The sequence below is a fragment of the Arachis ipaensis genome, chromosome B3, assembly GCF_059453495.1.
Source record: "Arachis ipaensis isolate K30076 ecotype BB chromosome B3, ASM5945349v1, whole genome shotgun sequence".
NCBI classification, from domain to species: Eukaryota; Viridiplantae; Streptophyta; class Magnoliopsida; order Fabales; family Fabaceae; genus Arachis; species Arachis ipaensis.
In genome coordinates this window covers 142,935,134-142,998,673 of record NC_142438.1, presented here as the reverse complement: position 1 = coordinate 142,998,673, position 63,540 = coordinate 142,935,134, and the positions used below count along the sequence as shown (strand labels likewise).

At 33.3% G+C, this 63,540-nt stretch overlaps 6 protein-coding genes and 1 non-coding gene across 8 annotated transcripts; 4 read left to right on the top strand and 3 right to left on the bottom strand.

Moving 5' to 3' along the window:
* Window positions 1-3,868: 3,868 nt before the first annotated feature.
* On the top strand, window positions 3,869-8,477 carry LOC107631643 (putative protein phosphatase 2C 9). Its single transcript, XM_016335152.3, has 6 exons — window positions 3,869-4,313; window positions 4,513-4,608; window positions 5,802-6,041; window positions 6,325-6,601; window positions 7,286-7,440; window positions 7,974-8,477. The coding sequence occupies exons 2-6, from the start codon at window positions 4,573-4,575 to the stop codon at window positions 8,112-8,114; spliced, it is 849 nt and encodes a 282-aa protein (XP_016190638.1). The 5' UTR covers window positions 3,869-4,313; window positions 4,513-4,572; the 3' UTR covers window positions 8,115-8,477.
* Window positions 8,478-10,686: 2,209 nt separating this feature from the next.
* LOC107633884 (outer envelope protein 64, mitochondrial) lies at window positions 10,687-15,545 on the top strand. 2 transcript variants are annotated; one of them, XM_088509165.1, is made up of 13 exons: window positions 10,687-11,158; window positions 11,467-11,619; window positions 11,714-11,838; window positions 12,024-12,149; window positions 12,533-12,715; window positions 12,814-12,955; window positions 13,294-13,462; window positions 13,776-13,910; window positions 14,020-14,220; window positions 14,318-14,445; window positions 14,523-14,574; window positions 14,985-15,054; window positions 15,164-15,545. In XM_088509165.1, exons 1-13 carry the CDS (start codon window positions 10,914-10,916, stop codon window positions 15,244-15,246), a joined length of 1,812 nt encoding a protein of 603 aa, XP_088365291.1. In that variant the 5' UTR covers window positions 10,687-10,913; the 3' UTR covers window positions 15,247-15,545. The 2 variants fall into 2 exon arrangements, with proteins under 2 accessions (XP_088365291.1, XP_088365292.1); XM_088509166.1 differs by lacking the exon at window positions 12,533-12,715 and having other exon boundaries at window positions 10,703-11,158; window positions 15,164-15,506.
* LOC148572664 (U6 spliceosomal RNA) lies at window positions 15,531-15,628 on the bottom strand. Its single transcript, XR_015908482.1, has one exon. It is a non-coding gene; the product is annotated as a U6 spliceosomal RNA (small nuclear RNA).
* Window positions 15,629-17,396: 1,768 nt separating this feature from the next.
* On the bottom strand, window positions 17,397-20,078 carry LOC107634739 (metacaspase-3-like). Its single transcript, XM_016338161.3, has 5 exons — window positions 19,281-20,078; window positions 18,784-19,114; window positions 18,150-18,267; window positions 17,728-17,910; window positions 17,397-17,642 (listed from the first exon to the last, which is right to left on the bottom strand). Exons 1-5 carry the CDS (start codon window positions 19,828-19,830, stop codon window positions 17,583-17,585), a joined length of 1,242 nt encoding a protein of 413 aa, XP_016193647.1. The 5' UTR covers window positions 19,831-20,078; the 3' UTR covers window positions 17,397-17,582.
* Window positions 20,079-27,022: 6,944 nt separating this feature from the next.
* On the top strand, window positions 27,023-28,815 carry LOC107631645 (7-deoxyloganetin glucosyltransferase-like). Its single transcript, XM_016335154.3, has 2 exons — window positions 27,023-27,608; window positions 27,695-28,815. The coding sequence occupies exons 1-2, from the start codon at window positions 27,101-27,103 to the stop codon at window positions 28,642-28,644; spliced, it is 1,458 nt and encodes a 485-aa protein (XP_016190640.1). The 5' UTR covers window positions 27,023-27,100; the 3' UTR covers window positions 28,645-28,815.
* Window positions 28,816-39,304: 10,489 nt separating this feature from the next.
* On the top strand, window positions 39,305-42,123 carry LOC107633885 (ABC transporter G family member 1-like). The gene is made up of 7 exons (XM_016337479.3): window positions 39,305-39,426; window positions 39,589-40,059; window positions 40,304-40,390; window positions 40,476-40,601; window positions 40,674-40,868; window positions 40,968-41,057; window positions 41,282-42,123. Exons 2-7 carry the CDS (start codon window positions 39,679-39,681, stop codon window positions 41,879-41,881), a joined length of 1,479 nt encoding a protein of 492 aa, XP_016192965.2. The 5' UTR covers window positions 39,305-39,426; window positions 39,589-39,678; the 3' UTR covers window positions 41,882-42,123.
* A 10,226-nt stretch (window positions 42,124-52,349) lies between these two features.
* LOC107633886 (uncharacterized) lies at window positions 52,350-55,978 on the bottom strand. Its single transcript, XM_016337480.1, has 4 exons — window positions 55,970-55,978; window positions 53,283-53,729; window positions 53,112-53,186; window positions 52,350-53,036 (listed from the first exon to the last, which is right to left on the bottom strand). Exons 1-4 carry the CDS (start codon window positions 55,976-55,978, stop codon window positions 52,350-52,352), a joined length of 1,218 nt encoding a protein of 405 aa, XP_016192966.1.
* Window positions 55,979-63,540: the final 7,562 nt, after the last annotated feature.

Here is a 63,540-nt window from a genome sequence, read left to right as displayed (position 1 = left end):
ATTTATTCAAAAAATAATGATTATTAGTCATTATATATTTTTAAATTAATTATCATTTATTTATTTGAGTAATAATTTATTATTAATTAAAAAATATTACTCAAATAAATAGATAAATAAAAAATAAAGTAAGTTATTTTAATTACAAATAATATGATTGATTTTCATAGTAAATCTAATATTTTTTTTTAAAGAAAAAAATATTTTTAATTATATACAAAATTAAGAAGTAAATTAATTTCTTTAATAATAATAAAGAACACTAACCCATTAAAAGAAATTTAAATATACATATAACTAGAAAAACATTAAGTAGTGTTAGGTGAAATGTTACTGTATATAGATACCTTGATCAAATATTGTTTACTCTACAGTTTACACATCATATAGCTTGCGTTTGTTTCTGAGAATAGAATAGGACAAGACACTAAGAATAGGACATTAATGAATAGAGACACAAATTTTTATGTTTTTGTATTTTATTTAGTGATAAACTAGAACAAATTATAAAAATTTAATTTACTTTTATTTTTTTTCATTCAAAAAATTTGAGATAAAAAATATAATAATAAAAAATTAACAAAAATAATAAAAGAAAAAATAAAAAATAAGTTATGTCCTTTGTTAGTGTCTTCGTGTTCTTCATGTGACACAAAATACACTAATTCAGTATCTTTGAACACATTATTTCTGTCTATATCTCTTTTGTCAAATACAATTTTGTATTTTTGTATTCCTGTCCCAATATCTTGTCTCTGTAAACAAATACAGTCATAATGTTTTTTTTTTTTTTTGTGACTACATAATGTCTTTAATTTCTCCTCAAAGTAACAATGACGGTAAAAACGAAAAAAGAAACAACATGGCTGGATCTTGAACAGTAAAATCTCCCAATATAATCCATGAAGACCCATTGAGGTGTCCATAATGTAGCTGACTCAGCTGATGGAAACAAGTGCAGGAAGATGGTATGGACTATGGAGCTTCTAAGAAATTGTATGTTGCATTGAATAATTGCATCCAAAAATCGGCTAATTTTTTTGGTTATAGTAAAATTTAGTATAATGCATCGATATAAGATGAGATAGATTTAGAACAAATTGGGAATGACGATTTAAATAAGCGACGAAAAAATATACGAAACTATCCATTTATAGAAAAGAATAAATTTTTTTTTTTTAAAATGAGAGCCATGATTTGTTAAAAATATTTAATAAATAAAATTGGTAATGCCGATTTTTTCAATAAATTTTAGCCATTAATCAAAGATCGGTTCTTGTTTTTTCTTTTTTATTTTTTCTCTCTTCCTAAAAGTGTCATTTTCGATTTCTTTAAAAATATTAATACCGATTTCAATAAAAAGTTAAAAACCATTACTCTTTTCATATCTATGCATAACACGTTGTAATGTTTATTTTACTGTATTACACTCATTTAATAATCATATTAAAAATAAAAAGCGCAAAAAATTAAACCCCGCAACTCCTCTTCCCTCCAGATATTTTCTCTTAACCCAAAACGGAAAGAGGTTTTAAACATGTATTTATTTGTTGTTAATCACTTATGTTATCTTTAGTTACAATATATTAAGTATAAAATATAAATAATAGAAACACAAAAAAAATAATATTTTTATATTTTTAAAATAAATTATAAAAATTTAATTATTTATATTTTTTATTTAAAAAATATTAAAAATATAATAATAAAAAATTAATAAAAATAATTTATATTTTTATTAATATTTTAATATTTTTATTATAATAAATATAAAATATATTAATTTAATATTTTTTAATAAATATTTTATTTATCAAATATAATTTTATGTATTTATATTTCTATTTCAATGTCATCGCCTCTTCGTATTTTTTTTTTTTATTTTATTAAAGATAGGAGACCTCGAACCCGCAACTTTTTAATTGAGTATGGAGAGACTATGTCATTTGAACTATAACTCTCTTGATACCTTTAACCAAACCGTCCAAACGGGTTTTTATGCCACCACGTACGTGGTACTAGCAGGAGGGTTCAATGACCCATATGAGAAAATATCAACTATATGCAACCTCAGCTTTGACTTGTTAACGCGTTTTTCTTTTTTCCAATCTATCATCATCAATAATTAAAATAATATTTTATATTTAATTACAAAATAATTACTATAATATTTTAAAAAATAGTGTTTAATTTATAAAAAATATTAAAAATTAATATTTAATTTAAAAAATATAAAAATAAATAAAATTTTAAATATTTAAAATTTATCACAAATAAAAATTAAATACTATTATAAACATCATAAAATTTATCTAATTAAAAAATTGTTGAGATTAAGCATTTTTAAGAATAATTTCTAACCTTTATGATAGGTTATTAATTTTCTACTTTCATCCGACAAAAAGCATATTTTATTTTTCATTTTGAGAAGTGTAAAAGTAATAAATAAATAAATAAAGGAAAAAGATTAAAAATATGTTTGACACTATTAAAAAGTGGAATAACAAGTTCTTAAAAATGTTTGTAATATATTTTTAAGAAAAAAGTATTAGATACGTATTTGAGAAATTTTTTCATTGACTTATAGGTGTTTGGAAAAAAAAATGATGTCTCTGAAAAATTATATTAGCGAATTTATAAATTACTAATTGAATATGACAAAAAAAATGGCAAAATGTGTTCAGCGGTATAATTTTTCAAAAATCTATAAATCTTTGCATCACTAAATTTATAAAAGATCGATAAAAATGATGAAACACACTTAATTTTTTTAACTCTTTCATGACCTAAATTCTTGTAGACATATTTAATACTTTATTCTCAAATTTTTATAAATTTATCATTAATTTTTTTTAGAAACTTATTTAATGATTTTTACTGTAAAACCCTAAGTTCATCACAAAATGTTTTAGAATCTAATTATTTTATTTTATATTAGTGTATCAATAGATATTAATATATTTATTAATTTATTTTTATTTATGAAATATTATAAAAATATAAAAATAAAATTAGTTGAGATGACAAGTTGTATATAACTTAATTAAGAGGGCTTGACTTTATCTCTTAGAAATAGCAAATTTTTTTTTATGATTATATATATATAATAAAATGTATTTTCGTAAAAAAAAGTTGTACACTAGCTCTTTTATAGTATAGTATTTTTATATAAAATAAAAATTTAATTTTAATATATTAAAAATTGTATACAACTATTTAATTGAATTGGTCAATTTAAATAATATTTTATCTAACAAATTTTAAAATTAAAATTTTTATAGCCACAAAAATAAATAATTAAAGAATTTATTTTTGATATATTATTAATATGTATATATATTCAATTATATTAATATTCAATCATATTACGCATATTTAAAATTAATTATTAATATAAAATATATATTTATATATAAATATATGGTAATTGATTTCGGTAGTTAATTTTAATGTATAAATAATATTTTTTATTAATATTATGTTAGTAAAAAGGATTATTATAGCCAATGAGTAACAGTTTAAATGGCATAATCTCCATCTAAGAGGTTGTAGGTTTGAGTCTTTATTTTTTTTTTTTACCAAAGATATGAGACTCGAACCCGCAACCTCTTAATTGAGTATGGGGAGACTATGTCATTTAAACTATAACTCATTGGCAAAAAAAAAAAAAAGACTATTATATATTTACCGCATTCGTGTAAATGAATAAAATTAAATTATTATGTTGGTGGATGCATTAAAATTAAAGTGATTAATAGATTGAAGTTAATTTGATAAGAAAAAATCGGCCGACTTTTGAGTGGAGCCCACGGTAAGATCCACACGGCCGGGGGGTGAGAAACCCAACCAAAAGCAATGACAAGGTTTCAGTTTTACGGAAAAGAATCGAGTGAAGGAACAAGTGAAACCTCAAAATCAGCTGTAATAATCAAACAAACAGTGTCAGCAATAAAAAACAAATCAACACGCACAGAGAGAAGAGAAAAAAAGTCAATAAGGGCAACCTACGTATGTATTATCCCCACTTCCCCTATTTCCTGCTTGCAAGCACCAAACACTTCTTCTTTCTCTTCACACATACCAAATTCCAGACGGTTACTTTCTCACTCTTTCTTAAAACCATCGTCTCTCTCTCTCTCTCTCTCTCACCCTATTCTATTCTTATTATTTTAGTTCTTGGGTTATAAAATATTTTGTGTTCTTAGTTTCTCTCTCTCTCTCCCCCTCAAAGTTGACGGTAGAATTAGAGACGACCCACTTGCTCCTCAGATCTTTCAACTTATTTTTGTTGCAGAAAGTTTAGATTTTTTTCGGTAAGTGAATTTTTGGATTACCGGTTGATTATCTTGGTGTTGGTGTTGTAAATTAAAATCCCGCCTTTTAAAAAAAAATGTTTTGAATGATCCGGGTGGGGTGGTTGTGACTTGTGATGCTAATTCCTGTTTATTCAGAGTTGTGGAGTTTGTTTGACTTTGGTTTTCTGTGCTGTTTGTATATTTGTGTGGTTTGAAGACTGGCAGAAGAATTAGATGTTGAATAATAGAAGGAAAAGGTGAGGTGGGGCTGAATTATATGGATAGTCTCTGTTGCTTCAGCTCTGTTAGAGGGGTAAGCAATTTTTCCCGCTTTCTTATCATAATTTTACTTCTCTACTTTAATTTCTTTTAATCTTAAGAATAATTAATCTCTATGCTTATATTATTGCTTAAAGTTTTAAGGGATTTGGTTGGATATGGAAGAGCCTAGGAGGCATATGATCTGGTTATATATCGTGTATCATTTGTCTATTTGAAGATTAAGTTCTGGTGGTATAGAGAATGGACTTGGAACTTCCTTGATTTTTGTCTTCCTGAGCTTATTTGGTGAAAGAATTGGATCATATAGATTATTGTTGATTGTTTGTGATTATGGCTACCAAGAACCAATTCTTTTCAATACATAAGCTGTGAGATGGAGTCTGAGTAGTGGCTTTATATGGACAAGTTGCCGACTGTTAAAGTATCATGGATTTATTGTACAAATTTATGGAAAAAGGGATGTAAATCATAGATTTTAAGGTGTGCGTGGATGAAACGGAAGAATGCTTCATGTATTTTGTGTTATTGAAAGCTCTCAAGAAAATTTTCCTGAACAAACACAAGAAAGGCCCAGCTATGTTTTATGGTAGTTAATCTTTTGCCACAATTTGTGTACAAGGCAACAAGGGAACTTGAAGGCATAGGTAATCATGGAAATACAAAGACATAGATAATAGTTACATTTGAGCACCTGCTGTTGGTTTGGTATTTCTTGTTTAGTACAGAAAATCCTAGTAAGAGAGGAGATGTTGTCCCATTCCAAGATTCGGGCATACCAGATAGGCCTGGTCATGTCAGAGTTTATGAACTTGCTGTCCGAAAATATCAATCATGAAAAGCTAGTGCATCATGAGAGAGAATATGGTTGGTTTCTTGAGCTGAATAATCCATAAAATGAGAGAACTGGTTCAGAAATGTTGTTATCCCTCGCTGTAAAGATGGAACTGGCATTTGCGTCTAATGATATGCAAGATAAAATGCTCTAAGCAATCAATCACCTTTTGAAGCTAAGTGGGGTTTGGTCCAACTTTGAGTGGGGACTATGGATTGTTTTTCTCCATTTAAATATGGTTGTGGCTTGACATATCTATACTTGTGCTCCGGGTTGTAATCATGGATGTACAATTTTTGTTTTCTTTAATATACATATTGTTGAAACTTGAAATATGTTAAAAAAGACCTAAAACACTTCCGTTAACTGTATTTGAACTTTCATATCTTTAGGTGGTTGGAGGGCATTCTTCAAGTAACTCTGGAAAGGGCAAGAGCCATCAGTCTACAACCAAGTATGGCTATAGCCTTGTTAAAGGGAAAGCAAACCACCCGATGGAGGACTATCATGTAGCGAAATTTGTCCAGTTCAAGGGGCAAGAGCTGGGACTTTTTGCTATATATGATGGACACTTGGGAGATAGCGTACCAGCATATTTACAAAAGCATCTTTTTTCAAATATCTTGGATGAAGTAAGTTGTTTGATCAAACAGAAGATATAACGTTGTTGTTATTGTTGTTATCACTTTCTATTTTATGTCGAATGAAGTATTATAAGTTGAAAATTTTAGTTCTATTCCCAACTGGCCAACTTCCCATACTTTTTTGGCAACAGATATCAACCATGTAAAAACATAATCCACTTTGGTTAACTGTCTTGATGCAACCAGTAGTATACCTTTCCTGTCAAAAGAATATTGTGTGGATTCTTCATAATTCCTTTTCCCATAATTTTATTTATGATTGGTTATCCAGAAGGACTTTTGGGAAGATCCGTTCATGTCTATTTCTAAAGCTTATGAGACAACAGATCAAGCAATTCTTTCTCACAGTCCTGATTTGGGACGAGGAGGGTCAACTGCTGTGACTGCAATTCTTATAAATAGTCAGAAATTATGGGTAGCCAACGTTGGAGATTCACGAGCAGTTCTGTCAAGGGGAGGGGTGGCTGTACAGATGACTACTGACCATGAACCTAATACTGAGCGGGGCAGCATTGAGAACAGAGGTGGCTTTGTCTCAAACATGCCAGGTTCTTCAACTAACCCTGATTTCTATGCTTTGTTGCTACTGATATTCAGTGCTGATTTTTGTGTTTTCTATGATATCTCATTTGCATTTTTTCGTATTACAATATTCTTGTGGAAGAGATTGTAACTCGTGTCTTGTGCCTTCTCAAATTATGATATGAGTGAGTGATATGGGGAGTAGTTCTGATTTCACTGTATGCAATGCATTCATTAGAAATGGAAAGGATGAATTGAATGAAACAATAAGTTGCTGTCTTTTGGAATTAGAAATATCTTCTCAATTATGTATCTGACATGCGTTTGACATATTTTGAGGCCAATACTCTTAAGTAATCTGAATGTTGATGGAAGGGATTTTTGCATCCTATTTTATTTAGTTTGACCATCCAATTTCAAGAATTGCATAGGGGATGCTAAAACATCTGTCATAGTGATCTAGAATTGTATTGACAAGTGATGTAGCAAATGGAATTCTAAACTTGGCTTCAATGCCAGTGTGTTATGACATATTGTGCTGCCAGTGCAATATGCCTCTCATTTTGATAATTCAATTTTGTTCCAAGGTTTACATGTTGAGGAGAGACCAAATATTTGGCAATGCACACTCGCATCCTAATAGTATCACTACTTTATGTTTGAGTCTTGTTCTTTTTTGTTGTAATTTATTTGTGTGTGGATCATATCAGGAGATGTTGCAAGGGTGAATGGGCAGCTTGCAGTTTCGCGAGCATTTGGAGACAGAAACCTCAAAACACATCTGCGATCGGATCCTGACATCCAGTATGCCGATATTAACCCAAATATTGAGCTTTTGATACTTGCTAGTGATGGTCTATGGAAGGTTTTCTATTAATCTCTTTTTGTTTCCCTTATTTCTTAAAAGGCAAAAATGCACTTCTAAAATCACATAAATTTGTCATTTGGTTTTTTATTTTATTTTCCCCACAATCATACATTCATTCTCATTCCATTTCTTTCCAAAATTCAACAAATTTCTTCCACATCAACTCCAATAGAAATACCAATGGTGGTGGTACCCGGCTCTTTGCCATGCAGGATGCACTTTAGAGGGTAGAGTGTAACATTTAAACATTCAACCATGCTACATGTAGTAATCCATATTTTGGTTTCTCACTTTTTATTCAAATATTGCACTTTACTTTCTAAAGTGCACCTTGCACGGAAAAGGAGCCCGATCTTTGGCATCTGATTGGAGCATGTTTAATTTTGGCTGCTCAATCTGGACGAATTTGATGAGGTTTTGAAATGATTCAGAATGAAAATGAATTGGATAAAGATAAGTGATGGGAAGAAAATTAGCCTTCCACAAAACAAGTAATTATGTTTGTACTTAAAATTTTTCATTAAATCCAGGTAATGGGAAACCAAGAGGCTGTAGATATTGCAAAAAGGATAAAGGATCCACAAAGGGCAGCCAAACAACTAGCCACTGAGGCATTGAACAAAGACAGTAAAGATGACATTTCATGCATTGTAGTTCGTTTCAAGGGATGAAATAAGGAAAAAAACCTACTTGGGTTTTGGGTACATAATATGGGGGTGCAGTTCCATACCTACTTATATATATCATTTTGGTATTTTATGGAGAATAGCTTTTGCTCCTTCCCTTCTTGATATGTAAAATTGAAGTTATTGGATTTTAGGTGGTGCCTTTTAGTATTTCTTGATTTCTTGGCTGTGTAGATTCCATACCATAATTTTTGTTTTGTAATATGCTTTATGACCTGGAGTAGCAGTGTGAAGATGAGCATAGTTATACACTCGACATTTGTTTTATGATATACTTCAAATGACACTAGCTTGAGTTGCTTCAGCTGCAATTCAAGTGAGTATACCCATGTTTGAGATTTGTTTCAATTCCCTTTTTATCCCCTTTCTACACGCTATAAATGTTAATTATGAATGAAAGATTAAGTATGATTACTTGGTTTTATTCGTAGTGACAAAAGAACAACTTCAACTTTATTGGGAGGGTTATATGCAAGAAAGTTGCTACCCTAGGATACTAGGCTAAGTTTGGTTATGAGGATATGACGAGATATCGAGAGTAAGACATAAAAAATAAAGATACAAAAATTAGTATTTTTGTATTTTATTTGATGATAAATCAAAATAAATTATGAAAATTTAATTTTATTTTTTATACAAAAAATTTGAAAAGAAAAATATAGTAATAAAAAATATAATTATAAAAAATTAATAAAAATAATAAAAAAAAATAAGTTACATCTCTTGTTGATATTTTAGGATTATATATGTTGAGAAAGACATAAAGTATAATAATTCAAACAAACAAATAAGTAGAAAATATAAAAGTAAAAGCCTTTTTCGGTTTTTAACCATTTATTCGATCAATATTACGTCTCCTAACAATTATAAAAATACAAATTGGTCTCTATCCACTTTTATATTTGTCAATCTATCCCCTAGAACTGGTTACAGTTAACGATCACGTGTTAGGTAACGTCTTCTTGGTAATAGGGACAAATCGCCTCCTGAACTCTTCAACTATCTCGCTCCTCCGAAACTCTTTCTTCCTCCTCTCCTCCCTCTTCTCCACCGCCACTGCACTCACACTCCTCCCTCTCCCTCCGATCCTCCCTCTTCGCCACCGCCACCATACTCACAATTATCATCGTCATTAACAATATCATCACCACCATTTATGCATGATGATTAATGAAAAATTTATATTTTTCTAAATTCTCTCTCCCTCCTCTCTTCTTCTCCCTTTCTCTATTTTTTTACTTTCTCATTTCTCTTCATCACTTACCACTACCACCACCGCCACAACTAGGGGTGTTATCGGTTCTTACAGATGCACAACCGTTCGGTTTGTTGTTTTTACAACAATCGAACTGAACCAACAGTGATTTGGTTCAGTCGGTTTTTTTGGTTTTTGATTCCTAATGAGAAGAATATGAATCACAATAATTAGAGGTTTAAAATAGTCAATAAACTCAAATAATAAGAGTAAAACATTGAAATGGTTAGGGGTTAGAGATTTTTGTTGTTAGGTTAAAGGTTAAAATGTTTAAAACATTGAAATGTATGCATATCTTCGGTTCGGTTCCTATCGAACCAACTGAAAATCGAATCGAACCGATCGGTTTTGTCAGAAAAAACAAAAAAACCGATTTTTTCGGTTTTCAAGTTGGTTGTTGTAATTTTCGGTTCGGTTTTGCGGTAATTTTCGGTCCAGTTCGATAACTTACACCCCTAGCCACAACAACATCATGAGTTTCATTTATTTAACACTCAAACTTTACTTTTTTTTTTAGTCATTTTTCTGGTAATTTTTTCGAAAAATAAATGAATTTTTTCCTCCAAGTGGTTAGGTACTTTTTTAGTGTGATTATGTTTTTAGTTTTTGAATTTTTGAATTCTGATGATAATATTATTGATGACGATAATGATTGTGATGAGAATGAGGAGAAATGAATACAGTGATTTTGATGATAATTGTGGTGGTGATAATTTTGATGATGATTCGGAGAAGAGGTAAGGCGGATTGAAAGTGTTGGGGGTTAGGGTTTTGGAGTTAAGAGAGGCGATGCAGAAGAGGAAGAAGAGGAGGGAGAGAGAGTTTTGGAGGGAGAGGGAGGAGGCGGTGGCAGAGAGAGAGAGCCAGTGAAGTGGAGGAGGGAGATGGTTGAGGAGATTTGTCCTCATTACAAAAAAGACAAAGCCACGTAGACACATATACCTGATACGTTAGCATTGACCTGCTGTTAATTAGTCTAAAGGGTTGGATTGAACAAATACAAAAGTAGATAAGGACCAATTCATATTTTTATAATTATTAGGAAACACAATATCCATTAGATAAATGGTTAATGTCCGAAAAAAACATTTACTCAAAATATAATTATATTACATATATCCTACAAAATTAATTATCAATCAAGTCGCGGTCTACAAAAATAAGTCGCAACTGTAGATTTAATTATTTTACTAAACTATTTTTGTTTGCGTAAAAGTGTTATTTTTATCATAAAGGATAAATCTTTTAAATTAAAGAAATAAAATTAAAAATGTTTGTCAAAAAATGATGATGTAATAGTTTGATTGCATTTGCAAATCATGGCCGTTCAGGAAAATTCTTAACCTTTTTTCTGTGTCAACAATAATACGCTATGCGATGCTATATGCTAATTCAGTATCACCCGCCACCAAACCTCTCTTTACTCCTTTCTCGCTTCGCTAAAACCCTTCCAAAACCCCTCTCTCACACAAATTCGTTGACACTGCTTCTGAATTAGCCTCTCTCTCTTGATTGATTGATCTTTGATCATGTCCAAATCGTTGGAGCTGATCAAGGAGCATGCTTCCAACCCCAAGCTCTGGTTGGTCGTCGGAGTGGGAGTTGCCGGGATCGTTGTTCTGGCAGAGACACGCCGGAGAAGACGGCGCCGGAACACACACAAACAAGACTTCGGTGCTTTTGTTGAGCGTTTCGAGCTTCTACCATTTCCTCAGCCTCCACCTCCTGCTGCCAAACAGATGCTTTCTTCTCTAACTTTTGCCATCAGCGACATGTTCGTCTCTAAACATCATACTTTTTAGCTTTGCTTCAATTTGAGTGTTTTTCTAATATTTTTTTAGTTCCCCTTTCATGTGAAAAATTACCTGATAGCTACAGTGTGCGGTATCTGTATATAACATTTGATTTGTTATGAAGGCCATGCTTGTTTCAGCTAATGTTTATGGTTCAGGTTTTCTAATGGTTTGTATAAAGGAGTTGACCTTTCTTGGTTTTCTTTGTCTGGGTTGAAGGAATAGGTTTGCTTAGAGCTTTAGAGTTGATACTTTTATCGGGTCTAATTAGATTTTTTCTGGTTCGAAGGTTTGATGTGAAGGGCTATGTGACGGGGTTTGGGAATCCTGACTGGAAGAGGACGCATGAGGAGGCAGAAAAGACTGCGGTTGTGGTTACTGCACTGCTAAAAAATGGTGCTACTTGTGTTGGCAAAACCGTTATGGATGAATTGTCTATTGGGTAGGGACTCGGTTAGAAGTTCTTTAGTTTTGTGTACTAACTGAAAAAACTTGTTCTGCTCAAATGTGATTTTACTCAAGACACTCTGTGTCAGGATTTCTGGTGAGAACAACCATTATGGAACTCCGACGAATCCTCAAATGCCATCTTGTATCCCAGGAGGGTCTTCTAGTGGTTCAGCGGTAGCAGTTGCTACTGAGCTTGTTGACTTTGCCATTGGTAAGCTTTTGTGATTAGTGGACCTTGAATTGCTTGAAGTGCTAGACTGCTAATCTATTGGTTTGTTTATTACCTTTGACACTTGTGATAATAATAAATTCTGAGCTTCAAAACTACTTGCTTGATTTTATTTCTTATCTCTATATGTAAACATAGAAGAAATAAAGAATATTGGATCTTTGTAGGTACTGATACTACAGGATGTGTGAGAATTCCAGCATCATTCTGTGGTATTTTTGGTTTCCGGTCATCTCATGGTACTGTTTCTACTGTTGGAGTTCTTCCAAATGCACAGAGCTTAGACACTCTGGGTAAGTGCATAATTATATGCAATTATTGCGATGCTTTTAGTTGGTTATATATTTAAATAATAAGTTTCTGCGTCATCGTTTCCTTGTGACTAACTTTGTGAAAAGAAACTGGAGCAATTAGGTGCCTGTTTTTAATACTAAATAAATTTACATGAGTAATATCATTAAAAAAGAATATGGCTGGTTGTAAACTTCTATAGTTGAAATTTGAATATATATGCTCTAGGTCTTGATCTTCCATCCCAGTTGAATATATGATTAGCTTAATAAGAAATTACTACATAGTGAGGTGAATCAGCATTTTTGGAACCTTTTTTTTTCCAAAAAAGGTTAATCTTTTTTCTTCGGTTTGTTGATTACTTTATTGCATGAGTGCATTACAGGATGGTTTGCCCGTGATCCGTCTGTCCTGCATCGTGTTGGACATGTTTTACTTAAGTTGAATTCTGCAGAGACCAAAAGGTCAAGAAGCATTATATTTGCTGATGATCTCTTTCAGTTATCTAAAGTCCCTACACAGAAAACAGTATATGTTGTTGGTAAAGCTATTGAGAATATGTCTGGGTGTAAGTTTCTTTACCTGTGAAGGCTAATTGGTGAAACCAGTCTCCCAAAAGAAAGTGTCTGTTATAAATTACAGTGTTTGATCATTTTGGTTTTGCAGATCAAGTTCCAAAGCATATGAATCTTTGTCCGTACATTGCTTCTAAAGTGCCCAGCCTAAAGCTTCATCCAGCATCAACAGACCAAGAAAATGGAGCATCTATATTGAAAGCTCTTTCTTCAGTTATGCTTTCATTACAAGGGTATTCTATTATATGCTTTATGATTTGGTTTATTGTAGTAGACAATATTGTACCATATGGTTATCTATTCTTCATTTTGATATTTAGAAAAACTTTTTTGTTTGTTAATTGATGCCTTTGCCTGAGATATTTTTCTCAAACATTTTTGAACTTAAGTTTCAAAGAACCATCCTTTGCAATGAATGGTTACTTCTTTCTTAACTGCAGAATGCTTTGTGGTGCGTAAATCATGTCTTATTTATTTATATGCTTATATTGTTTTGTATTCTGTCTATAAGAAACAAATAATATTATGGCATGTATTTATTCTAGAAATGTGTTTTTTCATCTGATTTCAGATACGAATTTAAAACCAATCATGAAGATTGGATCAAATCCATCAAACCCAAATTAGGCCGTGATGCTTTTGATCGTGTTATTGCTGCTATTAATACTACTCATGATAATATAAAAACCTTGTATAAAGTCCGGACTGAGATGCGAGCTGCATTTCAAAGTCTACTAAAGGTACTATAACATCTGTAGTTATTCTTTATTTATATCCATTGTGCTCTCTAGTTAGTGTTATCAATATTGAAGATTTTTTAGTGATGTTAATCTTAATTCTATCATAGGAGACAGAAAATAAAATAATGTAGTAAGCTGTTCTTATTATTTAATATTTTGAATAAGTGGCATGACTTGTCATGGAATTTCATTATTTATGCCAAAATTACTTAGATCTCTGATTTTTACCATGAAATGACCAAAAAATTTTGGCAAGTCTACTTTCCATCCCATCCAATTAAACACATCCTGATTTTGGTTAGTCGTCCCTCAGGATGATGGAATACTCGTTATTCCTTCTGTAGCAGACAGTCCATTAAAGCTTAATACAAAGAAAGGGTTGTCTTCTGAGTTTCATGACAGAACTTTTGCATTGTCGAGCATTGCTAGCATGTCTGGATGTTGTCAGGTAATTTACTATCTTTAGGTGCTAGAGGTGATCTTGTTCCTTTTCTCAGTTTCATTTGTTCTGAAACCTTGCTTGAGCTGCTTGCTAACTTTTATACTGTTTGTTGCAGGTTACAGTTCCATTAGGTTCTCATAATGGTGGTTGTGTTTCTGTTTCATTCATCTCATTCCATGGGGCTGATAAATTTCTGCTTGATACGATCTTGGATATGTATTCAACTCTTCAAAAGCAAGTTAGTGTTGCCTCCTATTCTTTGCCATTACCAGATACCAATGGCAACATTGAAACTTCTGAGCTTCTAAAGGAGAAGGTTTGTTCTATCTTGCTACTTTATTAAGAGCAGCAGCTTGCATTATATGTGCAAGGTGGATAATATGATATAAGCTGATAAAAGGCATATTCTTCAGGGAAATGCAGCCTTTAAAGGAAGCCAGTGGAATAAGGCACTCAATTACTACACTGAGGCTATCAAACTGAATGGCATGAATGCGACTTACTACTGTAACCGAGCGGCTGCTTACTTAAAGTTAGCATGGTATGAGGTTTCTCCTATTTGTCAATTGGTATTTTGTCCATTTCTCTATTTAAACGGTTTCCCATGAAATTATGCAGTTTTCAGCAAGCAGAAGAAGACTGCAATAATGCAATTTTGATTGATAAGAAGGTGAGAAGATAAGCATGTAACAGTGGCATTTTTTACAAATCTTGTCTTCTAATATCTTATTTGTAATTAGTTTCTAAACTTTGATAACCTATTTGAAGTGTTACAGTACCCTCTAATATGTTGAGAACTGCCGATCACCCTGTTACCTAATGCACATCTGTCTTTTGCAATTGCCAGAGAAGTTCAAAATGGACCTGATTTCATTGCTTGTATTCTTTTTCTTGATAATGATCATAGTGTTCATTTCCATATTCCGATAGTTTCCTGGGATCTTTGAGATTATGAAATTGGTTGTATTCTTTTTCTTGTTAATGCACATCTGTTGGGCTTTGTATTAACAATCTTAATATTTATACATCTATAGAAAGTATCCTTTTTGTCAAGTGTAGCTCATTTTATGTTTTCTGCAGAATGTGAAGGCGTATCTAAGACGTGGAGCTGCTAGAGAATCACTACTACGCTATAAGGAGGCCCTTGAAGGTGAGTATTAATTTATTTACTTAAATATTTTTGAAGATAGTCCAAACTTTGTTTATATTCTTAATAATGCTGTTCCATTTTCCTTTGCCATTTTTGTGATGAAATGCAGATTTCAAGCATGCGCAAGTTCTTGAACCACAGAACAAGGATGCTAGTAAGGGTGAGAGAAGAGTCAGAAAATCGATGGCTTGATCATTGGTGTTGTTTCTACCTAGATGATCGAGAGAATTTCAGAATTTGTATAAATTGTGATTGATTGTCTCCTTTTTCTAGGAGGAGTTAAAGAAAGATGAGCCTCTGTTGATGATGATGAGGTGCTGCATTTTTGGTTTCTACATGTTTGTGTATATCTTTGTTAGAACTCTTATTTGGTGAATGCCAATAATGCCAGATTAGTGTGTGTACAAGTTTGCCTTATGGCGGGTACAGAGCACTTTGTTCTTATTGTATCACATGTCCTGTCCTAATCTCTCACCAAACATTTTTTTCTCGATTTGCACGGGTCATCCTTGTGTAAGGGCCATGCTAATATTCTCTGTATCGTTCCAATTTTATCGGATGTCCCCGAAGGGACCTCACCAAACATTTTTGTGATTAGATAACCAATTTGTCAAGGCTCTAAAATTCCAGGTTCCAAATGTGCAAAGCATGCTGATTTCAGTGAAAGGTGGACTTATTTGTTTTGGAATAATAATCAGTTCTTTTGTTAAAAAAAATAATCATGTTAAACTCAGCCCAAACAAACTCAATAATTCTGTTGCAATTCTGTTTGCGAGAAGTTACCAATTTCCAAAGAATTCTAAAGAATTCACCAATTTATTAATATTTTCGTACTCAATACAATACTCAATACTCTTATTTATATTTCTAACAATCTCTAATAGATTAACCAACTAATCAGTATTTATATTTCTAACAATCTCTAATAGATTAACCAACTAATTAAGCGATTAGTTGGGTTGTAACAAAATTTCACGGGGAATTAACTTTTCACTTTAGGTAAAGTAAAAAGTGCAAGGCTCTTTAAAAAGATATGATTAACTTGGTTATAATTTTAGAATTTAATTATCTTTTTGGTGTATTTAATATATTGAAAACAAATAAAAATCTTTTCAATAATTAGTAAAACATTTTTCTTTAGCATTGTTAAAATTTGTCCGTAAAATATTTCCTTGAGAAAAACCCAAATCAACCCCTAACAATTACCTTGGAAGACAACGAGGCCCTGACAAAAAAAAAACTCAACCTGGCCCCTGACAAAAAAAAAATCCAACCCGGCCCCTGACAATTACTTCGAAAGGACAATGAGGCTCCTGTACCAAAAGAAATTTAATGTTATTTTTTTTGGCACAGGGGCTAATCAGTCCCAACAAAAAATTATCAGGGGCCGGATTGGGTGTTTTTTTTTTCTTGTCGTTGTCCTTTCGAGATAATTGTCAGGGGTCGGATGGGGTATTCACTCTATTTCCTTAGAACATATGTTAACAAAATTCATATTTTTAAATTTCAATTATTCATATAAAATATAGAAAAATGGAGGATTAAAATTTGCCGCTTAATGATGAGATGTAGTGGACTTGTGGTCCATCAAAATAATTAAATGTTTCAACTTTTTCTTAAAAGATCTAATTCTAATCGTGTCTTTAAAAAATTGTTTTATTATTTTAAATTTTTAATAATTTAGTTCATTAAAAATAATATTTAAAAAAAAAATTCGTAAGTCGTAACTATATTACGATTTTATTAAAAAGATTATATGTAAAATTGATCACTTTTGAATATATTAATATTTATATCTATAATTTTTCTATAAATAAAATTTTAACACATCTAATTTTTAGACAATTAATATACGTATAGTTTGTGTTTTAATTTTTAAACAAACACTTTTCAAGGTTGAACACTTGAAATCAGAGTGTATTTAACCTTTTAATTATTAAAATGTTTAAAAGAAAAATAACCAAGAATTTTTGTTTTTCCTTTTTTTGTTCTTATTTAATGCTTGTGTACGTTATACACACCTAAATTTGGCGCGAAATGGGTACGACGGAGACTCCTCCGATCCACCGCCAAGCCCTCCATCTTCTCGCTGGTGGCAACCAACTGCTTCTTCAATCAGATTTGAAAGAAGAGGTACACAATACTACTAAACTTTTTTTTTTTGTTGACCACAGTATTCCTAATTGACAGGTCAAAGATTAAACGGATGCGGATTCGAACTCTATTTAATAGGTTGCTACGTGCATAAGGCTAAATTCGAACACTCACTTATTTAAGCGGATGAGTGAACTGACCACTTGACCAATCCAAGTCGATTACAACACTACTAAACTAAGCTATACTTAGAAAAGCGAAAATATTCATTCATTCATAACGTTTCAATAATTTATTAGAACCGAACATAATAAAAACTTGGACTTTACACTACACCATAGTTGTTGGTGCAAAGCTTCAAATTAGATACAGATGCTGATCCACATTAATCAAAGAATATGCAATAAACAAGCAATTCAGATCCTCTTACATGCTCACAATGCGAATATTTTTGTAGAAACATCAAATTTCTCTGATGATGAGAGAAGGGGATCCTGCAAAGTATATTTAGTCTCATCACAAAAACTATATCATAAACTGTTAAGAAACTAAAGGGTTAAATGTTAGTTGAAATCAAACCTGTACAATTTTTCGATGGAAGATACGTTGCAAGATGCTGCTACGGCATCTACTTCTATTAATCTTTTTAATTTCAATCTGTAACTTGTCTAGTAATGCCCCATAAGTTATTTGAGGGTGTTCCCTTATTGCCTTTGCGAGAAGATAAGTAAGAACACCGTTCATTCCTTTTCCACCAAAGACCTATGTAGGTTGGCAAAACCCACAAGAGTGTGAACAAGTATCTTACATTATTCAACTTCATTATTAATTTAATCGGAAATGTTTGGTAACAAAAAAAAAATTAGCTAAAAACAGCATAAACTTGCCTTATTTAACATTTATTAATTATTATTAAAATTAATGAATGTTAAATTAAATAAGGTAAGTTTGAGCTATATTTTTTGTCTCTCTAGTATTACCGTAATTTAATATTTGCTTACTGTGCTATCATTAGCTGATTGGCTATCTTCACATGCACTGAGACAAATTGCCACTCCCCCACTTGTATGTTTTCTGATAGGTTCCTTTGATGGTGGCTTGTTATCCTCCCAAATGTTCCTTCAAGCATGCAACAGAAACTTTTACAAGGGCTATGATGAGGTTGAAATGCTCAAATGCAGTAATTATTTTTAAAATAAATTAACATTTGTACCCATGAAATATCCAGACGCTGACAAATATATTCATATATAAGAATAAAACGACAATTGTAACACAAAAGATGGCCTTCATGTGCCAAAAGTACCCAAACGTTGGTTACGCAATTGGTCTGTTAGGGTACTTTTGGCACACATAAACCATCTTCTGTAGTTACAATTGTCGTTTTATTCTTATATGGATACATTTATCAGCGTCTGTATCTTTCATGGGTACAAATGGTAATTTATTCTTATTTTTAATTATCTTAGCATCTTTGTATTTTCTATCCTACTATATTTACTAATTACTAAACAAAGTCTACAAAACATAACAAAAGTAGAAAACCTCAAAATTGTACTTTATTTTGATGAATCATGATTATAAGCATACAATAGATCAATAATTGAAATAAGAGAAACCGCAAAATGTAGTTACCTTTCAAGATTATAAACATAGAGAAGATCAAGAATGGTTCCACTGTGACAGGCATCAACAATGGCATGGAGTGTGACACCACTCTTGAGAGGCCAAACAATGGTAGAATTTATATCATTGTCAATGATCATTCCTTCTTTGATAAAATCAACCGGACAGAGAGCTTCATCAAAGCCATCAATCTCATCTTCTTTGAAATCCGGTTGTTGCAGGCCGTGCCCCGAGAAGTAAAAGACCAAGGAGTCTCCTGCCTGGCAGTCCTTCACAAGCCACCTTAAGGACTCCATGATGTTATGTTTTGTTGGTATTAAATCAGCATTCTTCTCTTGTTCTGCATTTCATTTTGTTGGTATTAATCACCATTTCAATCCCTTAGCATTGGTGCAACTCTTAGTATTCTAAAGTTGAAAAGGAATATGTGACATGGAAATGAACAGAAAGCAGAGAATAATTTTTACATGCTAGTTATAGTAGCCAGATAAAAGTTTGTGAGATACCTGTGAGGACTCTTATGCACTCATTTGGAAACTTGAAATTCTTAATCAGCAACTCCCTCATGTTGTTAGCATCATTAACGGTTCCCTTGAGCTTGAATTTCATTTTTGTGTAAGAAACTCCACAGAGAACTGCACGCTTGCTATGTCTGCCTGGGAAGGATGATGAGGAGGAAGATAAAGCCTTTGAAGATGGTGCTTCTCTGCTTAGCAAAGTTCCAATTTTGTTTCGATTATCCGGATAACCATGTTTGAAAAATTTTGTTCCAATTTTCTTCACTTGGCTGCATATTCCACACACTTCCCTGGATTTCTCTTGTCCCAGAGTTGGAATACTAACATTGTGGCATGTAGAACATAGGTATGGAGTTGTTCTTGAAGTAACTACACTTACACACTCAGATTTACACCATCTGCAAAAGAACCTTGCTTCTGCACTAGGCTGAGAACTATTACAAACATTTTTGCAAGCATAGCAACGTTGAATAGTAGTGTTTGTGGGGGATGAAACAATAATCTTTTTGTATCTTTTGTTCTTAAGTGAAGCTTCCATTTTTTGCAGTACTTATAATTATAATTAGTTTCTGCTATATGCCAATTATGCAGGAATCACCAACATATATATACATAATGAATGCAGAGTGTTGGATTAAGAAATCTATAGCTCTATATAGAATGAACGGTAAACGCAATTTCAGATCAGGCTACAATATATCTATCACCTTTTTGCATGCATTTCATTTACATTAACGTGAAGTACACTTTTCCAATGCCTGAAAATTGTGGTCCATTGCATTGTCTATTCAAAAACTAGAAAGTGTGGCACCCAAATAGCGTGTTTTGATGATTAAAGAAAGACACACAAAATGTAGAATCCAAATGCTAACTTTTGACAGGGTCCCATTTGAAGGTTAGTCAATTCTGTGTTATAAGGGGAACCCCACACCAGTGAATAATAATTATTAATCAACCACTTTAATTTAAGAGGTTAAGAGAGTGAGAAACTAGAAATATGTGTTGTACTGAATGGCGTATCTGATTAGCATCTTGGTAAAGATATAAATATATATGCTTCTTTCTATTCCTTATTCTCACAACTAAAGCAGGCATATTGGAACCAGATGCTCTTGACTTTAATTTCTTTTGCTTCTCAAAATGGGTTACAAACCTACAATTTCTCTTTTTCCTCTACAAAAAAATTAAAATTTATTACAGTCTGGCTTCCAATTTGGCCTGATTTATTGGATTCAAGAATATAAAGTGCCTAACTATGATTGAGTGGGGGGAAAAATAGCTATTTACATCACACACACACACTAAAATTAAAATCTTTTGAACTGAAAATGAGACTAAATTACAGCAAATTTTATAAAGTCACGTTTTGCATCCTCTCAAAATATGAAAAGCTGGCATCTCTCTAGTGGATTCCTTCCCTCAATTAGTCTTTTGATTAAGACAACCAAAGTTTGAAGCCAAAACAAAATGTGACAGGCTTTGTTTAACGTTATTTGCAGTGACTGTCGTAGTGTTTATCTCTATCATGAGTTGGAAATTAACACCAATGATTGATGAAGGCATGAAGCCACTCTTTATGATGAGTTGCATGTCAAAACTGTTCGCTGTTGACTTTTCACGGGTACTCATTTTCCACTTTCCAACACATTACAGAATCACGAGCTGCTTTCACAGTTATTATGGTTTGTTTTGAGTTTTTCTAGGCATGCAACTCAACTCTCTTTGTACAAGGGGGCATGCATGATATGCAATATGCAAGTCGTTTCCCAATCAAATACACAAAATTATTATACAAAAATTTAAGAACCAAAATTTTATTGTTTTGTATAAGTATGATTTTTTAACTCATGAATAAGTAGTGTATCTTACAAAATGGATATGTTATTTCTATTTTAAATTTTTAATGATGTCACTATCATTTTTAACATATTTATGTAAAAATATCATTAAAAAACCCATACATGAAAATTAACAAATATCTTACTTCTTTACTTAACAATTCTCTTATATTAATTTTTGCAATTCCGCTACGTTACCAACAACATTTCTGTCAACTCTTATTTGAGGCCTGCTACACATACAAGTCTTTTGGACTTACAAATCTTACAAATTGCTACCCTCTTCCTCTTCCTCTTCTTCTTCGTTTTTTTTTTTTCGATTTTCATGGTTTATGAAATCAAGCTTTGAAATCGTTTTGAAAATAATGGAACTTCAGAAATACACCCAAACGATTACAGAAATACACCCAAAATTCGTTGAAGTACACCTTATGCATAATTTAGAACTCTTTCTCTTTCTCCTCTTTATCTTCTGCTGCTTCTTCTTTTTCAAAAACGATTTCAGAGCTTGATGTCAAAAAACAATGGAAATCGAGAATAATGAAGAAAGAAAACAGAGAGAAAAGCACGTAAATGAAGAAGAAGAAGAGGAAGACGAGGAAGAAGAACGTGCAGCAAGAAGAAGAAGAAGGAGAAAGAGAAGGCAAGAAACTAAAGAAAAGGAGAAGAAGAAGAGTAAGAGGAAGAAGAACGTGCAGCAAGAAGAAGAAGAAGGAGGAGAAAGAGAAGACAAGAAACGAAAGAAAAGAATAAGAAGAAGACGAAGAGGAAGAAGAACGGTTCGAAGCGCGTTTTGAGCGTTAGTTTTAATTGGACTTGTATGCGAAGAATTTCTCCTCTTATTTATAAGAGTGTTTAATGAAAGTGTCTTTATAAATATATTTTTTGGATGTGTCTCTTTATATATGTGTTTAAAATATAATAATTAATTATTGTTCAAAACAAGTTGGCACATAATATGTTAGTACCTATACTTTTCCTAATTTTTGTTACAAAAATGATGGGTTGATTGGTTTTGAGTTGTCCAATTACCAGTGGAGTGATGCTTTTTTGTGGTTCTCATGCAAGCCCAATGAACAAAACTACTAAGGGGGATGAATTGAGTGTCAAATATATATAATTCTAATCTCAAATGAAATATAACAATTTTTATAAATTATTTTAATTCTTATATTTATATCTGGCCCATATTACTTAAATTCTGAACCCGTCACTATCTATGTTTCTTTCTGCTAAAATCTTGAAATAAATGAGTGGTGATTTGGAATGAATTGATGTTGGTGCATTGTTATCAGTTGTATGTAAGGATATTATGTTAATGTTAGTATTAGTTAAATTTTTTTAATTTTTAATGAATATATAATAAATATATTGAAAATTAAATTGTAGAGATTTTTAATATAATTTTTTAAAATTAATCATTTTAAAAAATATTTTAAAAACACACGTTAACTAAACTTAAAAAATAGTAGTTGAATGAAGTTTGGTTTGATAATTTTGGATATTTATTAAGTATGAGATTATATTATATTTCTTTAATTTGAATAATTATAAGTTAATTTTAAACTTTTTTAAATACTTTCAAAAACACTTTTAATTTTTAGAAACTGAAAATAGTCAAATACAAATAATATTTTTTATTTATCAAATACAATTTGAGATATTTATATTTTTAAAAACATAAATACTTTTCAAAAAAACTTTATCAAATAAGAGATTATTTATTTTTCAATTTGGCAAGTCGTTTACGCATATTTATTAGTGATTTGTGAAATAAATAAAAAGGGTTGAATAGCTGAACAGCACTGTTCAAAAGGACAAATAATTCTAGACGGAAGACGTAAGACGTAAGTGATGAAAAATTCTCTTATTGGTTAAGTGGTTATGTTGTCGACCTCTAATAGCAAAGCTAATCTGCCCGTCTTATCCTTCGTTTAATAAATTAAATTGAAAAAGTGTAGAGAGCTAAGTGAGTAAGTGTTCATTAGCGAAGAATTGAATAACTCAATTAATAATAATTAATAAATTTAAAATTTAATTAATTGATATTAATAATATTTTTGAATCAAAATTTATCTTAATTTATTTTCACTTTTACTTATTATTCATCCTACAAAACCACAAATCTTAATCCCTCTTTTCAATGCTCAACGTTATCGCGATTTCGTCCTCGTGCCGCTAGCGTCGTCGCAGCACTGTCTTCGCGCGCCATCGCCGGTCGTTCTTGTATCTTTCTCCGCCACCTCATCTGCCGTTCGCGCAGGAAAGACAGCTACCATCACGCTTCTACTTCACCCTCCTCGCGTCCCATCGCGACTTTCCATCGCTCGCCACTCGCATCCCACGATTCTCCATCCGTCACGACGCAGCCACTATCAGATCCCCATTCGTGACGCACGATCAATTACTCTGATCTATGCTGACTCCTCCACTCGTCGCAACACGCCACCGCGAGTCGTCCCCCCACTGTCCATGCAACGCCGTCCAAGACGTCGTCGCCAGCCACCCTGCAACTCTTCTTCTCCTCCTCCTATTTAGTTTTGGATGATTTTTTTAACTAGTTTTTTATGTTTCTTTTTTCTACATTTCGGATGATTCTTTTTATTAGTTTTGGATGATTCTTTTTCCTATGTTTTGTATGTTTTTTTTTAGGATTTAGATTATTCTTTTCCTTATATTTTCGTGTTTTTTGTTTTTTAGAGTTTCGAAATTTTTTTTGAAAAGAGGAATTAGTGTTTGCGTAATAAATAATGAAAAGTGAATTAGAGTAAGAAGAGGCAATTAATCATCATTAATTTTGTATCTTTAAAAAAAAATTAAATAACCACTAATTAATGACAATTAATATTATTAATTAGTTCCCTAGCAGCATTGAATTAAATTATTAAATCCTAAACCCTTACAATAATTTTAAAAGTAATTGTCATTGAATATATGTGCCTTTAAATAAATAAAATTGACAAATTAATTGACTACTTTTTAAAATCTCAAATAATTTAATTTTTCTGTTCAAATACCCTAATATTTTCAAAGAATAAAGGTTAACTTGTAATCTATAAATATTTAGCATCAAACTATTATTTTATTCTATTAAAAAGAGTATAATTTTGATATGTTAATAGTATAAATTATAAAATATTTTATAGAATTGTGTAATTATATTTATCTTTTTAAATGATTATTTATGTCGTTAATATAATAAAAAGTAATTATTTTTATTAATGTAATATTACGTAATTAAATATACTTATAAGACTATTTTATCTTAACAATACATCAAAATTAAATTCTTATATTTAGTAAAGGGTACTACAACTACCTTGCTTATTAGAATATTGCAGTTGAATATTTGCAAAAAAATATTTTTTTTAAGTTAGAAGTGAGATTTGAATCCAAAAGGATGAAAAGATTATATTATTTGAACTATAACTCGTTTAATTAGATTTGTAATATTTTGCGTGACGATATATTCAGGAACAAAAATACTATTTGTACACTAAAATCATCTACCAATATATTTGTGTATAAATACATGTGTGGTTTAATTTATCTTTTAGCGTCGTCACAGCACTGTCCTTGCGCGCCATCGCTGGTCGTCCTTGTATCTTTCTCTGCCACCTCATCTGCCGGTCGTCCTTGTATCTTTCTCCGCGACCTCATCTGCCGTTCGCGCAGGAAAGACAGCTACCATCACACTTCTACTTCACCTTCTCATCGCGACTTCCCATCGCTCGCCACTCGCACCCCACGACTCTCTATTCATCGCGACGCAGCCACCACTAGGTCTCCATTCGCGACGCGCGATCAATTACTCTGATATATGCCAAATCCTTCACTCATCCCAACACGCCACTGCGAATCCTCCCACTATCCATGCAACGCCGTCCAAGACGTCGTCGTCGGCCACCCTACGGCTCTTCTTCTCCTCCTCCTATTTGGTTTTGGATGATTTTTTTAACTAGTTTTTTATATTTTTTTTTCTACATTTTGGATGACTCTTTTTATTAGTTTTGGATGATTCTTTTTTCTATGTTTTGTATTTTTTTTTTAGGATTTGGATGATTCTTTATCTTATGTTTTTGTGCTTTTTGTTTTTTGGAGTTTCAAAATTTTTTTTGAAAAGAGGAATTAGTATTTACGTAATAAATGATAAAAGATGAATTAGAGTAAGAATAGACAATTAATTATCATTAATTTTATATCTTTTAAAAAAAAAATAAATAACCACTAATTAATGACAATTAATATTATTAATTAGTTCTCTAGCAGCATTAAATTAAATTATTAAATCCTAAACCCTTACGATAATTTTAAAAGTAATTGTCATTGAATATATATGCCTTTAAATAAATAAAATTGACAAATTAATTGCCTACTTTTTTAAAATCTCAAATAATTTAATTTTTCTGTTCAAATAATATTTTCAAAGAATAAAGGTTAACTTGTAATCTATAAATATTTAGCATCAAACCATTATTTTATTCTATTAAAGACTAATATATTTAGAGTTTAATTTTGATACGTTGATAGTATAAAATATTTTATAGAATTGTGTAATTATATTTATCTTTTTAAATGGTCATTTATATCGTTAATATAATAAAAAATAAATATTTTTATTAATGTAATATTATATAATTAAATACACTTATAAAACTATTTTATATTAATAATACATCAAAATTAAATTCATATATTTAATAAAGGATAGTGCAACTACCTTGCTTATTGGAATATTACGGTTGAATATTTGTAAAAAAGTAATTTTTTTTTTTAAAGTTAGGAGTGAGATTTGAATCCGAAAGGATAGAAAGATTATACTATTTGAACTATAATTCGTTTAATTAGATTTGTAATATTTTGCGTGACAATATATTCGAGAACAAAAATATTATTTGTACACCAAAATCAGCCAATAATGTATTTGTATATAAATACATGTATGATTTAATTTATTTTCAATGTATATTTATATTTCAATATATATTTTATACTGGTGACTAACTTTAGTGACTGATTTTAATGAACATGTAACATAACTCATTTCAGAATAAATAAATGTAACCTTCTCATGTGTTTCTACTTTCTTCTTCACTTTATACTTGTTTTCTCACCCTTTGAGAATCTTTTGTTACCAAGTTATAAGAGTAGGAATCAATGGAAAATTGGATCCTTTCAGTAAGTTATAAGCTTTGTTATAAAATTAACTTGGTTTTTAAATCGGATAATTATTATATTATTACATTTAAAATCTAGACGTAAATAATTTATATTCATATATTAATTTTTGTAATATATGAATAAAATAACAAATACATAATAAATTCATATAAAGAATAAAAGAATTTAAGCAAATATGAACTTGAAAATAATGAATTACTGTAAAAATCCAATATTTATCAAAATTAATAAAAATTGTTTATTGTAAAGATTAAGAATAGACAAAACTGCCGTAATGAATATTCCAGAAACAAACCATCAACCTTAGCTTACACCTACATGACACAAAACAATATACAAATTGGACAAGATTGTAACAATAATCATTAATTTATCGGTTCATTAAAAAAATTTTCGAAGACAATTTTAAAAGTTTATTCTTTAGGAAGAGTTTAAGTGTATCAAAAATACTTGTGTTTTAGTTGTTTTAACGGTTAATCTAAATTATAAGAAATACATATAATATATATTAATTAAAATTAATGGTTAAAATAACTGAAACACTAATTTTTTCAGTACAGTTAAAATTTTTCCTATTCTTTAAATCCATTTCAATGGCGGCTATTAAAGTATATAAAATCAGAATTATTTGTGCTGCATTTGTAAATCCTATGACCCGGTTTTGTCATTATCGTTAAATTTTGAAGAAGAAAAAAAAAAGTACTCTCCTATAAAAATGAAGCACAAGAAAGCAACACTTATCATGTTGTATGCACCACTCAAATTGAAGTCATAACTTTGTGAGTGGAAATGGATGCAGCAATTAGGCCTCATGTGGTTTGTGTTCCTATTCCAGCACAAGGCCACATAAACCCAATGCTAAAGCTAGCAAAACTCCTTCACCTCAGTGGCTTCTATGTCACCTTTGTCCACACACAATTCAACTTTGACCGCTTGCTCAAATCAAGAGGCCTAACCTCTCTAAAGGGTCTCCAAAATTTCAGGTTTGACACCATATCTGATGGTTTGCCTGAGGGAAACCAAAGAGGGATACTTGACCTCCCACAACTCTGCACAACAATTCCTGTTGAAGGCTTGTGTTCTTTCAGAAAACTCATTGCAAGCCTTGTTTCTCCAAACCATGATGATGTGCCTCCTGTTACTTGCATAGTTTCTGATGCTGCTATGTGGTTCACTTCGGAAGTTGCTCAAGAGTTCCACATCCCTCACTTTGTGTTTTTCACTCCTAGTGCCTGTGGCATGCTGGGATACATTAACTTTGAAGAGATTCGGAAAAGAGGTTATTTCCCATTGAAAGGTACTCTCTTGTATTATATTTTGACAAGTTTTTATTTGTATCATACAATTTTTTAATAGAATAAAGTAAAAATTTATTCTTTTCAGATGAGAAGAATCTGCTTGATGGATATCTTGATACTGAAGTTGATTGGATTCCAGCAATGAAAGGAGCAAGACTAAAAGACCTTCCCACATTTCTTAGGACTACTAATCCTTCTGATGTAATGTTCAATTACAACATAGTAAAAGTGAACACTGCTATGCATGCCAAAGGGGTTATCCTTAACACCTTTGAAGACTTAGAATCAGAGGTTTTGGATGCCATCAGAGCCAAATACTCCAATGTCTACTCCATTGGTCCATTATCAATGCTATACAAACAGCTCTCAAATTCAAATACTCAATTGGAGTCAATTGATCTGAATCTGTGGAAGGAAGACAGCAAATGCTTGGAATGGTTGGATAAAAGAGACAGAGGTTCTGTTGTCTATGTGAACTTTGGTAGCTTAGTGATTATGACACCAAAGCAACTAAGTGAATTTGCTTGGGGTTTGGTTAATAGCAAGTACCATTTCTTGTGGGTCATAAGGCCTAATCTTGTGCATGATAATAATAATAATGGTGATGAGAAATTAAGTGATGAATATGTGAATGTGATTGAAAGATGTGAGAGGGGATTGGTATTGGGGTGGTGCCAACAAGAGAAAGTTCTGTGTCATGCATCAATTGGCGGATTTCTAACACATTGTGGGTGGAACTCAACATTGGAGAGCATATGTGAGGGAGTTCCAATGGCATGTTGGCCTTTCTTTGCAGAACAACAAACAAACAGCTTCTATGCATGCAACAAATGGGGGATTGGGATGGAGATTGAGTGTGATGTTAAGAGAGAGCAGGTTGAGGGGCTTGTGAGGGAACTCATGGAGGGGCAAAAAGGGAAAGAAATGAGGGACAAGGCCATGGAGTGGAAGCACAAGGCTGAAGCAGCCACATCAATTGGTGGTTCCTCTTACAATAACTACAACAGCTTGCTTTTGCAATTGAAAGGCCAGTAAGTCATTTTGTGTGAAAAAGGGCTAAGATCAAGTTTCTTAATTGTAGTTGTTTCAGTTTGCATTGTTGATGTTGTTGGTGTTATATTCACTCAAAATTAGGGCTGCTATTTTATTTGCATGATATGTGTCACTTCAATTCTTCTTCAAATGGAAGTTATGACTTATGAGACAGATCACAGCTCTGAATCCTTCCAAAATAAAAAATAAAAAAGCAAAAAACAAGAGTTTTTTCCTTACCAGAGACAAATGTAAAACTAAGGAATGTGAATCAATAATTCAATACATAGTCACGAAAAAGTGAAAAACACGCTACTTTTAATTTCCCGGCTCGGTTCGCACTTGACCCAGTCAACGGTCCGTTGAAAACCGACCAATTCATGCTTAGGACTGCTATTGACTCACGCGAGTCCACCATGCACCCGCGTGCCGCCCAACCATCGAAAAAGTTCCACTTGTCCGCTTCAAGCCTTCAACAGTAGTGGAAATTAAACTAAAAAATGTTGGCTTTAAGGTTCGAAGAGGGGACATTGTGGATGTAATGTTCCTTTGGTGGTTCGGCAGCACGCGGGTGCATGGTGGATCTGCACAAGTCAACAGCAATCCTAAGTACAAATTGGCCCGTTTTTAACAGATTTGATCACCGTTGACCAGATCAACTACAGGTCTAGTTTTAAGCACGAATCGAACTGGTCAAACTACTAGTCACCAATTTTTCAGTCAAATTAACTGGTTCGATTCAATTCTGATAATTATGCTTTTAATAAATAAATCAGAGTATAATATTTTTTTTTTCATACATAATTTACTTTCACCTATTACACTAGAAATTTTTTTTCAACCATTAAAATTAGAATTTAGTGTGATTTTTTAAGAGACAAACATTCTGAATTTTTAACAAAAAAAAACAAGTGATAAACATATTTGCCTAGAACACGAGCCTCAGCCACGAGTACAACATTGAATTAAAATATTTCATTGTTTATTGGGTTAAAGTTTCAACTTTTGGTCATGAACTCATGGGTTGGGTTAAATTTTGGACTGATGCTATCATGCTAATGACTTTTTTTTTCTCGCATGTAATGAAAAGACGTGGAATAATTTGTTTTGGGACGCGTATTTATCTTGTCTACACAGTGATTGTTGTATGTTCAAAATTGGGGGCGCAAAAAATGCAGGTTATGTTGACACAAATTTAAATTAAGTATATTAGATTAACGTATAATTAATGATGCTAATTATATTGTTGGACTTTTTAGAAATATATGTAAATTATCCTTCTTTTGGCATGAAAAATTTATATTTTATGTTGTCCGAGTAATTAAGATGATGGACGTCCTTATTTTTGGGATCTAGTGTTTTTTTTTTATAAGTAATATAATTATTTATTTTTGAAAAAGTGTGATCACTGGATTTTTTTGTTTTATGCAAATAAGTTTATTTTTATGATGTATTAGTGTGTGTTTTCGTGTAGTATATATAAAAATATATAAAAAAAATTTATTAAAAAATTAAATAAAATATATATAATAATTATTACTATAAATATTTTATAAAATTATAATTAAAATTAAAGTTTAATAATTTTTAATATTAAAGATATTAAATTAAAAATAATTAATATTTGTCTTAATTAATTTGAATTAGTTGAGTTTGTTTATTTAACTGAATATTAGGAATTTGAATTTTGTGTTGTGTATGTAATATCTTATTGGTTAACTGGTAGATTAATATTCAGCCTACCGAGATAAAAAATATTATGGAAAAAAATAGTATTTGTCTTTAAAGTAGAATAATTTCTTATTGATAGTAATACTCATAAAGATTTGTCTTTGTTAAAATTTATTTATGACAATTTTATTTATTAGTATCATATTTATTTTTAAAGTCAATACAATATAGTCAATTTTATTACCTATTAAAATTTTATATTTTATGACACAATAATTTTTAAGTTTATAAATTTATAATCTTATGCCATTAAAATAATAGGAAAGAAGTTCTGATGGATGTTTAGAGTTTTAAAATCAATTAATTAAGATCTTGAGAAGAAGTTGATGTTGAATAGGAAAAAATAATAGAGAAAAAAAAATTGTGAAGAATAGATAGTATAGTTGTTCATTATTAAAATAATAAATGCAGTTAAATCATGAAAATATGGTGCAAAATTTTTTTCTATTATAAATCCTTATTACTAAACCAATTCAACACATCCAACCACAAAACTTTCTGACAGCAAGATAGTCTTCCATGCTTTCTTTTAGAAAATTACTAAAAATCTAATTCAACACATTCAAGTACAAAAATTTGAAGCTAAATATAGTTTCAATCAAGTGAGGGGCCAGTCACGCGATGAATGATATTTTCGCTCTCATTTTGACCGAAAAACTTTATTTATATGAGTTTTGGTGTAGGATACAATTTCTGGAAAGAGGTGAGTGTATTTCGAGACTTATAACATCTTACTTTAGTCAAGAATGACCTCTTATGTAAATTTTGAGATTAAATATAGTTTCAATCAAGTAAGAGACACTTGATAAATGATAATTTAGCGTTTGTTTTGACCAAAAAAATTTATTTACATAAGTTTTAGTGTAAATTTTATACCCTAAATTGTAAATTCTAAAATTTAAAGTCTACAATATAAACCCTAACATATTGATTTTTTTTCTTTCTTTACTACAAAAAAAACAATTCATTTATTCAATTAAAGGATTTTAGGTTGTCATTCATATTGTTAGTTAGCTAAATAAGGAACGAAGAAGATAGATACAAGTATTTAAATTCAAGTTTGTTATAATTATTAAGCAGAAGTTGTTATAATTATTAGGCAGAAGTTTGTTACTTAGTATGACTTCAACTTGTATATAAGGGTGAACTTGTTACTTCTGCAGAATAAGAAAAAACTATTAGTTCATTCATAATGCTTGAATAACACTTACTCTCTCTCTTCAAATCCTCTTCTTATTCTTCAAATTCTCTCTTATTACTTCTTTGCAATAACATTTAACATGGTGCGGTGAGCCATTGCCATTGCAATGCTGCATCACCTTCATCCTATCCCTTCTGTTTTCTTTTCTTCTTTTTCATCATTCTCATTTCTTTTCTCCTTAACTCACACGATAGAGCTGATGAGAATGTCATCATCAGAGACAGTTCCATGCATTTGATGATGCGTTCCGATCACGAGTTTTAGAGAAGAAGTTCTTCTACCTTATTTGATTTCCAACAACCCAGTACGCATTTTTTTTTTCTCTTTCCTCAATGGACTCAGATCCACCGTCTCCGAATTCCTCCCTTGGCAATATTGATCTACAAACTCTTGCCAATTTAATTACTCAACTCAATGCAATTCAAGATGTTAGCTCCAAACATCCAGTGCATCCAATCATGGATCCATCTACTCCTTTCTTCATTCACCCCGGTGAACAACCTGGTAAATCCCTAATTCCAATTGTGTTATACAACAAAAACTATGGTTATTGGTCTCGGTCAATGCGCATGGTTCTTAAATCCAAAAATAAACTTGCTTTTGTGGATGGTTCTCTGCCACCACCATCCAAGGATGATGCTACCTTTGAAGCTTGGGATCGCTGTAATACTCTAGTTGCTTCTTGGATCACACACTCACTGAGTCGGGACATCGCTAGCAGCGTCATTTGGAACAGCAATGCTCATGATATTTGGGAAGAATTGAAACGGAGATTTTATCAAGGCGATGTTTTTCGAATTGCAGAATTAGATGAAGAATTATTTTCTACTAAACAGGACGACTTGAGCATTACTTCATATTTCACAAAATTGAAAACAATTTGGGAGGAATTAGAACTTTTTCGGCCGATACCTCTATGTCCTTGTTCATCTACTTGTGTTTGTGGATTTCAAGTGATAAGAAACTATCGGCAAGACACGTTTGTTGTGCGATTTCTTCGGGGCCTCAATGAGCAATACTCTACCGCTCGGTCAACTCTCATGATGATGACTCCTTTGCCTTCCATTGATACAGCCTTTGCTTTGCTTCTACAGCAAGAACGGCAGGTGCTTGGGACTGATTCACTTGGTTCTCCAGTCCTCATCAATGCAGTAGATCGGAATGCCACTTACAATCTATCATGGAATGGTAGAGGAAAAGGAAGAGATATACGGGGAGGCAGAGGAGGCAAACATTTTGGTGGAAGAGGACCTCCGAGGTTGTGTTCCTTCTGTGGAAAAATCGGTCATCTTGTTGATGCTTGTTACAAGAAGCATGGCTTGCCTCCCCACCTCAAGCAAAAAATGCTGCAATCTGCTAATAGTGTCACAGTGAAATTCGATGAAACTGATGGTCACAATAGCATTGATTTGTATAAGGAGAATGCTTGTTCAGGTACTTCATTTACCGCTGAGCAAAAGGACGCCCTGTTAGCTCTTCTCCAACACCATTTAACACCTAATCCTCAAAATGTGAATCAATTTACTATTGCCACAAATCCACAGTCTTCAAGTGAAGGTAACTCTGTGGTTATGTCTTCTCTTTCACCTCATAGTCATGAATCCTGGGTCATTGACACAGGTGCCACGGTCCATGTTACTTTTAGTCTTGCTGCATTTGCTTCATACACTAAAATAAATCCAATTAGGGTCAGATTGCCAAATCAAAGCATCTTAGTTGCTACTATAGCTGGTCAAGTTAAATTTTCAAATTCATTATATCTCACTAATGTGCTTTACCTCCCAGATTTTGCATTAAATCTTATCTCCGTTTCAGCATTGATTTCTTCACTTGACTGTCAATTCATTTTTAACAAGTTTGGTTGTGAAATACAGGATTACCATACAATGAGGATGATTGGAGCAGCTGAAATCAATGATGGGTTATATGCACTCACAAAAAATTCTCGTTCACTTAAGGAACACACAGCATTGAGCATTGGCACCATTTCACCGTCACTCACTGACCCTACTGCACTTTGGCATCTTAGATTAGGACATTTACCATTTAATAAATTGCAAATTATGCAGCAATTGTATCCGTCCATTCATGGTTTTAAATTCAATAAAACTGTAAGCATGCATCCTTGTGATTCTTGTCACTATGCTAAACATAAAAGATTGTCTTTTCCAATGCGCGTTTCAAAATCAACTTCTTGTTTTGAGCTTATACATGCTGACATTTGGGTCCAATCAATATCCCTTCAACACATGGTAATAAATATTTTCTTACTCTTGTTGATGACCATAGCAGGTTCACTTGGACCTTCCCTATGTCACTAAAATCTGATACTACTCCCTTAATTCAAAAATTCATTATTTATGCAGAAACACAGTTTAATGCACATATAAAATGCATTCGTTCAGATAATGGCAAAGAATTTTCTCAAGAACAGTTTTTTAACTCTAAAGGCATTTTGCATCAACGGTCTTGCGTAGAGACTCCCCAACAAAATGGAATTGTAGAAAGGAAACATCAACACCTTCTACAGGTCACAAGAGCCATCTTGTTTCATTCTTCCGTTCCATCTTGTTATTGGGATCTTGCTTTATCATATGCAACTCACATAATTAATTGTCTTCCTAGCAAGTTATTAGCTCAGAAAACTCCTTTTGAGATTTTAAACACCACATTACCTAATTTCACAAATTTCAAGGTCTTCGGTTGCTTAGTTTTCATCTCTACTCTTGCTTGTCAAAGGAAAAAGCTTGATCCGAGGGCAAAGAAACGTGTTTTCCTTGGATTCAAGCACGGCATCAAAGGTTTTTTGGTTTTGGATTTAAAAACTAATGAACTCATAGTTTCTAGAGATGTGACATTTTATGAGCATGTTTTACCCTTCAAAAATTCTGCATCCACTACTAGTGACAATAGTATGAACTTTCATTCTCCTGCACAAGCACATGATTCCATTGCATTTGATACACTTTTTGACTACTTACACACGCACAATCCACCACAAGGTCATACATTCATTTCCGACACAGCTCATGCATCCATCACACCTCAAAATAATATTCCTTTCACTCATATTAATGCATCAGCATCTCCCTCTCTTCCTAGACCTGCATCACAACATGCACAACATAACTCACAACTTCCACCCTCACTTCCCAATATTAGAAGATCTACTAGAGAAAAGAAACAACCTGCATATCTTAATGATTTTCATTGTTTTCAAACCTCAATTGATTCCGCTGTGACAAAATCCTCAAGGTATCCAATTTCTAACTATGTTTCTTCTCATAATTTATCTAAGACACATCACACACTATCTGTGGCTATTGCATCGTTTGTTGAACCCAAACATTATGAGGAGGCTATTGTTGAATCTTGTTGGAAAGACGCTATCTCCGCTGAATTAAAAGCTTTGGCTACAAATAAGACTTGGACCCTCACTCCTTTACCCATAGGAAAGAAAGCCATTGGTTGTAAATGGGTGTTTAAACTCAAACTGAAGCCCGATGGCTCCGTTGAGAGACATAAAGCAAGACTGGTTGCAAAAGGGTACACTCAGAGGCAAGGCTTTGACTTCTTTGATACATATAGCCCTGTAGCCAAAATGACAACATTACGACTTCTTTTGGCTTTAGCTGCTGCGAAAGATTGGCATCTTCACCAGCTTGATGTTAACACTGCCTTTCTTCATGGTGATCTTGACGAGGAGGTCTACATGCAACTTCCTCCTGGCCTTGTTGTCTCTCAAACCGGGTTGGTGTGCAAGCTTCAAAAATCTCTTTATGGATTAAAGCAAGCTAGTAGACAATGGAATGCTAAGCTGACCTCTATGCTCACATCTCTTGGTTATTCTCAATCCAAACATGACTACTCTCTCTTCACAAAACGGACCGGTGAGACATTCACTGCTGCCCTAGCCTATGTTGATGATCTCATACTCACTGGGAATAATATACAAGAGATTGAATCTACCAAGAGACACCTTCACGAGGCTTTCAAAATCAAGGATATTGGGGATGTTAAATTCTTCTTAGGACTAGAAGTCGCCAGGGGAAGCAAGGGAATTGCTGTTAATCAACGAAAATATGTGCTTGATCTTCTAGCTGACTATGGTATGACTGATTGTAAACCTGTATCTACTCCTATGGACTACTCTAACAAGTTAAGTAAAAATTCAACTCCTCCCTATTCTGATGTGGCTTCATATCGACGATTAATTGGCAAGCTTGTTTATCTTACCACAACAAGACCTGACATTTCTTTTGCCGTTGGCAAACTCAGTCACTGCCTTGATTGTCCAACCACTGCTCATTATCAAGCTGTCATTCGTGTCTTAAAGTATCTCAAACAAGCCCCTGCAGCTGGTTTATTTTTCTCAACTTCCTCAGATTTGTTGCTTTCGGGCTACTCTGACGCCGATTGGGCATCATGCATCGATACAAGAAGGTCCGTTTCTGGTTTCTGTTTCTACTTGGGGACCTCCCTCATTTCATGGAAGAGCAAGAAACAATTGACAGTGTCCAGATCCTCTTCAGAGGCAGAGTATCGTGCTCTTGCCTTAGCAACTTGTGAAGCTCAATGGCTCTCTTATCTTATGTCTGATCTTGGCTTACCTTGTTCTAGTCCTATTCCTGTCTATTGTGACAGCCAATCCGCTCGTCACATTGCTGCCAATCCCGTTTTTCATGAGCGCACTAAACACATCGAAGTCGATTGCCACGTCGTAAGAGAAAAATCTTCATCAGGTCTTATCAAACTTTTACCAATTTCCACCAAAGAACAAAATGCTGACATCTTCACCAAACCACTTGCACCTGCTCTTTTTAAGACTTTCTACGTCAAGTTGGGATTGTTGGACATTATTCTCCCAACTTTAGGGGGAATGTATGAGTTTTGTGGCGGTTGTTAATTCAAATTGTAAGTTGTCAGTTTTGTCTCAAAACTAGCAACTTAAGGGGGAATGTCATTCATATTGTTAGTTAGCTAAATAAGGAACGAAGAAGATAGATACAAGTATTTAAATTCAAGTTTGTTATAATTATTAGGCAGAAGTTGTTATAATTATTAGGCAGAAGTTTGTTACTTAGTATGGCTTCAACTTGTATATAAGGGTGAACTTGTTACTTCTGCAGAATAAGAAAAAACTACTGGTTCATTCATAATGCTTGAATAACACTTACTCTCTCTTTAAATCCTCTTCTTATTCTTCAAATTCTCTCTTATTACTTCTTTGCAATAACATTTAACATAGGTTATTACATTTTTATTCTTGCATTTTAATAAATCTAAAATATTTACAAATTTAACTCTTATATTTATATTTATTATAATATTTTTAAATCTTAAAAATTATTTTACTAAACATAATTGTTATTACTTGTACTTATTGAAACCTAATTTTAATGTGAGTTATCAAATATAGATATTATTATTTTTAAAAAGATATTTTTTAAAAATTAATTTTTATAAGTTATTTTTAAAAATTAAAAATTTTACTAAACCACGTCTAAATCAACCTAAGCTTTCATCATAGGTTAAATTATTAATATTATTATATATTTATCATGAACTGCATTTATTGTTATTATTTAAACATAACATGATTATAGGGTTTAATACTATTAGATTTTTTAAACATCTTCATTCTTCAGAAGTTAATTTTAAAATTAAAACATCTTTCATAAATTAAACATTGCTATGTCAAAACTCTACAAAATAATAAAAAGTATTTTTCTTTCTGGTAATAAAGAACATGAGTTGTTTTTGTTATTTTCGCAAAACAAAGAATAAGAATTTATCCACAACTAGCATCCACAAAAATAATGGTCCAAATAAAAACTGTGTATGTCAAAGGAGTAAAATATACATGGACAACAAAAAAGCCCAGCACCATAATTATCATCATTAACAATACATTAATCCGTACCAACGCAAGTTAGCATAGATGGATGAGGGTCTGTATCCCTTAACCATCTTTCTCGGGTTCGATACTCACTGGAGGATGGGAATGGAACTTGCTTGGGAGGGTTGGGTCAAAATTTTGTCCAAGTTGAGTTTACGCACCGTAATTATCCTTTATATTTTTGACCTACAAAATCGTACATTAGTCTTTATATTTAACATTTTTTGTTCTATAAATTGATATTTTAATTTTGATAATGTTATTAAGAATAAGTACAGAAAATTAATTTTTAGTTAATTAATTTTAGTCAAAATTTTTATTATAGAATTGCTTTTGTAAACTCTAATTTTTATTATGATGTACTATATATATATATAATCAAATCCATAAGATTTTCTGTAGTCAAAGGTTGGTTTACCCTCATTAGTGCTGCTTGTCCTTGATGATATAAGATAAAAGATTCCGAGGATTAAAAAGATCAATATTAGATTTAAATAATGATATATATGTGCTTTGATTGTTCCGTAGCACTAAGAGGTTTTCATAGGATATAGCAAGTTTGGAGAAGAAGCCAAATGAGCAGAGCATTGTGTGTGTATGATAAATAGCGTGCGTACAATAATGAAAGAGCATATTATAAGTGAGCATGACCTTCCCTGACTATTATGAGCCTAGTTCTATTGCTGTTGAATCTAATCATAATAAACAAGAATTTGTTACCATTGAGGAGGAGGGTATATTTTTGACATGGAAGGATTTGCACGTGAGTGTTCCAAGTGGAAAGAAATATGCATATGGTCGGAAACCAATATTGAAGGGTTTAACTGGCTATGCTAAGCCAGGCCAACTCTTGGCTATTATGGGTCCTTCTGGCTGCGGCAAGTCCACACTTCTTGATGCCTTAGCTGGTAATTCCTTTTCTTAGGGCTCCACCTAAATAACTTTTTTATTCTATATATTCAAAATTTATTATTTATATCAAATATATATATTAGCTGATAGAATTTTTATAACCGGAGACGAAAATTAAAAGACAGAGACTAAATTTATTTTTTTATTGTGTTTGGTATAAAATGTATTGAATTGAGTTACGCCTTAATATTATATTTTATTTAAGATAAATATAGAATTGATGGATAAATTTAAAATTTAAAAAGTTAAATAAAATATTTTTGAAAAAAAATATTATTAAGGTTTTAACTCTGTCTCTAAAAAGTTCAATCTTCTGTGTTTCTTTTTACTCTCTAGAAGTATTAAAAAGACTGAAATTTAGTGTTTTAAGACTAAAATTTTAATTTCAGTTTCTAACAATCAAACACAATATTAAGAAATTAATATCCAATTTGATCTCTGAAATTTACAATAGTAACTCATGTTAGTCCTGAGCTTATTTCTGTAATTGACGTGTTAATTTTATATGTTAACTTACTAATATTTAGATTTTTCATCTAGATTTTATATGACTATTAAGATCTAGTAGATCTTTAGAAGCTTGATTGACTCTCTAATATCCTCACGAAGCTAACAAGTTTAATTTGAAAATTTTGTGATTCTGAAAGAGCAACAATCAAATTTCTATAATTCTAATAAATTTTGATCACATAGAAGTTAGATAAAAAATCCTAATCACAACAAGTTAATATACTAAATCAACACATTGTTAATGGAGTTTTTTTTTGTTAACTCAAAAATTAATGTAAATTATAATTATGAATTTTAAAATTTAATTTGAGTCTATTAAAATTTTAAGAGTGAAAATAAATCTAACTTTAAATTTTAAAGACGAAATTGAATAATGACTCCAATTGCATTCTCAAAACATATTCATTTTTTACACCAAACCAATTGCATTCTCAACATTTTTTACACCATAGGAAGATTGGGTTCAAGCACAAAGCAAACAGGGAAGATTCTGATTAATGGTCGGAGAGAAGCACTGGCTTATGGAACATCGGTGAGTAAAACACACCAACAACGTTCAATATTATAGCCCAAGTTAGTTGGGTTTTATTTTATTGACTAGAATGCGGTCCAATTTGGTTCAATCTAGTTTAATCTCTTTAAACTCAATTCTATTAATTACTTAATTAACTAATTGTTTATCTTTTGAAATGAGGCATACGTAACACATGATGATGCCGTATTAGCAACACTGACAGTTGGAGAAGCAGTGAACTACTCAGCGCAGCTTCAATTTCCAAACTCAATGTCGAAGAGAGAGAAGGAAGAGAGAGCAATCTCTACAATCACACAAATGGGTCTGCAAGATGCCACCAACACAATGATTGGAGGGTGTTTGTCGAAAGGCCTCAGTGAGGGACAAAAGAGGAGACTCAGCATTTGCATTCAGATTCTCACCAGCCCAAGCCTTCTCCTTCTTGATGAACCAACTAGTGGACTTGATAGTGCTGCTTCCTACTATGTCATGACCAGAATTGCAAGTCTAAAGACAAGAGATGGCATCAAAAGAACCATTGTTGCATCCATTCATCAACCTAGTAGTCAGCTTTTTCAACTCTTTCAAGACCTTTGCCTTCTCTCTTGCGGTGAGACTGTATATTTTGGCCCCACTTCTGCAGCTACAAAGGTTCGTTGTTTAGTTCTCAAAAATGTATAGCAGCACAATGCTCTCTACATTTATAACTTACAGTGTAAATTATTGTAACTTTCCAAGACTTATATTGCAAAATGTAAATAACCAAATTGTTGTAACTTCATAAGTAGAGACAAGACATTTTGGTGAATAATGTTGTAAAGGACAATCAGGAAAATCTATGTTTTTTTTTGTCTTTTATTAATGTAAAGAAATTCCCTATTTTGGTTGAATATAGTTTTTTGCTTCACGTGGCTTTCCTTGTCCACCTCTCCACAACCCTGCTGACCATTTCTTGAGGATCATAAACAAGGATTTCAAAATGGTGAGAAAGTAATTAAAGATTTCAATGCTTAATTAGAGCGCATTATTTGTGGCAACTGCAAATTTATATATCTTACTCTTTCTAGGTCGAAGAAGACTGTTTCCACATAGGAATGAAGAATGAAGATACCTTTAAGATCCTTGTGAAGTTTTATTCATCATCTAAAATTAGTAAGCAAGTCCGGAAGGAAGTAGCAACAATATGTGAAAAAGTATGCAGTTAACATATTCTTTGATCGAAGAGCAGCGATGTACATGAAGGACTAACTTTTTTATGAATTCAGGAATATGGTTTTGTGGAGAGGAAAAGAAGACAAGCTTCGTTTATAACTCAGTGCAACATTCTTTTGAGAAGATCTTCGCTACACTTATTTCGTGATGTAAGCAATTACTGGTTACGCATAGCAATCTTTACCATAGCAGCTCTAAGTCTGGGCACTATCTTCTTAGATGTCACTTCAAGTGATGCATCAATTCAGGTAACGAACACGGACACAAACCACAAACAAAGCAATCATGGCATTTGAAGCATCACAGCATATATGAATAGTTATTTTTATTATGCATATATATTGCAGGCTAGAGGATCTCTGGTCTCTTTTGTTGCATCAGTCCTAACTTTCATAACCCTTCTTGGTGGATTCCCCCCATTTGTGGAGCAAATGAAGGTAAAGAATTGCTCTCAACAATGTAGTTGAATAATTGGTTTAATTCCTAGTCTAGGATGTATTGGTGGATGTTTTAGATAGAATATGTAAATTGAGCCTGTTATACTAGAGAATTCAATTCAGTCAATTAATGTAAGCATAACACAAACATCCTGTCAATAATGTAAACACTATATATATATATATAACACCCTATCTACAATATTGGTGACTGTTTCTTTTAGGTATACCAGCGTGAGAGATTGAATGGCCATTATGGTGTTTCTGCATTTGTGATCAGCCAAACACTATCTCCTGTTCCATATGTGCTATTAATGTCACTGATTCCGGGAGTAATAGCATACTACCTCTCTGGACTCCACAGAGGCCTTGAACGCTTCATGTACTTCTCTTTTGTGTTATTTGCATGTGTGATGTGGGTTGAAAGCCTCATGATGGTTGTTTCAAGTGTTTTCTCCAACCCCAACATGGGAATCACAATCTGTGGTGGAATTGTGGGAGTGATGATCCTAACTGCTGGGTTCTATAGGCTGCCAAATGATCTCCCAAAACCATTTTGGAAATATCCCATGTACTTTGTTTCTTTTCATAAGTATGCATTCCAAGGATTGTTCAAGAATGAGTTTCTTGGATTAACGTTGGCTAGAGATCAAGGTGGAGACAGAGGCACCTATATTGGTGATAAAGAGATACTGAGAAATATATGGCAAGTGGAAATGGGACACAATAAGTGGGTTGATCTTGCTATCATGTTTGGGATAATTGTTTTCTATAGGCTCATGTTCTTGGCAATCACCAAGATTAAAGAGAAGATAAAGGCTTGAAAGCCCAAATGTGAATAAGTGTTTAGGCATGCATTAGGTTGGGATCCTAAGTACCAGGCCACCAGCACCAAACGTCCAAACCCTTGCTAGTTTTGCAATGCAATGACATGGGATTATTTAAAGCAAATGAAACTTGATGGGACCAATAACACATACATGATCATGATCATGTTCAGGCCTAGTGGATAGGAGGCCTGGTTTGATTGGCAAATGAATTGCCTCCTAATTTCCCACACCTAGGTTTGAGGTTTATGATCCTCAATTCCTCCCCAATGAGAGTTAAAAAAATAATTTCATAATAATAAAAAAAATTAGCTAATGTTGATTAATTAAAAATTAGTTTTTTTATACTTATTCATAATTTATTGGTAATTATGGTAAATAATTTGTAGTTCAACTTTAAAAAATTGAGAAATAAAATATGAGTATATAATTCTCAGAAATAAAAAATAATATATAGCATATTTTTCTAATACTCACACGCCAATTCGTATAAAAGAATACAAAAAACGTCTAAATTAACATATGAAAATAAAAAGTATAAATTAGCATATTATTTCTATTTCATCTACACTCCCAACCTAAATTACAAGAAACAATTTTGATACCAATTACAGACAGTAAAAGGTACAAAACTATAAATAATATAATTTTGTTATATATGATGTTTTACCATTACAAATATACACATTTCCTTTTTACTCACAATAGAAAGTAATAAGTGTTAAAAGGGGCAACCAACCGTGCAAATTAATTATTTATTATTGTGGAACTATAGTTGTAGCGCACGAAACGCAATAGGTTCAAACTTTTCTTAACAGGGAGCAAGATGTTTAGTAAGTGTAGAGTTTCGGCAACCAATTTGCAAACCTTAAAGATAAGGCTCTAATTATTCTAATAATAATAAATTCAAATTAGAACTCACACCCGTGTGCATCAACAACTAATGTTGGTGTGTTTGCATTTGGTGAGCCAATAATCATAATAATCGCCATATTAGTTTCATCATGTCTGTATAAGTAACAAAACCAGCCCGTTTTATATTAATCATCCTTTTGCATCCTAGACATGGCTATATATTTTATTAATTTAATTTGGACTAATATATAGTAGAAATATCAGATAAATATGCATGAAGCAAAAAAAAAAAATTCGAAGAATGAGATAGGTTCTTTTGCTGCTTGCCCACCTCATATATACTTGGCCTAGTTATGCCTGTGCTGCAATTTCGAGATTTAAGCTGATTTCAACTTGCTTTCAGCGTTCGTGATGCTTATGGTTTCATTCAATCATTCATTCCATTTGGTATTATTGTATTCCTAACTTTGGAATAAATAATAGTTTTGTTCAGGAGCATCATGTACCAATCTGAGGCTTATTTTATTTATTAAATTATTGAGTATAATAATATATTTCATATCTTTTGGTTTTCTTCAAATATTTATATTTTCCTAGTTGTTTTATGCTATTCTTAAACATTCTCACCAATTTTATATTTTTCTCGCATATTCTAACAACATATTAAGAAGTTAATTAAATATTGAGGCCGTGATTGATTTAGGTTCATCAATCGTCAGAAGCACTCAACTGAGATTTCATACGGATGGCTTTGGATTTTATTTCTTCAGTCTCTTGGGAAATAAATTAAATGAGCGTAACTCTGATCCCTTATTTTATTTTGGATAAGCTTTTCTAATGTAAAAATGTTGGTAAAGTAAAAAAAAAAAAACTTTTAAATCAAGACAATAAAATCACTTCACATAAAGATTTATTATTATTATTATTATTATTATTATTATTATTATTATTATTATTATTATTATGCACAGTTTCCAAAAAATTGAATTAGCCCCTTTTTTCTAGAAATAATTAATGGCAAGAAGAAGCCAAATGGGAAGTCAAATGGGTCCTAAATAATTGATTTGCATTATTTCAAGTTTTCAACCCATATTATTATATACACAACTTCTATATGTTCACATTTTCTTTTTGTTAAAAGGCCAACTGGCCAACAATGCAAGCTGTTTCTTGGAAGGAATCCTTTAAAAATCACAAACTTGGGGATATTTTTATTTTGAAAAACCGGTAGTTTCTCTCTAGATTAATCTAATCAAAATAAAACATATTATGGATATACTAAAAATAAATTATTATATATTTATAAATAAATATATTATTATTTAATTTTTAATATATTATATTTTATATCTTAACATGTATTTTAATTATCTGCTTTTGATCAAAACAACAGTGACTGCACTATATTGGAGGCCGGCTGCGCGACAAAAGAGCATGACTAAGTCAAAGTTGCTTCCTGTTTTATTTATGAAGTCGTAAGTTAAAATAAACAATCAATAATACACAATGGACTTGGAACTTAGAAGGGAGCAAGTTGATAAGTGATTAGTTGTAGTTTCAATATTGGCTTACTAAGGTTGACCCTACTTTTAGCTGAAAAAGGTTACTCAATTATATATAAACGACACCACTGCGTTAGTTAATATTACTTTTAAAAGGCAATAATAGTAATAAACAAGGTTTTGAAAATCGGCTCGAATTGGTTGATTCAATTAGATTAATCGAAAATTTATTATTTGGTCAGTTTAATTTATTTACAAAACTGTCATGTAAAAAATTGATATAAAAATTGGTCGAATTGAATTTTAGCAAACATTAATTTTTTTTCAAGCTACCAAACGGTGTCGTTTTGACGTTAGTAAAAAAAGAAAAAAAAAAGAGGCTGAAGTAAATTGAACGCTGTTGAGCTACTTTCTTTTTCGAAGACAGTTAAGACATTTACCTCCCAATCCTAATTTCCTCTTCGACCTTTCTCCAACAAACGCTGGATCAAAGCGTCACCGTCGCAGACCGAAGCAACTGTCAGCAGCGTCGTTCTTTTGAACTATGAACTCTGAAGCGTCTGGCATTGGCGTCGTCTGGTCATCGGCTTGTGGTCCTAGTTGTCGGCTTCTGTCAACGTCGTCATGGACTTCTCTCAACGCTATCGCTCACGCACGTTCGCTTCTCGTCGGCGTTTTTCTGCTTCGTCTCTATTCTTTCTCTCTTTCTTTCTCTCTCTCTTTCTCGTAACTTAGTCACTGTCACCGTTGGTAGGCTCGGAACAATGGAACACTTAATGATAATTATGATTCCTATTGAGGAGTGTCTTTGTTTAATTGAAAATTTGTTTGTTTAATTTTTTATTATATATTAAATTTTTTTTATAATTTTACTGTATATTTAATTAAACCGATTCAACCACAGTTCAACTTCAGTTGGACCATTAAATTATTGAACCGATTATTTGACCAGTTCAATGAACAATCTGATTTTTGCAACCTTGATAATAAGTTAATAACTACACACCTAGCTATAAGTACATAACTATACAAATCTATATTTAATTTAAGGATACAAAAATATAATAATAAATGAAAGTATATATATCAATTTAGGGGTGGCAATGGGTAGGGTAGGGTAGGGTTTGGATCCAACCCTAACCCTACCCGCGGGTTGTGTAACACCCTAAGATATACCCTATCGTGGAGGTCTTTAAAATAAGGTGTCACACTTGATCAAGAAAAAGAATGACTTAATCGTTACGCAAGGAAGGAGTAAATGCGCGTAAGGCGGAAAATGAGTAGCACTAAAACTTTGGAATTTGAATAAAAGTGAAATAACATCTTAACCATGAGTACGTTTCAAAATACTTATAGGAAACTAAAACAAGAAAAGAAACTAATTACGTCCTAAACTAATCTCGTCGAAGAAGCTCCCATACTTGCATCCTATCCTATCCTTGATCAGGACTCTTTAGTTATTCACGAATCGAGGTACCAAGGGTCTCCCTCCAACACCTTTTCGCGCAATGAAGACCCGGTTCCGTTGCGCCAATGTTCCTCTGGAGACAGTATGGAAAAAGAAAGGGAGTGAGAACCTAACGTCTCAATAGGAGTGCTATGCAATACCTCCATATCCATCTCCAGCCCACGTGCGGGATTTAAAAAAAGGAGCGTATAACATGGCATGTAATATGCATCTTTCTTGTAAAACATGTGTGCAAAAAAGGAAAGCATATAGGAAAATAGAAGAATAACATCTTAAGTAACATCAACATAATCATAATTAAATCTAAAAGAAAAACATAGAAAACGAACTTTCATTCATGCCTTCTCCTTTCTTAATTTATAACTTTTATGGAGGGTATTGAGCTCAAACCGGTATAAGTGGGAGTCCCCTTCCCTTACCGAAGGTTCTTATCCCAAACGTCTTGGCGATCACCTTCCCTTACCGAAGGATCATCTCGATCGATCACCTTCCCTTACCGAAGGATCATATCGATATCTTGTCTTTGGGGGTCACCTTCCCTTACCGAAGGATCATTCCCTCAGTTTAATTTACAATCAAGGTTATTTAGACATACACAAGAAGGGAGTCATATAAAAAAGATGTATTATTATATAAAATTGATGGGATAGTCCCCTTCCCTTACCGAAGGTTCTTATCCCAAACGTTTTTCGATCACCTTTCCTTATCGAAGGATCATCTCGATCGATCACCTTCCCTTACCGAAGGATCATATCGATATCTTCTCTTTGGGGGTCACCTTCCCTTACCGAAGGATCATTCCCTCAGTTCAATTTACAATTAGGTTGTTTAAACATACACGAGAGAAAAAATCATATAAGAAGAGATCATGCAAGAAAAGGGACAATTGTGATGATAAAGGGATATATGAAAATCATAAGACTCTAGCATGTGTATGGATTTTCTAATTAAAAGATCTTGGTAATATAATAGCATGGATTGAAAGAGGTCCTATCAAAGTGCAGAAAATAGAGCATTTTAAATAATTGCATAAAATATTTAAGAAAGCATGTACTCTCGACTTTAAAAGAGTAATAATAACATAATTACATGCACATAATAATAGGGTATATTAAATATTTGAATAAAATATTATAAATAATAATATAATAATGTAAGAGATCACGCATATGCATATAATAGAATATGGTATGTCGAACAAGACAGTATGACAAAAGGCATGTACTCTCGGCCCTAAGGGAATATTGATATAATAATATAGGAGATTGAATAAGCATTATAAGCAGGCATGTACTCTCGATCTAAGGGAATATTAACAATGTAATCATATGAAAGAGTACAAAATGAGTATAGTGAATAATTGAATGAACATCACAAGGAGACATATACTAATGATTCAAGAAGACATGAATGACATGGTGGACAAACATGATCAACATGAATAAAGGATGAGTGAAAGATAATTAATTCCATGATAACATTCGTGAATGGAAGAAAATAAAAATGGAACATAACACATGTCAAGCATTTTAAAAACGTAATTCCCTACTCTTTTTCCTAACGCTTCTTTGAGCTTGCCTCTTGTGTTTGTCCGCAGAATATTATTTCTTTGTAGAGAGAGAAGGGAGAGGATTAGTGTTTGAGAGGAGTGATTTTTCTATCTATAGGTGCTCCCCTATTATATACATTTGGGGATAGGGTGGTTGGGATATTTTAAATTTCAAACGGAGGGTGATTACTAGGTTCCTATACAAAATTTCAAAATTCTAAGCTTATCTCCTAACTGATTTTCAAATTTTAAATTTAATTTTGTTTCTAGAAGGGTGGTTGTTACAGATTGAGATTTTTATATAAACTCAACCATACTCTACCCGCGGGTTGAGAATATCCCAACCCGAACCCTACCCGCTTTTAACCCACGGATACTCGACCATATCCGTGGGTTACAAAAAATATACAACATTATTATATAACTTGATGATAATTTAAAATAGAACTGATTTTTACGTAAAAAAAAATATTAAATTATCAATTAATGATTTTCTTTTAGTGGTTAAGTATCTTTTGCATTTAGTGAGAGGTCTTTGATTCAACATCCACTTAAAACATATTTTTGTATAAGTATATAACATAAACATATATATAGTATGGGTTGGTCGGGTAGGGTCGAGGCTCAACCCGCACCCTACCCGACCCGTACGAGAACCCTATCCGCACCCTACCTTACTCGCTGCGGATTGGATTGGCAATCCTACCCGATCGGGTGGGGTCGGATTGGATACCCGGGGATAAGGTACATATTGCCACCCCTATATCAATTAGTAGGTTTTAGTTAAGTGTTTAAATACTATATATATATATATATATATATATATATATATATATATTTAAGCAACAAAAAAAAGTGAATAATTTTATATTATTAGATATAATTTTATATTATTAAATTTATTAATAATGACTAATTGATAACTATAAATTATAAAACTTGTTAATCTTTAACATTTTTTATTAAAAAAATATCAAATATATATTATGGAAAATTTTATTTTAACATAGGAACAGGTAGTTTTCAACCTCTAACAAGTGAAAGTTGTGAACCAAGTAAACAAATCATCAACTTGCATTATGAACATAAAAACGTTTTAATGTCCCTTAACTAAAGGGTGGGTAATACAGTAGTGGACTAGTTAATCGTAATCACCAAGTAGCACGGCTCTTTTCTTCATTCTGGCTGATGCCTAACTAACATTTACTTTTTGGAGATTCAATTATGAAGCTATATACGTACTATATAGTGTATGTTTCCCCATTGTTGTTCTTCTGTCTCATATAGGATAAGCCATGCCCTCCTCCTATATTTGTCCAATCTTTATTTTAGAATTCCTGAGATAAAAATTAAAAATCGATATCATATATACAGATTGTTCTTGTTGCTTTTAAACTTTAAAGTCAGCCGCATATTCTGACTTTCTAAAGGATGACATTAATTATTAGAACAGTATAAAAAAAAATTGATACTAATTTATCCCTTAACTTTGATTTTGTGGGTTGTATATTATTAACATTTATCACTTTTATTCATGGAGGTGCTCTTTAGGTAAAAAAAAAAAAAAACACATAAAAATAATAATAATAATTGTGAATAATATGAATAATAAATTAAAAAATAAGATAAAATTAAAATTAATAATTAAATATATTCACGTTACGTATTTTTTACACCTTCACCTTGTGTCAACACACGTGTTTTCTTTCCCGTCACACAAATCTTACTGCTGTCCCAACAAGTCTCAATGCTGCCGCCTACTACTGTTGTGTTGTCCAAGACGCACGTTATTTTCATTGTCTGTTCTCCCTGTTGCGTCGTTGCTGCTGTTGTACCGCACCTCATCGACGCCATTCTTCCTCCCACTAATTCGACTCCTCCTCTTCTTCTATTTCTGACTGCTACCCGTTTGGGTTTGAAACCCACGGAGCAGATTCGCAACCTCGCCTGCTAGCCGAAGTTGTCGTGGCATGGCTGCTCTGTCGCCTGATCTCCTCCCCTGCCTCCACGCCTCGCCGTCGACTCTCTCCACCCCACAAATGTGCTAGATGTTCAATTCACTAGATATGCAGTTGGTTATTTTAATTCTTAATTGGATACTTATTTTGTTCGGTTCGGTTTAAGTATATACAATTAACAAGTATGTACTAGATAATCATTTCACTAGGCAGTCGGATGATTATTTTTAATAACTACGTGGATGGTTGTTTGATGACGATCTTGCGACGATGAGAAGAATACATGCGGCGACTTCAATTTCCGGTGAGGGAGAGAGTGGCGCTAGAAAATGGGGTGGTTGGTGAAGCGGTGACGGCGTGATGAATCCGGGAGGCGATGACGATGTCCGGTGAAAGGGAGATTGACGCCGATGAAGGAGGATGATTGATGAAGGAACGGCAGCAGAAAATTTGAAAAGAAAATGTTGATTTGATAAATTAATTTAGTAAATTAGAGTATAAGAGATAATTAAAATTTTAGAATAATTAAATGAAATTTTTTATTTGATTAATTTAAGTGGTGTTTTTTTTTTGTTAAGCTAAATTCTCAATTTATTATTCACATTATTCACCATCTGGATTGTTTACCTACTTGATATACAAAGATGAATTTAGGGCATATATGATACGGGAGTGGATCCTTTTCAGTAAAAAAAAATAGATGATGTGTAGTGTTTAATTTAACCATTCATTACTCTCTCTCTCATTTATTTTTTATCCCACTTATAGAATCAAAGGTGAAAGATCACACTGAATTCTGTCAAGTATTAAAAAAATTGGAGAGAATCCATTTTCTATATAATACACCAATTATGAAGAGTTAGCTATTGCAAATCAAAGGCATGGTAGGATGTGACCAACAAATATGCTCTCATTCCACTTGCCAATGCTCATTGCGATCAAACACCGCATATTGATTGGGTGAAAAAAATTAAAAAACTTTAAATTAATAAATGGGCAAAAGACGTATATAAACTAAGTTGAAATAGATTTCACATAATTTTACCAAAGAGAAAAATATGACAAGGATTTACTAGGAGGACATTTTTATGTAGTCCAAAATAGACCCAATCGAATTACACTAATCAATAGTAATTTGAATCAGATTATTTCGAATTATATGTGCACATAGTAATTCGAATTGGTACAATTTAAATTAGGCCTGGATCAAACCATTATAGTAATTCGAACACCCTGATTTGAATTACAGACACAAACCCACACTAGTTCGAATTGGAGTGATTTGAACTAGCACCCAGTTTCAACGCTCATAGTAATTCGAAGCATACTAATTCGAATTACCAACGAACTAGCTACCCATGGTATTTCGAAATGCTCCAATTTGAATTACAATGCTTTTGCCTATAAATAAAGTTCGAAATAACCTCATTCGAACCACTATTTCAAACCCTTACCCCACCAAATTTTAGAGAAAAGTCTTTCCAAACGACTCCAACAAAGGGTTGAACAAAATATTCAGCCGATGGGGGATAACCCGACCGACTTTATCGTTTAGATGGGGTCGTCCATATAGCCGGTGTCATCAATGAGGAGGTTAGTGCGAACTTTTGCCTTTAATTTAGGATTTAATGTGTTTTTTTCATATTATTGCCTTATATACGTTAGATTGGTAGTCATTATTTACCGTTGTTAAGCTAGATATGATTGTTATATAAGAGGTTTTTGCTAGTGGTTTATTAGTGATCACAAATAAATATGATAATGTGAGAAGTAAGGGCAAAATCGGGTGTAACTTTATAGAAGTTAGGTTTTTTTAACATGAATAGTAATGAGTAATCCAAATTTTTATATCGTAATTTTATTTTTTTTGTTTTTTAAGAAATATGATTTAAAGATATTTGCTCAATAGAGACACAGTTTGATGGATATATGATGTTATTTTCCATGTTAAGGCGTTATATTATTTGGTAGTGTACATTATTGAATGATGTTGTATGAATATGTTCCGAACTGAGAGACATTTTGGTACATTCTTTATGCAACTCCACCGATGTATTGAGAGCATGTGACGGCAGCAGGGTATGCGTCTAGATGAGATGTATGTTCCGTACTTACATATGGCCGGTTTGTACCATCTCGCCAGACTGAACGAGAGATGGTTTATGCTGGATGAACCCCTGGTTAGTGCGTTCGTGGAGCGCTAGCGTCCGGAGACGCACATGTTTCATATGTCGTTCGGAGAGTGCGCCATTACACTACAGGACGTGGCGTACCAGTTAGGATTGCCGATCGATGGACATTATGTTAGTAGTTGCCTGACAGATTTTCAAACGTACATCGAGAGTGGTCGGCCAGCTTGGATGTGGTTCGAGGAACTACTGGGTGCATTACCTCCTGCGAACCAAATCCAGAAGTTTGCAGTCCAGGAGACATTTGGAGAGCTTCCTGAGGGAGCCGATGAGCCCACTGTTAGGAGGTATGCCCATACCTATATCATGATGCTATTAGGGACTCAGTTATTTGCCGATAAGTCTGGCAATCGCATTCACATTAGGTGGCTCTCATACATAGCTATGCTTGAGGACATGGGTGGGTACAGCTGGGGATCAGCTGCTCTCTCGTGGTTATATCGGTGCATGTGCCGCACGGTGAACAGACACGTGGTGAAGTTAGCCGGACCGTTACAGCTACCTCAGTCATGAATCTTCTGGCGGTTTCCTGGATATGATACGTTTAGCTAGCCTTTGGTCTCGAGGTACTAGTATACTCAAAATGATTTGATTGTTACAATTATGAGGCATTAGGTTCATCGTATGCTATTATTTTATTATGTCATCTGCTATTATTTTATTATATCTACATTTTTTCTGTTATATTACTCGATGTTAGTTTCATTTCGTGATAACATGGGCGTGGGTTGCAGGTGGTCAGGTCACAATCTTACAGCGAGCGAGAAGGGACCTCGAGTTGCGATGTGGAGGCTTAGGATAGATCTCTTACAGGCTGGGGATGTAAGTATTTGAACCACTTCTTTTAATTATCATCTCTATAAGATTAGCAAGGTTGCATAGCTGAACGATGACGGTTTGTATTCGTAGTTTATTTGGATGCCGTACAGCTCCCATGACGTTGTTCAGGTTGTGCATCCGGAGATATTGGAGCCTCGGCATACAACGTTATGGAGGTTTGTGACAGCACTGATATATTTTGCTGTCATAGAGTGGCACCAGATAGATCGAGTCCCGTATTTACCGTACAAATGGGTCCCGTCAATACTCACCAACGGCTTGCAATGCCGGAATGCCTCAATACACGGTGGGAACGTCCAGAAAAGCCGGTGAAAATAGGCTTGCGAGTCGTCCACCTGCCCCCCCACTCGAACAGGACTTGTCCTCAACACCGCAACACTACCAGGCAATGTCAGTTGTACACCTAATACCCACCGCAATAGTTCGTTGTATGACTCATCCCAACCTCCGTAAATCTGTGCCACGGCCTTCTGCTTAACCAACCAAACCCTTCTATAAGTCGGCCTAAACCCGAAATGTGCCTTTGTCGCATACAGCTGTACCTTGATGCAGACGGATGAATCAGCTCTTACCATTGGCATGATGAAGGCCGATATCACATGATAATCAAGACTCATGTGATCGCTCGAAATCGACGTCGCCAGACACGTATGAGGTCTGTTGTACCATTTTACCTCCCAAATACCCTTGCGCTGGTGGAGACTGATCCTAATCAACCATGTGCACCAGTTCCTGAATAATTCAGTACACTTCCCAAGATTCTTGCAATAATCGGACTCCACCACTTTGTACTGTACCCCGCGTCGAATGCTATACGTCTTCACACTTAACACAACCTCCTCTTTATCCTAAAACTGCTGACCAACCTGAAACATTGTAAGACCTCCGGTACCCTGGGTTTCCCTGGCACCAAATCCAGTGGGTTCTCCAAGAACCCCCTCCTGTCTCATGGCATCCAAGTCCAAAGATGAAAAGTGCGGAGGGTACTGCTAAGTCCCAGAGCTAGAACCACCGCCAGCCCCAGCTGAATTACTCACTGCAATGTCATCACCACTATCATCAGCAATGATGTCCGGCTCCACATCATCATCGTCATCATCATCCGGAAATGCATTATCCATACCAGCCGGTGCCCCACACTGTAAGGGAATTGGCACCCTATCAACGATACCAACCTCTCCGCCACCACTGCGGTTGAGATCAACAGTGAACGACAGGGAGGCGATAGGCTTGTCCCGAGGTGCAATCACAGGCACGGATGAAGATGCACCAACAGGTCTCGGACTAGAACCTGCTACCATACCTGGCGTCTGGGTATTTCGGTTTGAACCTCCTGAGCTAGAGACCACATCAACTAGCTTTGCCAACAGCTCAGGTGTCCTGACCTCGGGAAACTGCCGACGACAATGGAACAGAACCTCCAAATCCTCGTCACTCCCTATGACGAAAGAGTTGTACTTCACGTCATCTCGCAGCACTGAGATCTATCGAAATGCGATAGAATAACTTCTCCACCTGTTTCACACCTTGCAGCCCAAGTTTCTGTATTATAGAATTCAGGAAGTCATCGAAGCTCGTCGTGGGTCTCATAAAAATACTGAGGGGATCCTTATCAGTGAACTTCACACTAGAGCGTGTTTTTTTCTTAATGGACCCTCTATGGTGCACCAACACTAAAAAGCTCTCCTCACCAGCCATTGTGTTTCACTCTAATGAGAGAAATTCACGTTCATACCATACTTATACACGTTTGGGACTTCATAATTAAAAACAGACAATTTCGAATTATATATATAATTCGAATAAGCTAGATTTGAATTGCATAACGAATAACTCACCTTATAATTTGAATCAGTGTGATTCGAACTACCCTATGCATAATTTGAATTGATCAAATTCGAATTACACTTTCTTACTAATTCGAATTGATATGATTCGAATTATTTCTGATTTAAAATTTTGAATTAGTTTTATTTAAATTACATAAAAACATGCTTTTGGGTGATCCATATTACATTTTTGCAATTGATCGAATCCTATAATTTATCCTCCCATTTGATTTAGTATTGTGGTTTATCCTTAATCAGTATAAATATTAAATTATTTTTAATAAATATATTTTATTAATTTATATGTACAAATTTTAATAAATATAAAATTATAAATTATATATTTTGTGGATATAAAATCTCTATAAATATAAATATAAATTATTACTAACAAAATATTAACAAAGAATAATAATATTTACTAGACAACCTTGCTAATATATTAATTAACGTGAACTTGACCTCTCATAAGTAGTAGATCATTAGAGCAGTAAAAGTCAGTGTGGTTGAATTGAGACAAGAAAAGACAGTGAGCAACAATAATTTTATAGAAAATGTATGACACTGGTTTTCTTGTGTGTTTTTCATGTGTAAAATAAGATATATAGCTGATAAATTAAACCGACAAGTTGGAAGAACGAACTGACTAAATTAGTAATATGTGGCTCTCTTTCAATTTCATAAATCCTCCTCATCCATCTGAGAACAACCTAGCTAGCTAGGGAGAGAATGGAACAACTCTTCACACCAATTTCCTCAAGTCCAAGATTCCGATCTTGATTAATTATATGTATGCTTCGCTTGTTGCACGCACCTTCTTCACAACCAAGTCCTAAATATATAAAATGATCATAATTAAATCTATGTTTATTTCTATTTCTCTTTCTCCGATTAATAGGTCTGATTATTAGATTTTTTATAAAAAAAAAAATCCCAAAGTTAGGGATGTGAATAATGGCTTAAATAATTAGGGATTGTTTATTTGCAGTGTTGGAGAAGAGGGCAATACGGAAAAGTAGGAGAAATCCCCTGAAAAGCATGAACAAGATAAGCTTCTTTGACGTTGTTTAATTGGCCGTACTACTATCAACCACCACCCATAGTCCAAACAAACAACTTGGTCTTATTCTGAAAAAATAATTTAAAGTGGACGAAAATAGAGAATTGGACGCATTATGATATGTTCTTTTAATTTGGTTGGGTAGGTGACTTCATTTGTGTGTATGTCCATCCTTTTATGAGATTAGAATAGATGCCATATCCATGCATCATGCATGCATATTGCATGGTCCCCTCCTATTTCTAATTGGACACGAGTCACATATATGAATCTATCACACACGCATGGCAAAAGATATATACGAGAATTGATTAATTAATGCTATTGCTATGGCAACCAAGAATTTTAAACCTAAATAATAATGCACTCTTTTGTAAGACAGCTGTAGGGGTACCCATTCTATACATACTACAGTGCACTTATCCATTTTAATGCGATGTTTTGGTGGGTTTCATTTTTTATTTAATGCACTCTTGTACCTTCCAAATTCCAATGATTGGCGTGTACAATAATCATAAAATTGCACGTATGGTTATCCATCCTTGACCCCTTTCATTAATGCATACTATGCCATAGGCCATATACAAAATTGAGGAACAATACATATCTCATAATTATATATATTGCACGCCAGAACACAACCAACCGAGTTAATATTCAAAATGATTCTCAAAATTTGACCATCGATTCAATTTGACCTCTAATTTTTAATTGACTTAATTTATACTTTAAAATTGTAAAGTTAGATTCAGGTCGACCCTTTTGTCTAATTTCGTCACTGGAGTGATGATGTGGGACCCGGACCTCACTACATGTCTCTCCTTCTTGCTCTTACCATCGCCATCATTACCTCTCTTCTACCACACTTAGCATACATGTTGAACAATACATTTCCAATGTTACCAACAATCACAAGGTCACACCACCCATTGCTCCAAATTCAAAACATCCTCACCCATTGCACCCATCTTTGTGTTCCTATTAAGAGGGATCTAAAGTGTGGTGTTGTATTTCTTTTTTTTTTTTTCTATTTCTCTTTAATTTGTTAATGTTAGTGATTGTTAATGTTATTTGTTGGGGAGGAAAGACGATGGTAGAGAGAAGATGGTGATGATGATGGCGAAAAAGAGAAAGATCAAATAATAGAAAGGTCATTCATAAATGGCGATGGAAATATGTGGGTGTTGGTGGATTGTGAATGTTGTTGTTTGTTGGGAGAGGGAGGGTGTTGGTAGAGGGGAAGTGATGATGGCGATGGTAAGAGGAAGAAGGAGAGACATGTAGTGAGGTTTGGGTGCCACGTCATCACTCCAGTGACGGAGTTGGACGAAATGGTCAATCTGAGCCACCCTTTAAAATTTTATGGTATAAATTGGATCAATTAAAAATTAGAGGGTCAAATTAAGTCGGTGGTCAAATTTCGAGAATCATTTTAAGTATTAACTCCAACCAACCATATATGAATTGAATTGAATGTAAAATGAAACTACTCCATTAGTTATAACCCAACCCAAATGTACCTATAAATCAAAATACAAATAAGTAAAATGTGGATTATTTAGTTGCATAGAATTTCGGCTATAGTAGAAGAAAAAATCTAAGAAATTAACTATTATGAGTGTGTTTTCTTTTTCAAATATAAAATATAATATTATTAATTAAAAGAATTAAGTAATAAATAGAAATGGTCCAACTTTGGACAGCACAATAATAATAATAATAATAATAATAATAATAATAATAATAATAATAAAACGAGACACTCTCACATTACTTATTTTAAAACAATCGAGATTAAGAATTCAATAGTTACTTTATCAATGTAGCATCTTTGCAGCAAATTTCTCTTCCATCTTATCTGCTATGGAAAAAATATCAAAAGGAGAGAAATTCTTGTCTTCGAAAATCTTCATATTACGTACTTTCCAAATTTGTCAAAGGGTGAAGGCTGCCCTTTACTATTTTTCTGTTTCCTCCTTCTTCTCTTATCATCATTCCACTCACATGCACCCACCATTTTCAGAATATATCGTCATCCCCTGCCATTTCTGATGGTTGGATCCTTTCCAAACACTATACTTGTCTTGATTGAGAGCATGAGGTCAAGCAGTGGGTCACCTATTTAGAAAAATTTGGGCATCTAGGACATTGTGACAGAGCTATTGAGAATCGGTGGTTCAACTTCCACCACACTGGAAGACCATTGTGAAGAGCACGCCAGAGAAAATTTTTAGCTTTGGAAAGGCATTAGATCTTTCAAAGAGTTCTCTACATTTATTTCTGTTGATAAATTTCTGGTAGCAATTTCAGTAGATCGTGGAGCATTCTGAAGGCATAGGTGTAACCAAATTAAACAGAGTATTATCCAGTTCGCTCTGCTGGTCAGGTTAGCGAATATTTCCCTCTACTTGTTAGAGTTTGTAGAATAATATGTGCAATGTTTGGTTGAAATGTTGCTTCTATAATATCTCTTTTCCATTATTTGTTGTGGTCTATTAGCTGTGAAACTCATCCAATTTGGTTGTTGAAAATAGTATTGCAGTGAATTGAGCTATAATCAACTTGTTTTAACCATTTATCTTCAAAGAACCTGATGTTGTCACCTCGTCCTTTTATCCATAAACAGCCTTCTTCGATAATTTTCCGTCCTTCCAAAATACTGTGCCACCCCCATGAAGGGATTATAGCCTATCTTTGCCCTTAGAAAGGAAGTGTATATAAAGTATTTACTTTTTAGCACTTTGCCTAATAGAGAGTGAGGTCGAGAGATGATTCTTTAGCCTTGTTTTTCTAGCATAGCTAGATTAAAGGCTTTTAAATCCATGAAATTTAATTTTCTCTAAGTTTGAGGTCTACAGATTATATCCCAACCAATCCAGTGTTGTCTTCTTTCATTCTCCTTTTGTTGCCACCAGAATCTCATTATCATATGCTGTATGTCCTCTATAAGAGTCTCAGGCAACTTGAAACACCCCAACGTATATATCAAAATGGCAGTGGCTACGACTTTAATCAATATTTCTCTACCGCTAGCTGATAAGAGGGATTTTTTCAATGTTATAATTTCTTTGTCACCCAATCCTTGATATAATTAAAGGTTGCCTTCTTCGATCTCTGTATCACTGAGGGCAGACCCAAATATTTATCTTGGTTCCCAATATGGGAAATGTTGAGAATATCAAATAAAGTATCTCGGGTTTCAGGAATAGTATTTTTTATGAAAAATAAAGACTTTTGTAGATTAACCATTTGTCCACTCACCTCACTATAAGATTGTAGAATTTGGACTATGTTAGCACATACTTGGGGTGTTGCCTTACTAAATATAATTGATTCATCTGCCAAAAATAGATGAGTCATGTAAGGACATCTGTAGTTCAAACGTATTCCACCGATTTCATTCTTCTGTTCTCCTCTGTGGAGCAGATGGGAGAATCCTTCTGCACAGAATAGAAATAGATAGGGAAAAAGGGGGTCGCCTTGTCGCAATCTCCTACATGGTTTAAAGTAACCATGAAGTTGTCCTTCCACAACAACAGAGTAGGAAATAGTTGTTACACATTCCTTCATCCACTCCATCCACATTCTACAAAAACCCAATTTATCCATAATAGCCCAAATGAATTTTCATTCAACCCGACTATAAGCTTTGTTCATATCTACTTTCAATGCTAGTTCTTCATCTCCAAACCTCTTATTCTTCAAAAAATACATAAACTCGGGAGCAATCAATACATTATCACTAATAAGCCAACCCTTTATAAACGCACTTTGATTATCGCTAATGATTCTGTTCATAGTATGTTGTAATCTATGCACCAAAATTTTAGAGATAATTTTATAAAAAATAGTACTAAGACTGATAGGCCTTATTTGGCCTTGTTTATCTTGCTAATATTAGGGACTTTAGGAATTAAATATATGTGCATATGATTGAAGGCTCTGAGCATCTTCTCTCCCTCAAAGAAGCTATGACAAGTATTAAGAACATCCTTTTGATAGTATCCCAGAAAAACTGATAGAATTTTGCAGTGAATCATCTGTCCTCTCCAGGTGCCAAGAGAGGATTAATAGAGAAAACTGCATCTTTGACTTCTTGATCCGAGATTGGTCTAGCTAGCATTCGATTGGTATTGTTATCTACCCTTCTATTCAACCCCTTCAGCTCCTCAGTCGGTTCTTTTGGGTTAGAAGTAGTAAATAGGTTTTCAAAATATTGTTGTGCAATACTAGCTATTTGTTCTGCATTAGTACCAAGCTCACCTGAATCACTTTTCAGCCTGTGCAATTTATTTTTGCTGCTCCGCATATGAAATTTGGCATGAAAGGACTTTGTGTTCTTCTCACCCCAATGCAACTATTGCACCCTGGCCTTTTCTTTCCAAAATCCTTCCTCCCTCTCATATTCATCCTCTAGTTTCGCCTCTAAGACCCGGATTATAGTGGTGTCAGCTCCCGCACCTTTATCCTTCTCTATATTTAGTTTTAAGTTCAATTCAGCAATGTTTTTCTTCGAGTTAGTAGACGAATTTTTTTGCCATGCAACCAAATTGTGTCTACATTGTTTAGGCTTGCTGAATAATATAAACATCGGAGAACCTTCAACCTCCATATGCCACGAATTTACCACCACATGTCTAGTTTCTTCGCTATCACACCATCTTTCCTGGAATATGAACCTCCTCTTTATTTTAAAACTTGCTCTATCTGAAGAAATCAGAAACGGTCTATAGTCAGATCCTGTGTCATCTAAGTGCACAACCGAGTCATTTGGGTAATTCTGTTTTCACTGAATAAAGGCCAAACATCTATCCAATCTCTCTTTAATAAGGCTAACTCCTGCCTGTTTATTACTCCATGTGAACATACTACCTTCATATCCAAGATTAACCAGGTTGCCTCCATTAATAAAGTCTTGAAAAGCTTGAATAGAAGATATAGATTTCGTTCTTCCTCCCTCTTTTTCACTAAAGGCTGAGATAGCATTAAAATCACCACTAATCAAAATATTTTCTCCAACCGTTTCTAGCATATTTAAAATCTGATTGTATTGAACGTTTCGTTGGGCCTCCTCATTATGCAAATGTACTCCAAAAATCTCCCAAATTCTGTTCTGCACATTGTCTCTCCAGGTGAAATGAATAAAAAAATCAGCATGTTGAATAATATTAATATCTTCATCGTCCTTCCACATTAATACCAGCCCTTGATGATTGGATTTTTGATGGTTTAGAATTTCACAAATGAATTCTCGTTGCAAGTATAGTTCCTAAACCAAACAATAATCCTTTCATACAAAAAGTTGTTTGTCACTAGTACAAACCCCTAAAATTTATAAACCGAAGTATTGGACCTCGGGTCGTTCTCCCTAGGAATTACAATGAAGTATCTTGTTATTGGTTATGAGTTATTTTGGGGTTTTGGATAAGGAGCATGAAAAGTAAATGGCAATGAAAATAAACTAAAAACTATAAAAGGCTCTTGGAAAGGTGTGAGAACTAGAAGTCCTATCCTAGTTATCCTTCTCAATTGTGATGAGAATTGTTCATTGCTACCACTTAGTTAACCCTTACTAATTAAAGGAAAGTCAAGTGGATGAATTGACTTGAGCCACAAATCCTAGCCAACTCCCAAGGAAAGACTAGCTTTAGTGCACTCCAAACCAATTAGCAATCTCTCCAATTATCAATTAACAAAGGAATTAGATAACTCAAGTGTCACTAATTACTCTACCTAGGCCAAGAGGAACAAAATCTACACTAAAACTAAAAGAGACATTTCAACAAACACATAAAGTGAAAGAGGAGTAAACATTATTAAATGCAAGAATTAAAGGAATCTACAACTACAAAGATAAGAGATCAACAATAGAAAAGCAAAGAAGAACAATTATTATGAATTACCTCTTATTGAATTGGAAGAAAGTAGAAGGAACAATACTAGATCTACAACAAAATATAAGAACAACATAAAGGAAATTACAACAAAGGAATAGAAGGAGATTGAATGTAGCAACAAAGAATTGAGAGATAGAGGTGGAAGAAAGCAAAGATTAAAACCTAGATCTAAGAACTAAATCTAATCCTAATCCTAATTCTAAGCTAAAAGTGATTAGTTAGTTGGGAATGATCATCATCATTCTCCCTATGCCTTCCCCTTAATCCTTCATCCTTTTATTCCTTTCCCTTAGCAATTTGGCGCCAAAAATGGGTTCAGAAACCCTCTCAAATCGCCAGGCACGTGTTGCATTAATGAGGTCATGTGCCATCATCGGCGCGTGCGCGCATGGTACGCGTGCGCGTCCCTGGTCGATTCTGCAATGTGCGCGTGAGCGCCTTGTGCGCGTGCGCGTGCATGGCTGACTTTGCTTCTTTGACTTTTTATGCTTCCCTCCACTTGTATGCTTCCTTCCTTGCTTCCTTTGATCCATGCCTAGCCTACTTCAATCCTGGAATCACTAGCAAACACCTCAAGGCATCTTATGGAATCAAAGAAGAACTAGAATTCATCAAAATAAGGCTTAGAAAGCATGTTTTTACACTTAAGCACGAATATGGGAGAGATAACAAAATCATGCTAATTCCTAGGCTAAATGTGACAAAAGGTTATCAAAATACTCTGAATTCAATGCAAAACAAACCGTCAAATTGGGGTTTGTCAACCTCCCCACACTTAAGCCTTAGCATGTCCTCATGCTAAAATAAGAAGGAACTAAGGGTTATGACATTTATTGAATGCAACTAAACTATATGAGTCCTATCTAAATGCAACTATCTAAAGCAATTGGAAATGCTTAGTTCAAACAAATCAATTCCCAAGAGAGCATGTGTAAGCACAAGAGCTAGGTAATAAGGACTAAGTCCAAACCACAATTGTATTGAATTGTCAAAAGAGTTCAAACTTGCAAGATTATAGATAATATGGGTGAATACATGTAATTGAACTTTTGAACCCTCACCGGATGTGTATCCGCTCTATTCGCTCAAGTGTTTAAGGGTTAATTCACTCAATTCTCTTCTAATCATGTTTTCCAAAATTTGATTTTCTTCTAACAATCAACATTCATTCAATGCATGCATACATTCATCATGAGGTCTTTCATTTAGGTTGTAATGGGGTTAGGGTCAAGGTAGGATCATTTATGGTCAAGTGGACTAGGATTTGAATCTTTGATTAGCATAGGCTTTCCCACCTAACCTATTTAATGACCTATACAAATGCGAGCTATTCTAACTACCCATTCTTCACTTTTTCTTACATACTCATGCATTTTCTTTTCATTTCTCAACACTTATGCATTGATTCCTTTTTATTGACTTCACTTTGGAGCATTTTGTCCCCTTTTTTTTTATTTTTTCTTCTCTCTTTTTTTTTCTTTCATTTTATTTTTCTTTTCATCATTTTTTTTCTTTCCTTTATATATATTTTTTCCTTTTTTCTTCTTTCAAACTAAATACAAGAACATCAATGCATAAGGTCTCTACATTTGATCAATACATGAATATGTGCCCAATTCCTAAACCTAAAAGTGTATTGCCCCTTTTTATCCCATCCAATGTTCCCAAGCCTCACCAACTTGAATAATACACACTCTCACTAGCCTAGGCTAATCAAAGATCCAAACAAGGACTTTTCATTGGTTTTCCGCCTTGGGCTTGTAATGAGCTAAAATAAGAATGAATTGGTTAAGCATAGGCTCAAAATTGGCTAACAATGGAGAGTAAAAGGTTGGCTATTTGGGTAAGTGGCTAATGAAAGAATGGCCTCAATCATATAAATGCACAAACACAAGAAATAAATGGATATATAGAATCAAGCAAATCAAGGATCGCAATCATGGAAAGAGAACAATTTCACACAAGAATGGAAAATAAATGGTTATAAAATGTAACCACATCAATAGGCTCAAGTCTCACAAGCTTGTGTTCTCAATTCAATACATGCTTCACAAGGTATGAAATTCAAGCAAGTTTCAAAAATTCTTTTTCAATCAATTGGGTTAATGCCCTATATTTAAACTCCTTGAAAAACCTCAATGTTTGACTAAGCATTGTTGTGATTGAAAAGTTCAAAAATTTTCTTAGTTCACCCTTTTCTTTTTCACTTAGAACCAATTTCTTATACAAAAAGGGTGGCTAAGTTTCACTTAAAACATGATTTCTAATCACAACCACAAACTAAAAACAAGATAAACAAAATGTATAAAGAAGAATCCAACTAAAAGTACGGAATCTATCATCCAAAACATCTAAAAATATCCAAAAGCATCAAAATATCTAAAATCCCAAAATAAGCAATAAAAGTATCCAAAGCAAACTAGGAATGCATCAAAATATATACAAAGATGTGCAAAATAGGATAACTAGGCTGAAAAGTTCACCGGTTCCCAAATAATGCTACCGGTGC

Bases quoted from the DNA above. Each gene is read 5' to 3' on its own strand.
- LOC107633884 (XM_088509165.1), top strand. From the start codon at position 10,914: ATGTCCAAATCGTTGGAGCTGATCAAGGAGCATGCTTCCAACCCCAAG. The intron at 12,956-13,293 runs GTATTCTATTAT...ATCTGATTTCAG, and splicing joins GTTATGCTTTCATTACAAGG to ATACGAATTTAAAACCAATC. The intron at 14,575-14,984 runs GTGAGAAGATAA...TGTTTTCTGCAG, and splicing joins CAATTTTGATTGATAAGAAG to AATGTGAAGGCGTATCTAAG.
- LOC107633886 (XM_016337480.1), bottom strand. The intron at 53,187-53,282 runs GTGAGTAATTCA...GCCATGAGACAG, and splicing joins ATAGTGGTGATGACATTGCA to GAGGGGGTTCTTGGAGAACC. The intron at 53,037-53,111 runs GTTGGTCAGCAG...CGCGGGGTACAG, and splicing joins GAGGTCTTACAATGTTTCAG to TACAAAGTGGTGGAGTCCGA.
- LOC107634739 (XM_016338161.3), bottom strand. From the start codon at position 19,830: ATGGAAGCTTCACTTAAGAACAAAAGATACAAAAAGATTATTGTTTCA. The intron at 19,115-19,280 runs GTATCTCACAAA...AATGAAATGCAG, and splicing joins GTGCATAAGAGTCCTCACAG to AACAAGAGAAGAATGCTGAT. The intron at 18,268-18,783 runs GTAACTACATTT...GCATGCTTGAAG, and splicing joins TATGTTTATAATCTTGAAAG to GAACATTTGGGAGGATAACA.
- LOC107631643 (XM_016335152.3), top strand. From the start codon at position 4,573: ATGGATAGTCTCTGTTGCTTCAGCTCTGTTAGAGGG. The intron at 6,602-7,285 runs GTTCTTCAACTA...GGATCATATCAG, and splicing joins CTTTGTCTCAAACATGCCAG to GAGATGTTGCAAGGGTGAAT. The intron at 7,441-7,973 runs GTTTTCTATTAA...CATTAAATCCAG, and splicing joins CTAGTGATGGTCTATGGAAG to GTAATGGGAAACCAAGAGGC.
- LOC107631645 (XM_016335154.3), top strand. From the start codon at position 27,101: ATGGATGCAGCAATTAGGCCTCATGTGGTTTGTGTTCCTATTCCAGCA. The intron at 27,609-27,694 runs GTACTCTCTTGT...TATTCTTTTCAG, and splicing joins AGGTTATTTCCCATTGAAAG to ATGAGAAGAATCTGCTTGAT.
- LOC107633885 (XM_016337479.3), top strand. From the start codon at position 39,679: ATGTCGAAGAGAGAGAAGGAAGAGAGAGCAATCTCTACAATCACACAA. The intron at 40,869-40,967 runs GTAACGAACACG...TATATATTGCAG, and splicing joins CAAGTGATGCATCAATTCAG to GCTAGAGGATCTCTGGTCTC. The intron at 41,058-41,281 runs GTAAAGAATTGC...TGTTTCTTTTAG, and splicing joins CATTTGTGGAGCAAATGAAG to GTATACCAGCGTGAGAGATT.